At 42.2% G+C, this 72,089-nt stretch overlaps 2 protein-coding genes across 3 annotated transcripts; one reads left to right on the top strand and one right to left on the bottom strand.

Annotated features, from left to right (window-relative positions):
• The first annotated feature begins 4,088 nt into the window (after window positions 1-4,088).
• Window positions 4,089-22,060, top strand: Csrp3 (cysteine and glycine rich protein 3). Its single transcript, XM_048430163.3, has 6 exons — window positions 4,089-4,215; window positions 12,054-12,190; window positions 17,209-17,377; window positions 18,868-19,000; window positions 20,102-20,195; window positions 21,785-22,060. The coding sequence occupies exons 2-6, from the start codon at window positions 12,079-12,081 to the stop codon at window positions 21,859-21,861; spliced, it is 585 nt and encodes a 194-aa protein (XP_048286120.1). The 5' UTR covers window positions 4,089-4,215; window positions 12,054-12,078; the 3' UTR covers window positions 21,862-22,060.
• Window positions 22,061-28,952: 6,892 nt separating this feature from the next.
• Zdhhc13 (zDHHC palmitoyltransferase 13) lies at window positions 28,953-70,738 on the bottom strand. Of its 2 annotated transcripts, XM_048430160.3 has the most exons (17): window positions 70,617-70,738; window positions 62,479-62,624; window positions 59,154-59,276; window positions 57,513-57,590; window positions 55,805-55,949; window positions 54,286-54,350; window positions 51,952-52,114; window positions 51,606-51,731; window positions 50,057-50,190; window positions 47,150-47,250; window positions 41,660-41,784; window positions 40,771-40,833; window positions 40,067-40,160; window positions 38,383-38,466; window positions 34,448-34,605; window positions 32,535-32,632; window positions 28,953-29,513 (listed from the first exon to the last, which is right to left on the bottom strand). In XM_048430160.3, exons 1-17 carry the CDS (start codon window positions 70,641-70,643, stop codon window positions 29,375-29,377), a joined length of 1,869 nt encoding a protein of 622 aa, XP_048286117.3. In that variant the 5' UTR covers window positions 70,644-70,738; the 3' UTR covers window positions 28,953-29,374. The 2 variants fall into 2 exon arrangements, with proteins under 2 accessions (XP_048286117.3, XP_048286118.3); XM_048430161.3 differs by lacking the exons at window positions 59,154-59,276; window positions 62,479-62,624; window positions 70,617-70,738 and adding an exon at window positions 58,968-59,125.
• Window positions 70,739-72,089: the final 1,351 nt, after the last annotated feature.

The raw sequence follows: 72,089 nt of genomic DNA, 5'->3' as shown, positions 1-72,089 counted from the left end.
TCAAGCTAACCTACGGACCACTGTGTAAAGGTTTTGGAGTTAGATCTGCGTTTGAATGCCTTGTCCCTTTGTGACTTGTGTGTCTGAGTGACTTGCTACTCCAGAAGCAGCGAGGAGGGGAACATGTGTGTTCTCAGCCGAAGGCTGCCTGACTCACATGTGTGTTGGAGGACCGACTGCTTTAAGGAGCGGCATCTTCACTGCTCACGAATACAATGGGAGTAATAGTAAAACCATCGTGGCAAAGTCACTGTGAGGATTAAGGAAAGACCTTATAATATAGTGTCTTTCCTTTCTGATTTCAAGTTCAAAGGTATTGTTTAAGGGGTGTGTCCTAGATGGTCTCATCCCTTCTCTGACCTGCTGTCCATCACAGCTTGTCTCTTGATGGCTCACTCTCTTACAACGGCTCTTGGGGAGCCATGCTGCAGCAGCAATGGGCTCAGGTCTGAGCATTGCCACCCATTTTCTACTGAGTGAGCTTCCAGTTCCTGCTGTCCAGGTGTCCCGCTGTACACCCTGGGCATCCTGCCTATCCTTTCTTTCACAGCGCCCCAGACAGGCCGTGGGTACCTTCTGCATTTTTCACACACAGGGAAGTTTTATGGCAGGGCAGCCACAGAGAACTTTCTATAGCGCTGGGCCTTTTCTGTCTATCCTATGTTCTACATAGGCACTGGACACATGACTATTAAACTACCTTCAATGACTAAGAAATCACATCTTATTCAATTACAAATCATTTCAATCTGAATAGCCAAGTGTGGCTACTGACTGCTTGGTTGAAGAACAAAGATTGGTAGAAGACTAAGGGACTCCAGAGAGAGATGTATTAGGAAAAAAAAACCATAAATAATAGCGAAGAACAGAGAGTATCCATCATTAGGTAAGGAAACTTGAAAAAATACAGAGAGGGCCCGAGCACATGGAGGATCCCTGTGATGAGCTGGAAGCTGCTCTGGGGACACTCTAAATGAAATCAGTAGAAATATGTGGTAGAGGCTCCGAAGGCCACCATGATAATGAGCAAGGAAACAGACCCAGGGCCAGAGTGCTTCAAGTCTACAGTGTCAAGAAGTCTAGAGTAGCCGGGTAGTGCGGGCACATGCCTTTAATCCCAGCACTTAGGAGAAGGAGGCCGGCAGGCAGATCTCTGTGAGTTCAAGGCCAGCCTGGTCTATAGAGAAAGTTCCAGAACAGCCAGAGCTGTTTCACAAAGAAACCGTGTCTCAAAACAAACAAACAAAAAACAAAAACAAAAACCAAACAAACAAGAAGGAGGAGGAGGAGGAGGAGGAGAAGCAGCCCAGAGAGATTCCTAGAGACCTAGTGACCTTGAGAGGGGCCGGAAATTCCCACTCCAGCCCACCCAGACCCGGCTTACCACAGTTCCACACAATCCCTCCCTGGCTCACAATTGAAAGGAACATCCTCCAATTGGAAACAAGTCAGGAGGCAAACAAGCAGGAATTCTCAGAATTACAAAAGACAGCCAAGAATCCTGAATACATTGTAAAAACCAACAGCACTATGAGGAACCCAAAAGCCAAGGCACAAAAGAACCAATACCCAAGAAAATAGAACAGAGAAAATAGACCTCTCTCTCCTCAGTTAGTGTGATTAATGTGTGCAGAGGTTCAGGATATACGTACGCCAACCAGAAAGCAAGAATGGGCTGGGCAAAAAAAGTTACATGTGCTAAAAACTATACAGAATCAAGTGTGGCGGTACACACCTGTAGTAACAGAAAAAAAATGTAAATGAAATTATTATTAAATTAGTGAATGAGTAAGTGGCTAAATATACTTGGATATAATGCAAATTCATTCTAGGCCAGTGGTTCCCAACCTTACTAATGCTGTGACCTTTTAATATGGTTTCCCTTGTCGTAGTGATGCACAAACATAAAATTATTTTTATTGTTACTTTATAACTGCAATTTTGCTACTGTTATGAATCAAAATGTAATTATCTGTGTTTTCCAATGGTCTGTGAAAGGTTCATTCAACACTGTAGCCCCCACCAAAGGGGTTGTCACTCACAGGTTGAGAACCACTGTTCTAGGCAATGTTGAGCTAAGGGATTTTTGCATAAACACAAAAAGATAATGCTCTGATTTTTAATGAGCATTAGAGGGAAGGCATGAATTTTAAAAATTAAAATTTTCCAAAGCTAAAAACAAAACAAACAAACAAAAGAAACAAAAACAAGAGTTTTCTGGCTGAAATGACCCATAAATAACAAGAGATATAAGTTTTAAAAGAGAAAAAAAATCATGAGATTTAAGAGCTGTAGTTTCCAGAGGAAACAAATCAAATTAATACAGGAACAAGAAAAAACTGATATCACTGCCTAATAAACAGTTCTGTCTAAATTCTGACTAAAGAATATAGTCTTATAAATAAAGAAATAAATCGATATTCACCTTAAATAAAGATTCTCAGGTGTTAGCATGATATTCACCCAAGAGGAATGCAAGACGAAGCCAGAATTGGCTCCCTCCGAGATCCACATTCACATCCTAACTAACCCCAGAATCTCAGAATGTGCAGCTGCACTTGGAGACAGGGATTTCAAAGAAGACACTAATCCACATACCTGGTATCCTTATAAGAAAACACGGGACCACACAAACACTGAAGGAAGACCCCAGGAAGACACGAGACAGGACTCGCGTACATGACAATGAGCGTGGCTTCAGCGAAACTAACGCTGTGGAATCAAGACTCGCAACATGTAGCTTTGTCACAGCTGAGGCCCTTTCGGTTACCTCAGGATTCAGTGAAGTCATTACGGACTCTCTCGCAGGAATGTATTCTCGTGCCTGACTTTAAAACGCAACATTGAAGAGCACACAGGAAGCAGCGTGGAGCTCTAGTCTTCTTGGCTTCATGTGCTGATACCTCATTTAACATTTGCTAAATTAAAAAATATCGGTGTCAAAACTCACGAAAGTTCAAAGGTTTTGGGTTTTCTTATTATGTGTGTGTGTGTGTGTTTTGTTTGTTTGTTTGTTTGTTGAGACAGTCTTATGCAGCCCGGGCTTGCTTTAACTTTGTTATGGGCCTGAGAATGGTAACTTCTGATCCACTGGCTTCCAACTCCCAAATGCTGGAATTACTGGAATGCACCAATTCCGCTGGTTTACAAAGGTTGAGGAATAAACACACACACACACACACACACACACACACACACACACGATTTTAAAAGTTGCTATCCTACAAGAATTTTTCTTTTGGGGGTTGGTTTCAAGACAGGATTTCTCAGTGTAGTCCTGGCTGTCCTGGAACTTGCTCTGTTAGACCAGTACGGTCTTGAACTCAGAGAGCTTCGCCTACCTCTGCCTCTGAGTGTTGGGATTAAAGGTTTGGGTCACATTGCCTGGCTCCTACAAGAATTCTTAAGATCCTTTAACCTTGCAGGGCAGTCATCATTGCCTAATTTCTCAGACGAGCAAGCTATGCTGTTTCCATGATAACACAGACTGAGTATATTTCATTTAAAGCAATGTTATGCCCATCCTTGTGAAATCACCACAAGCCCTAGTCCAAACCACGAAATAGTCCGTTAATCAATACTTGAAACTCAACCTTGAGAGAAACCTTTTCTTCTTTGAATAAACAGGCCTCTGCCGATGAGCTGATGTCCACCCCACCGCTCCTGAAGCCTCCTTGAGGAGATTAGCTAAGTGTGTGCCAGACCCCCATCACTCTTATTTTTAGCTCGGCGTTCTCCTCACAAGTGCGGTGACCTGGGCCTCAGAATTCCAGAGGGCTCCCAGGCATGGCTCATGGTTCATTTGCAGGTATCCTCCACTGACTTCCAGAACAGGCTGGGTGTGGGGGAGGGGCGCCGCAGAAACGACATTAAATAAAAACCCTTTACTCTTCTTCCAAGTCCAAGTCTTTGGTCAGAAACTGTATACTTCACAAATGTATTCCTTGGTGATTTAGGCAAATGGCAACTAAAATAGAACCCAACTAATATTGTTCTCTAGGAGGCTCCCGGCTGGTATGGGGGCTGGGGAACACAACTAAGGGCTTTGGTCACGGGCTATTTTTGGCAGTTGTGTTACTCATGTCTTATTCACCCCCTCCCCTCAGCCTCCCCCCTGCCCTTCCCTCAGCAAGCCGAGGCTGGTGACAGCCTCGATATTTAAAGAGGACAAGAGTCCCCCTTACTCAGTTGAGCTGACAGAGACCACACAGGCAGGTAAGTGGATTGAACAGGCATTGGACTGGGGTGGCTGACTCACTGGGTGGCCGATGGGACTGTATAGAGTTCTATAGAGTGGAGGTATATTTTACAAACAAGTCCTAGTAGCTACTCTGGCTACACATGAGGAGGGTCAAATTATACACTTGATCCACATGTGAATCTAGCAGTTCTTTTAAACTTCTTAAAAGTATGATTAATATTGGGTGTGTGGGGAGTGTTTGTGAAGGTCTGGGTTTGATTTTCTGACATCCTGAAAACAAAAAAAAGTTGGGAATTCAAGGGAACCTCTCAGACAGGGCAATGGGCATGGGATTTATCTGGGTCTAAAGCCACCGTCACAGAGGGACGGCTCCGGTCCTCTAACCCAGATGGCAGGAGAGCAGAGGGAAAATCGAGCTCAAGAGACCGGCATTGTGGTCTCAGAACTGCCATGTAAGAAGCAGCTGAGTAGTTCTAAGGAAGTCCCTGCCCTTGGGGTCTTGGTCTCTTATCCTTCAAGGGATTGATACAAGTAGAGTGACTTTTTATTCTAAACTCTAAAGAACTACACAGTTCCAAAGCGGGTATCATAGCTCCCATAGCACAGAAGAGAGTCTTTCTCAGCTCAGATCACGAAACTTTGCTACTCACGAGGTGTGGGTAGACGATGAGATTCCAAGTCTGTGTTTTAAAATAGATACACATCAAAGATGCTCAGTGACGGGCATGCTTTTAGCCATTTAAATTTAATCAAAATTGGTCTTAAAAAGACACTGTGATGCTGAAAATCCATTAAAAGCTCTTATTTAATGGGAAGATTAATTCACTGCCAGTGGCAAGGGCGATTCCCAGTGTTTCCTACAGGTTTCAGTCAAGGATTTCTTTTTTTGCTGTCCAGTGACTGAGGATGAGAGCGGTTCTAAGCAATGAGTTGGGCAGAAACGCTGTGCAGATCAAAGATGCTGCTTCTAATTTCTGTTCTGGCCCTTAGCCAGGGTGGTGAACCCTCAAAGGAGGAGCCCGGTAGCCATCGGAGGGGCTTGTCTAACTCCAGTGTGTTGCAATGCCAGTTCATAGGCCCTATGACTTGCCTCCTATCTCAGAGTTGCGGCAGGTAGAGGCATAAGCCATGAAAGGAGTAGGAGATAGTCTGTGTCCTCAATTTACTTTGCAGACCGTGTGTCAAGGGAAGTGATATAATATGAAAATGCTATGCTATTTTCTACAAAACAAAGACCAGGGGTATCTCCCATGAATCAACACTATGGCCATCTGTGTGAAATTACCACACTTCTCTCAACTATAAAATGCTTCATCATCCAACCAGGTCATTACAATGTGTGCAGAACTGTTTTATCTCCCAGAACCTGCGGAGACTTTCCTGATTTGCCTTTGGTTCATCTCTTATTTGTGCTCAGTGTCAGCATCTCCACTGTTAGGAGGAGTTATACCCCAGCCAGAGCTTATTGCTTGCTCCCAGGGTGGGCCAATGGGTACTCTATAGCCTGGTCATACAAAATATCTGTCAGAGGCAAGAGAGCAAGCATACTGCAAAGAGCCTGGATGGGGTGAGAGGTAGCTTGGGGACAGGGTGAGAAGAGCAAGCAGCAGCAACCAACAGGTGAACCACAAAAGCCTTACCCAGAAAGTGGGGATAGAACCGTGGCAGATTCAAATCCTTAACTCTCGGGAGCCGTGAGAAGAAAAGCAAAGCAAGCAGAGTCAGAGGTTCAACCCAGAGCTCTGCATATCCCTTAGCTTCCCAGTTTTTACTTCTGGAACAGGGACGTGCAAGGGTGAGCACCTACCTCTAGGGGACGTGTGTGCACTGAGTAAGACACGGGGAAGCACTTTCCAAATCTCACACGACTATGAGTAAACGAAGCTGTTCAGAAGGGGCACAGGGCTGTCTCTGGGTTAGGAAAGATGCCCTGCGAAGTACAAGATGATGACAGAAGTCCAGCAGTCAGAGTGGCTAACAAGCTAGCCGGGAGTGAAAAGGTGATTGACATGTTTGTCAAGAGGAAGGATACAGGCCTTGTGGTATCGTTCGCAGGAAATACAACTCCAGGCAGGCAGCCTTCCAAGCTCAAGCATGTTGCCCAGATATCTGGGAGTAGTTACTGTATAGAGGGTTGGGAGTCATGTCCAAAGAGAAATATGATCTGCCTGGGTGGAAACTGAGTGTCCCTCCCAAGGAAGGATCCTGCAGCGAGGGATGCAGGGATTGTCTAGGAGCTGCGGAGTGTGGAGCCTGAGGGCATGGCTGGGCACAGTGACAGGCACCTGATGCTGCCAAGCTGCCCTTCTGCCGTTTCAGAGTAAGCACGGGCTTCTTTAGAGTCCCAGAAAGTCCTGGAAAAGTCATTCTTTAGGGGGAGAAACTAAACTTCAAGGGACTGTAGCAACCTCACGGGGTCACATGGCCAGGAAGCAGCAGAACCAGGATGGGAATGGGATACAATGTGGTCTTTAAAGCATAAAGGTCAAAGCAGAACCAAGAATGGCTGCCAGTAGCAGAAGTCAGCCGCGCTACAGAGATAATTCAGAACAGGGTTACTGCGATTGTGCATTAGTCTCTCTAAGCTCAGGTCCACCATGCACGAGAGGCAACATTCAACCTCTCCAACATTCCAAGGTTTAGTGACAGGAGATGGTGGAAAGACGTCCTATATACACTTAGTCTGTAACATTAGGAGGGAGCTATCCTCTGACCTTGACTCCTACTCTAGTAGCAAAAAGGATGTGACACCCCTCAGCCACAGTGACTCCGTATGGGCATGCTTCCCTTCAAAGCCCCGTGATTGGCAAAGCAAGCTCAGCGAGAGCTTCAGAGAGGCAGGGTAGGCCAAAGGCCAACTCAGTCAATGGTACTGGCAGTCTGAGATGGGAGCAGATCCCCTACCCCTGTGCTGGCCACACATGGGTGGCAACCTCTGAGGTTCTGAAGACTGGGAAACACAGTTGATTTGTGGTCTGAAATGAAGATCCACGGAGTGAAAAGACAGAGAGCTTTGTTTGTTTTGCAAGAATAGTTTAAACTATAGAGTAAATCACACCAACCAGCCATCATAATAATATATAGGTAATACAAGTCCCTGGGTCCCCGTGTACAACATGGATGAATATGGAGTACACTAACTTATTGCCTTTAGCCTTTTGGGTCTGATCTGCTCCTTTGACATGCATAGCGACTGTGCTCAGGAATCTGAGCCATGTGCCCAGATCAGACTGGGCACATGTTAATGTTCTGAACATGGCTTTGGTCTTTCGGAAGCCAGTGTCTTCTCATGCTTTGATGTCTTTCTTGCTGAACGATGAGAGAAGAGAGGCACTTGAGAGGGAACACTACTAAGCAGCGTTTCTGCAAAGGGAGGCTTCGCTCACTGGCAGTTTGGGTCCTTGAATTGGTCTCAGGGCTGGGAGAACTCTAGAAGATGCTTCGCTGCATTGCAGCCTCTTAGATGTCCATCCCCCCAGGAGACCTCCAGTTCTAGCGGAGCCCTCTCCATGTTTGAACACCACAGGTTCCTGGGAGGTCCCTTATATTACCAAGTTGGAGTCCCCAGGACTCCTCTCATGAATATTTCCTATACCCCATGAAGAGATGACGGGTCTGTGAGGTCTCAGTCGCCATCAGATGAAAAACTTGGTCACTGGAAGCGCAGGCTCATGTCTGTCTCCCGGAAGATAGGAGACAGCAGAAGGTGGCAGATGGGTCAAGTTAACTCGCCTTTGAGATGCAGCTCTCCCATTTACGGACTGTATGATCTTGGTCAAACCGTCTAGGCCTCTGTATAGTTTTCTCATCCCCAACTTGAGAACAACACAGTTCACTTTGTTTGACTGTTGTAAATGTCCAAGATAATTGTATGGCATATATTCACGTGAACACAGCTCTAGAGTCAAAGATCGGAATTCCAGCCTAACTACGTGATATAGGACAGAGGTGTAAATTTTCCTAAATGCACATTTCCCTATCTGCAAAGATGGTTTCAACAACAGCTGCCTGGAAGGGTTACTGGTCATGAGTTACTGAGTGCCTGGCCCAAGGGCTATGCTCTAGAACCTTTGACTTCATGGCAATGTCTGGGATAGTACTAACTCTACCGTGGAGTCCAGGACTCTGTCTCAGCTTGTGTAGCCAGATCAACTCACCATGTGGCAGCTTCTCTTAAGAGGAGAAGGTGAGCCAAAAGTAAGCTGAACACATTTGCTGAGCCGCTGGAGGTGTCTCTTCAAGTCTTGACTTAGCTTCTCTACCGGATTTTTAAACGGGTCTCTAAGAAGTGACACGGTCACTAAGTGGCAGCTTCTGTCTACTCCACTTTGCCCTATAACATCATCTTTCAGCCTCATGGTTGCAGGGGATGAGTAGAAAGAGAAAGAAGGAGGAAAGAGGAGGAGGAAGGAGAAAGGGAGTGAGGAACGAAAATCAAAGGACCGTCCAACGAACAGTATGGCTTTATTTTAGAAAATTCAGGTGACGCACAGCAGTTCAGAGTGGCAGCAGACCCAATCAAAACCTCCATTTTATAACTGAGTACCACTCAGTATACAGAGCCTGTGGCAGCGGCCAAGCAGAAGCAATCCTCAGAGAAGTTCCCAAAGAGTCCTCATTTGAGAAGGACAATGAAGGTCAGGGAGGGTACTGACTTACTGGACCACACAGCTTTGAAGAGGTTAGAAAGGACTAGACTGGAGGCCCAGACCCGATCCCTGACTCACTAAAGAGAACTCCCACTCAGCGGCCATTCTCTCTCACAGCGCCAATATTTAAGAAGCCCGTTGAAGGCCGTCTCTGAGTGGGATCGGAGTAACCAGTCTGTTCCCAGCTGGTACAGTAGGCTTCACTCTCTACCTCACCCTTATAAACTCTTGTCTCCCTTTTGACCGTGACCTATGACTTGTCTCCGACAACGGCAGCCTCAATAATAGTTCCAGAAAGCAGTGCCAGGTGGTGTGATGGTGACCCAGGCGATAAACAGTGCCGACGGACAGGCAAACCTATATTTGGTGTCCTACCTTCAGTGACCCTTGCCAGTTCTAAGCAACGCTGATAAACAAATGGCCCATCTCTTGGCACTGTGCCAAGGTAAATGCTCATCTGGATCCCAGCTCTGGGTGTTGAAACACAGCTATTCCAAAGCAATGCAGAAGCCAAAAAGGCCACCTGTCAGCCAAGACCAAAATGTACTCTCAAGTCATAGTGGCTTAACTAGAACGTTGGTGGCGTTTGAATAGCCTGGAATAAATGAAAAAAAAATCACCTTTGCCTCGGAAAAGTTTAGTATTGCTTTAAATGTCCACCACATTTTCATGACCTTCACAACTGTTCCGCGCACAAGAAGACACTAATATTTATTTCCCTCGGGTTCAAGTGATAAATGTCAATCAGAGTCTATGCTTTCTGATTCAGGACATGTTATGATACCTTTATAACTTTTGGATTGTGAGCACTAGAAGAGAAATCAAAGCCATGTTCCTTGTGTCGCTTCCTTGCTGTGCTCCCTTCCTCAGGAATGGAATTCGCTATTAAGCAAATCTTTCTGTGTTACTATTTTGGGTTTTGAGCTCTGATGTATGTAAGGCATAGAATTATGATTGCCTACAAACAGGTTGTTGAGATGCATTAGCTGGTGAGGAGGTATTATATGTAATTTTACCCTCATTTTGGAAAGTACGCCAAGGCAAATGCGTGTGTGTGTGTGTGTGTGTACTTTCCCAGGAGACATATCAGTCTCTCAGACTTCCATTAAACTTGCTGGCCATGCCGATGAAATCACTGACAATAGGAAATGAGAAATCTGACCTGAGGTGGTTTTCACTGAAAGTTTCCATGCCATTAACTCTACAAGGGTCACTGTCATGTTCTCAGATAAAACATACTATACCTTCCCTGTTTGAATTATGTTGAAACCCGGGATCAAAATGAACATGAACACAATTACGTGATTCTACTCTTTTCCAGAAAATGTGTTCTTTCATTTTCATGTGGGGGATGGATCTGGGAAAAAGAAGTTAGCTAAGAAATGACCCTAGTTGTTTGCTTTCTACGTCGCCATCTTGGCTGGAAATGAGTATGCCAGACAATTTCCAAAATTCATTCCAACTCAAGAGTCTACTGCTTCAATGGAGTCAGTAGAACAACTACTTAGGCTCTGTTTTGGAGATATGAAGTCATTATGGCTTTTTGCTAATTCTTAAGTCTCCATGAAATGTCCTTGCCTTTTTTTGTGTCTGCTGGACTCCTAGTCACTATCTGAATGTGGTCTCTAATGTGACCGCAATCCCGGCTGTTCTCTCACCCGAGTTACGATAGCACTCTGGTCCAAGGTGTTCTGCCTCTTGTCTGCTTTTCTCAGTGTGGGCTTCTCAATGCGGGGGACACAACCCATTCATTCTTCTATGTTTCCTCCTTGACCCACTACTTAGGACCTAGTTCAGTACCAGGCAGGCAGCTAGTAAGCCCCCGTGAGAGAATGAGTGAATACAGACTTGATTCCCACCGTTCATCTCACTCTTTCCGCTCCACTGGATAAACTGTACAGCAGAATAGAAACAGAGAAGACACAGAGAGGAAGCATGGGGTGTTTAAGATGACTTCTAAAGGGATGGCATCTCAGAGACGCTCAGTGGGGACATTCCCTTCGGTCCAGTGTCAGGTTCAGTGGTCTGTTTTCTGTTTACTTTCTGTTTCTTAGCAAAAACTGCCCGTGTTGTAAGACTGTGAGACACAACCCAGAGAGGTGACCCAAGAGGGCTTAGTGCTAATCGCCGCTATCCTAAGAAGGAACGGGGCAGAACTGCCTCACAGAGTGCCTGGTGGTGCTTAGTGGCCATGATTCTGTGACACACCAAGCTTCTAGGAAGCCAAAGGATTCTGGGGAAAATCCAGCTCCTTGGGCAGATGTAGGGCTTCAGAAGTCTACTGAATATCTACAGCTTAATTCAGCTTTGCTCCAAGGAAACTAAAAACTTGGGTTCACAATTAAGGGCCTGAAAATTCTGGCTTACCATTCCTTTTATGAACATCTCTTAAACATCATCCTCTGGGAAAAAGCTGAGAGAGAGGAGAGGTACGGCTCTAGGCAGAGTGTGTTTCTAGGTGCCAGGGACAGGTCGGTACCATCTCCCACTGAGCCTGTGATCTCTTACGTCCCTTCCCACACACTGAATCTTCTGGTCCCCTAAAAAAACCCGGAGAGAAGTGTTGGGGTGGTGAGGTAGAGAAAAGCCCCGCAACACCTCCAGATGGAGAGCGTGCTGAGGGCTGCTGAGAGCCAGTGTATCTTCTGGATTGCTGAGCCACCATAGCGCTGGCTGCCCGGCAATGGCATTCTTCAACAGACACGAGAAGCAACACTTGACAAGACAATTTTCATATTCTATACTTTTTGCCAGCTAGACAAGCCAAGACCGCAAGCTGCTGTCCACAACAGCATCAAAGCGCCTGCTCCGAGGTGCACCAAGTCTGAACCTTCGCTATATTGAGATCTAAGGTAGACAGGCAAGAACACCGTCATGTTCAGAAAGTTAATCCCATTTCTGATGAGATAACTTTCAAACTTTAGAGGACAAGAAAATAGTGTTAGAATACAATTTTATGCACACACAAGTAGTTGCCTATTCCTTCTAGGAGCCCTGGGAGATACTTAGAGACAGATGTTGCTGAAATTTAACAGACGAGGGGACCCCAAAGCCTGCAGGGTCTGGGTTGCTTGTGGAAGGTAGTTATTTATTGACTGAGTGACTGAATGAATGAATCAGGCTGTGCTCAGATCACTGTATTTCTAGGTCAGTTTACCCTCAATGCCATCTAAACCTAGGGCGTTTGCGTTATATCTTCTTAGATTGACCTTGGTCAGAGTCTTCACCATGCCAAACTGGGGCGGAGGTGCAAAATGTGGAGCCTGCGAAAAGACCGTTTACCACGCGGAAGAGATCCAGTGCAATGGGAGGAGCTTCCACAAGACCTGTTTCCTCTGCAGTGAGTTGGGGAGACCCCCAGGGGTTTGCCAGCGCCGCAGGGGGCCTCTGAGTCCTCATTGAATCCTACTGTGATTGTCCGAGTAGGGCAGCATGCAGGAGCAGGAAGCTCTGAGGATCCAGCGCCTGTGAGCTTCTTTAGAAGGCAGAACGCTCCCTTGAGCACCTTCCCTAGCCACGCACCAGCTCAGAGACAAGCTGTGTTGCCCCTGCTCTCGGTGACATTTGCAAAGTATGACTTGACAGAGAAAGGAAACTAGCAGTTGTCTAGATTTGGTTTTTCGTGGGGCCCTGGTCAGCTGTCACCGAAGCCACTTGTGGCTAGTCTTCCCTAAGAAAGGGAAGGCAGTGGGCAGCACACGCCAGGCTCAGGCATCAGAATGCCACGAAGGAACTCTTTAGCTGCCAGACAGATTTACAAATGCCCAAGCCGAGGGAGCTCTGAGAGACTGACTGACGTACTCGAGGGTCTGTCACGTGACTTCGGTCAAGGAGGGGGCAGGCACCTGCAGCAGAGTGAGGGCTAACCCCTGCACCTTCAGACTCCCGCCCCAGGGCTCCTTGACTTCACATTCTGCAGTTCCTTTTCTGGGACAGATGGGCCATGGCTTTGAAGGACGGCCACCCACCTTCCCTGCTTCTAGGCCAAAGCAACGACTCACAGGCTAGCTTCGTTCAGTATCTGGCAGGATCTGCTAGCCAGCTCAGTTCTCGCCTCACGCCCCACTCAGGTGGCTGCAAGGCATCCATTGATGGAGCTCCAGATGAACTTCAAGGCCTAAGTTCTAAATGTTAGGGCCGAGAGATACATAACTCCAAGGGTATCAGCCAGAAATAGTGTCTGGCTGTGTTCTCAGCTGCAGGTCCATGGTCCTCTCCTCCTCAGCAACTGTGTTTAGAGAGGAAAAAGAGGACTCGTCTGGGTGATTAGGTTGACACCCTTACTAATGCTTTGGATTTTAAGGATGGGCAACTGTCTTTTAAGTCATCTTACAAATCCTTCATATTCACTATTTTTCGTTTATAATTATCTGGACCTTGTTATCCATTCTCCAAGCCTTCAGTGGCTCTCTAAAAATAGCTAATGTTCTTTAAGTGACCAGAACCAGAAAGAGAACTGGAACCAAACAGGAAGTAAGCTTCGAGCCGAAGCTTTTCAATTCACTAACTGTGTTACTATGGGAAGCTGTTTTACCATGGTGGACCCCGTCTCTCTACCCATAAAATAAGGACGAATTTGTTAGGAGAAAACTGGGGTCCTATACCTGGAAATCGGCCTTCTAGGCTTTGTCCTGCTTGTATTAACTTTGATGCTGTGTAGTAAGTAGAGTGGACAGAAGCTTCCCACTGTGTGTCTCGGGGGGGATGGGGGGTGGGTTGGGTTGTCTTGACTTCCCAGCAGATGACACTGGTTGTGCTCAGTGGAGACACAGAAGAGTTTGAACACTTGGGAGCATATCCCATGGGTGGGATGAGAGCTCAGCCATGTGGGTTTCAGCCGTAGCGGCAGGGGCCTCTGGGGAGGACACACTTTTCTATATTACATCTAAGAGACTTACCAGACTCCAGCCAAGCCTCTGCTGGCAGGGAACAGGGTTCAGAGAGGAAGCTCTGCTGCACTTTAGCCTACTAGTGTGGTCCTGACTTCTAGATAAACTCCAGAACAGTCTACCTAGGAGAAATGTATGCAAACCACATATATAAGCATAAGCATTCCATACTAGTCATCATTTTATAGATATACCAATGAGATCAGGTACAATCAGTTCTGAAATATCTCACTTAATATATGAGCTATAAGTCACACACACACACACACACACACACACACACACACACATATATATATATATGTCTCATGACTCATGAGATATTTTATATTTTTAGTGTTCGCACTCAACTGAAGCTGAGTGTGATTTTGTGAGCTTATCAGCACATCCTGTAAGGATGGTTGCCATGATACTGGGCAACACAGCTCTCTCCTGCTATGTACAAAAGCTCTTCAGGGGCCAGCAGGATGGCTCAGTGGGGAAAGGTGTTTGTTTCCAAACATAATGACCTGAGTTCAATTCCTGGAACCCATATGGTGGAGGGAGAGAAATAATTCCTGCAAGTTATCCTCTGACTTCCCCTCACATGCTAACACACACACACACACACACACACACACACACACACACACACACAATGTAGGTGGGCCTTCTGTCTATGTGTTATTTTCATCGGTTAATAAAGAGACTGCCTTGGCCCTCTGATAGGACAGAAAATTAGGTAGGCAGAGTAAACAGAGCAGAATGCTGGAAAGAGGGCAATGAGGCAAACGCCATGGAGCCAGCCACCAGGTCAGACATGCTAAATCTTTCCTGGTAAGCCAGCACCTCATGACGCTACACAGATTATTAGAAATGGGTTAATCAAGATGTGAGAGTTAGCTAGTAACTAACTCTCTACAGATAATGGACCAGGCAGTGTTTGAATGAATACAATTTGTGTGTTGTTATTTCCGGGGCTAAGCTAGCCGTGCGGGAGCCGGGCAGGATGAAAAGCAGGCCTGCCTGCAGCTCCTCACTACACACACACACACACACACACACACACACACACACACCCCTTTGGAGTCCCAGACTTGGCCTGACCTTGCGAAGTGCTCTTCACAAGCTGTCATGGAGAGCTGAGAGTGGGAACTGTGGGAACTGGTAAGTCACAGGAATGGAGGTCGGTGACAGCCCCAGACCTCACTGCTGTACAACAGGAACTCACCAATCTCTAATAACAAGGCCCTTTACTCAGCCAGTCACTCACCCAACATGTGCAGATCTGGGCCCTCTGTCATGGTCTGGAGATACTCAGGTAGAACAGGCCCTGGTCCCTGTGAGCAGAGTGGAGGGCAGTAACTAAAGCCAACACGGTAGACTCGGGTATTTGACTTCTACAACCGTTGGAAGGCATTCCCTTTAAATCATCCTTCAAAGAATTTTTTTATTCAAAGCCTTTTAAAGTTTCTCATGTGATTGGTCATTCTCTCAATGATTTAAATCTTTTTTCTTGAGCAAAGAATTTTTGATTATCAATTGTAGTAAGGAGGAGGCCGTTTGTTGACTGCTTAGCCCCTAAATAACCACACAGATACTGTATTAATTAAATCACTGCTTGGCCCATTAGCTCTAGTTTCTTATTGGCTAACTCTTACAACTGAATTTAACCCATTTCTAGTAATCTTTGCACCACCACATGGTTGTGGCTTACCGGGTAAAGTTCCGTCTGGCTCTAGCGGGGCTACATGGCTTCTCTCTGACCCTGCCTCCTTTCTCCCAGCATTCACTTTAGTTTTCCCCACCTAGCTCTGTTCTTTTGCCCTATCACAGGACAGTTTCTTTATTCATTAACCAATAGAAGCAATACATAGACAGAAGGACCTCCCACACCAATTAATACTTGAATAAATGCTCTCCATATTCCTATCTTCCAAACTCCTCAACCATTAACCTCTGGCCCATTCTACTTCATTCATAATCTTCTTTTTATGCCTGTTCTAATTACTCTATTTTTAACAACAAAATGCCATTTCAGAAAGGCATATTAACCTGCAATGATCCTATCCCTGCCTGGTTTTTTATAAAGATCACTTGGTGGAACTGTTTTGTCTTTTAAAGAAACAAATACATTGAATGCCCATGTTTTATTATTTCTGAGGTTATGCTCACACTTAGCGATTATTACTATAAACCCTTAGTGGTCATTATTGCAAAGCACTGCAGTGTTTTGTCAAGTTGTGGAAATGCTTTACCCCTAACAGCTGCCTAACAGCTATGGTAGGTAATAGGCTCTGTGGGTTGAGATCATTTTCATGCTCTAGCCTCCTGGTCAAGGGCCAAACAAGAGCTTTCTGACAAAGCTCAGACAGAGATCTAAGTGAACAGGAACTGTGCAGGGCATCTGCTACAATCAGCTGTCCCCAAAGTGAGCATATTGGATGAGGAGGGCAAGAAAGAATGGGATCCTTGAGTTTGTGTGAGACTAGGAAAATTAGCATTTTCAGTATATTCTTCATGTGTGTTATTAAATATTATAAGATGACATGACATTTTCGTTTACATATTTAAAAGTCCCACCCTCAGGATTGCCTGCATAACTTAGTAGTAGAGAGCTTGGTTAGAATGCCTGAGGCCCTGGGTTAAATTCCTAACACCATATATATATACACACACATACACAGACACACACACAAATGAACACAAACACGCAAAGCCTTTTTAAGTTTAAAAACCAACTTTTTCTGCAATCTTTGTCTTTGGATTTAGTTACCTTATATTTGGAGACAAATGGCATAAGGAAATGATAGATAATGGCTTGAGCCAATGGGTGATGAAGGGGACCAGTGGGTCACTTGTGTCCCTTCTGTCCTACCTCTGATTCCAGAACTGGACACAATATCACAGGACTCTTCATAAAACTTGATGAAGGCTGGCAGTGGTGGCACACGCCTTTAATTCCAGCACCCTGGAGGCAGAGGCAGGTGGATATTTGTGAGATCTACAGAGCTAGTTTTAGGACAGCCAAAGCTACAGGAGAAAACCCTGTTTCAAAAAAAAAACCCAAATAAAATAAATAGATAAACAAACAAACAAACAAACAGGTAATAAAACTTTGATGGGTCCAGAAACTGCTCCTATAAGACTAAGGTGTGAGTAAGCAGCCCCACCCCACATTCCCTGATGTCATTCAGCTGGATTCATTAGTTCACCAGAAACACTGTTACTAGCAGGTCCAAGACTCCATACTCCATTGCAATGCTGACTTCTACCCCCTTTCTCGCTGGGAATACCAAACATCTGCTTCTCTTCTCTGAGCCTCTTCCCTCGTCTGCCAGACCAGGTCTCTCTTGAAAGTGACTCAGAACAGATAGATGCTCTAGATGTGCCAGGAGTCACAGATGTATTCTTGGCCTGGGGCTCTGGGTGCAGAAGAGAGAGATGGGGAGGTCAACCCTTACTCCTTGACTCTCCCTGTTCTCTGCAGTGGCCTGCAGGAAGGCTCTGGACAGCACCACAGTGGCAGCTCATGAGTCAGAGATCTACTGTAAGGTCTGCTACGGGCGCAAGTATGGCCCCAAGGGGATCGGGTTTGGACAAGGCGCTGGCTGCCTCAGCACGGACACAGGCGAGCACCTTGGCCTGCAGTTCCAACAGTAAGTTACTGCCATGCTTCTTTTCTCTCTGTTAGTCTCCAGTGATCAGGACAATTCATTCCATTCCCATAGCAACATTTTCTGGAAGTGGGAGAATGGACTCTATTGTTGACTTGCCAACAATAGGAATACTCACTCTGACCAAGTCCTACCAATGTGTTGTCTCTCTCTAAATTATCTGCTTTTCTAAAGGGCAATTACTTTTACATGATGGTTCTCAGTTTGCGTGTCAAGAGAGAACCCAGAGTGTACAGATGTTCCATTATTTGATCTCTGCAAACTGCATGGAGTCTCTTTTCTTCTCCTTTGAGAGCTTCTGTGTAAATCGTATAAATAGAGCAGGAAAGTCTTGGTCATTCTCTTAGGTTGTAAGATGAATAATGTCTGCAATGCAAGAAGATTGGTCTAGAGCTGACCCTCAGGCGGAAACACCAATATGATGGTTTTGTGGGTCTCCTTGGTGCCTGCGGCCTTACCTGTACAGCACTAACACCCCCCAACACAATCCGGAGGGCGTGGGATATCACAATGGCCACTGTCAGCTCAATCCGCTTCCCCACTCTCTCTCACTGTTGACCATCACTAGCCAGACTCGAAAACAATCTGATGGTGGCTGGTCCACAGCTGCTGGCTGGCCAGCCGGTATCTGTCTGGACCTAGCCCTGTGGCGATTGGCCAGAAACAGCTAGCTGAACTGAGCACCTCCCCCAGAGAGCAGTTTGTCATTTTGTCTCTTGAGAAGAGGGTCATCCACTGTAGAGCCTGGAAAAGTCGAGGGATGTGCGCTCACTAGAGGCCTTCTCTTATTTTTCTCATTACTCGTCATCCCAGCCTGAGACCTTCGGTTAAGGACGGCGAGGTGACGGCAGCTGCATGCACTGTCTTGCATCATCCAAAGCCTGCTTTTTGACATTGGGGAAAGAGTGCAAAGTCTTTGGAAACCTGGGTTTTTTTCCTAGCTCCACCTGCCAGGAGATTCCTAGTCTTGCTCCTGTTGGGTCCTCCCTCTCTTCCCACTGTCCATATCTACTTCCCACTGGTGAGGCTCAAGAGACACCACATATAATGGAACATCAAAGACTAAAACGGCAAGGAGCTGAGTCCTTGCCTCTATCTTGATAAAAGTGCGCATCATCCTGGCCTCTAGTTTTCACTTGGCTTCGGGATAATACAAAAAAAATATCTAAAGAACAAAAGCAAACCAACGACAGCAATGGCAGCACATGGGCGTGCACGGAATGCTCGCTCAAGTGTCGAAGGAAAGATATAAAATCATCAGAGCTAACACACGCTAGCCCATCCGCACTGACAGGCGCTGTCTTCAGGGTTTTAACACAACCATCACCCTCAGCAGCTGAGACACGTCCCGTGATTATGCCTACTGTAGATGATGAGAAAAGAGGCACAGCGGGGTGAGGTACATCACGTGAGGCACAATTTTCAAACTGTGCGCCAAGAACAGTCTTCATTCCACTTACGGTTCCCACCAGGTCCCCGAAGCCAGCACGCGCAGCCACTACAAGCAACCCTTCCAAGTTCTCTGCGAAGTTCGGAGAGTCAGAGAAGTGCCCACGGTGCGGGAAGTCAGTGTATGCTGCTGAGAAGGTCATGGGAGGTGGCAAGGTGAGGATGTCTGGGTGAGTCAAACAGCAGCTTCTCAACTCCACTGGATCCGTGGGAGAAATAAAATCTGTGGGGACTGTGGCTGGGGCCAGACCCTTCACGCTCCTTAGTGGCCTGTTTAGAAGCCACACAGGCACCCTCCCCCCCCCCCCCCGAGCCATTTCCAAATTTTGTGACTGTTCCATAGTGCCCTTTGGCAACTACAACTAGCAAGTTTGTCGCAATATGAACATACTGGGGAGAAGGCGTGCAGCAAAGCTTCATGGATACAAAGGTGCACAAGACCCACGCGCCCCCCCCCCACCCCCCGTGGTTCTGTGTCCCATCCCTCTAGAGGTGTCAGCCCTGGAAACCCATCAGCCCTGTACAACTCAGCTTGATTCTGTTATCACACGCTTGCACATATCCTGGTTTGGGGAAAGTCATCAAGGGAGCACAGAATGTGCATTGCCCTTCAAGTCCAAACCCAGGGTGTTCACTAAAGGAACTGGACCTGGGGAAAGAAAAATTGTGTTCATTCTGTATAAGGAGAAGGGGAGACTTGAAGGGCTTGAAGCTTAGGGCTGACATCACACGAAGACCAGCCATTTGCAGACATACAAGACCTCCAGGCCATGCCTGGCCGACAAAGATGTGCAGGACAGAGGTGGTCTACTGGAAGCCAAGCCATACACCTCTCTGTCATCATAGTTACAGAGTAAAAGCAGTGGCTTGCCTGGATAATTGCCTAGTTCCCCCCTTTCACTTTCTTGAACTTTATATGTAACATAAACATTGCCATTGACTCATAGGCAAGTCTTTCCTGCCAGTCTGTCCCCTGATCTTATCATTCTAGGGAAGCACTTTCCTGTTGAGTTTATTCTGAAGAAACACACATGCAAATTATTATTATAAATCCATTAGCAGGGTTCTAAGAATTGCAGGTCAAAACCATGGCATCATATTTTCTTGAAACCCCTGGCATTATTAGTTGAGGGCCTTCTTTCATAAGAGAAAGACCAGGGCAGTAGTCTGCCTTGTGTAGTGCTGGGCAGTGCACTTCCAGTGGGACCACAATGTGATGCTTGCCTCCCTGATAAATAACCCTCTCATGGCTCCCAGCCTTGGCACAAGACCTGCTTCCGCTGCGCCATCTGTGGGAAGAGCCTGGAGTCCACAAATGTCACAGACAAGGATGGAGAGCTTTATTGCAAAGGTACGTGGCTGCGGAGACTTTCTGAGTGGAAGTTGTGCCATGCTCAGTGAGCTGCCTATGTCTGCCAGGAATCAGGCTGTTCAGTTTGGCAATTTGGGCTCTGGGAAGGTAGTAAAACCACCCAATGGAAATGGGGCAGCCCCTGTTCCCAGCTCAGGGGTTTGGGCCCCAGCTCAGGGGTTTAGGACCAAAGATATCTGGGAGGGACATAAGGAAGAAGAGTGAAACTCAAGCATCTGTCTTCCAGTAGGAAGCAGAAAGGGTGTCTTGCTGAGTGACATCATCCTGGCCTCATGTGGATGCCTCTCCCACAATCTTTCTACACTCCTGACATTTAAAACCACTTAGCAACTATAGGGACAGAGCTGTCTTTAGTGCTGATCCTCCCAGCTTTGCTAACGCTTCCATAATCCTTTGGTCGTGTGTGTTGATGGTGAGGCCCAGCTCCCGCCTGACAGCGAGAAAAGAAAGGACACACTAGGGAGCAAAGGCAATATGTCCTCAACCCTACAGCACCTCTAAGGCGTAGTCTGAAGTTCAGAGAAACATCATCACCTAATGATGGTGTTCCAGGAGCTTGAATGTGTGTGGTGGAGAGGAGGGAGTAGGGGTGGTTTAAAGAGGGATTGCTATTGAGACTAGGTACCAGGTGTGGCAGCACGTATGTTTGTAATAAACCCCATGCCTTTGGGTGTAATGACACATGCCTTTTATCCCAGCACTTGGGAGGCAGAGGCAGGCGAATCTCTGTGAGTTCAAGGCCAGCCTTATCTACAGAGTGAGTTCCTGGACAGCCAGGGCTACAGAAAAAAAAATCCTGTCTTGAGACAACAGCAACAATCAAAACAAAACAAAAGTAAACTAAAAATCCCTACACCTGGCAGGCAAAAGCAAGTAGATATGGAATTCAAGACCAGGATGGGTTGTAGGACTGTGTCAAACATCCAAAGACCACAGATTGCCCAGAACATTCCCCATGATGACACAGGACAGGAATTCACTTGCTGTCTGACAGGCAGAAGAAATGTATAGGTCATAAGACCCTAGAATCTTGCTGTAGCCATAAAAAAAAATCCAGCATATAAAAAAAAAAGTTTTCAAAGTGAAAAACATAAATGAATAAAGGTGGAGCTGTAGTGGAGAGCGTTCAGAGTGCAGCAGCATCCGCAGAGTGGATGCGATTCTGAAGACGGTCCTCTGGGCTTGAAGGGTGATGTGGGCCTGGGAGGGGGCATCCCAGGAACAGGGAACAGTAACAGGAAGGGCTTTACAGCACATTGCAGAAACTGTATGCACATCCAAGTGCTTGGTGGACAGTAGGGAGAGCCCTGGGCAACAGCTGGGCAGAAGGCTGAGCAGGCAATTCAAGTTGGCTTTTGTGGACTATCATATAAGGAAGTTTCAGCAACACTGTGAAGTGTAAAGACATATTAAAAAAAAAAGGTTACTAGCACATCTAAGTGCAGCTTTGTTTCTTTAAAAGTAAAGTTTGCCAAAAGGCTACTACTGGCAGGTAAAAAGGATGATATTTAGACAGGACCCAAAATAGCAATGCTAATATATATTCTCTCTCATCTTCTGGTTCACAGTTTGCTATGCCAAAAATTTTGGCCCCACAGGCATTGGGTTTGGCGGCCTTACACAGCAAGTGGAAAAGAAAGAGTGAAACGGTATGCGTTCTCACAACCCTGCCAGCCAACAGCAGGGCCAAGTAAGCCCGCAGACACAGAGTTTGCCCCAAACTGCCTCCTTTGTAGCTGGGCGGCACCAAAGTATTTGGAAGAAAATCCCGGGATGTAATCTGCAGCGGATGCTTCATTATTCACTATTTCTGGGGCGGGAGAGGCAATAAACGTTTTAGTGGCCCCGTGTCTGTCTTGTTTGCGGAGAGGGCAAGGCTTTAAAGAGAGGGAGAAAACTGGTTTATGAGTTTCTGTATCAGCTGTGGAAAGGGACTGGAAAAAGAGGCAAAAGAAGACAGTGTCCCAGAGTCTCTATGGGAGCATCTCATCAGCGAGAGTGGGGAAGAAAACAGGCGGTCCGAGGAAGCAGAGAACGCGAAAGCAGATGCTAAGAGGAAAATCAGAACTAAAAGAATGAATGAAAGGTTGATCCTTTTGTCTTAGCAGGGGCTTTGCAAAACTATGGGACCTGGGAAAAGACAACAAGACTTGAGATATGGCTCTGTGTTACAAATGACAGGATTTTCTCTTACTCTATGGTTCTTTGGGGGTTTAGTAATTTTCCTGACACCCCTCTTACATCAAATTGCTGGCCTCACTAATGAAACATAGCCAATTAGACATGTCTTTTCTCTGCTTCTTCAGTGGCTTGAGTATGTATATCTTCTTTAAGCAACCACACTGTTTTCGTTTTCCCCATCTCTCTGCAATTCTTCAGCTACTTGGAATATAAATATAAACCTCTTGATAAAAGCTATGAAAACAAGCCCCAAGAAAGGCTATCTTTAAAACAAGCAGTCATTTAGCACTGCCTATGTGTTGCCTTGGACACGGTCCTAGGTGGATTTTAAGAGTAATACACTATTTGGCCTTGTAATAGACACCAGGCTTGCCTAGAAGTCAAAGATGCGTGTGTGCCATGACTGTAGAACAATGCAGCCTCCTCCTCTGCTGCATTTCAGATATCAGCCCCACCAAGGAAGCACCCAAGCTAAAACTGTCACCTAGTGATTTTGATCTGTCCTTCATCTTCTTGCCCCACTCCTAATGCCTTTGCTTCTGACTCAAGGGGACGTCTAGAAGACAACTTTCCATTCCCATTTGGCCTACATATTTGTTTACTACGGCTGTTGTAATAAAGCACCACAAACTGGATGGCTCAACCAATAGAAAATGTCTCCCACTTATGGAGGCTGAAAGTCAATGATCAAGGGTCAATGTGGTTGGCTTCTTTTAAGTCTCATTATCTTGTCTTTACATGGTCTTCCCAATAAGTGTGTCTATGTCCTAAAGTTGGTGTACAATAAGAACACCACAGTGAATCAAGGCCAATTCCATGTAATCTGTTCCAGCCTTAATTATTTCTCTAAAGGCTTTATCTCCAAATATAGTCGTATTCCGAGGGATGAGATATGAGGGCTTAACATAAAGTCTGGGGAGGCAATTCCACTGGTAAAAATCTATCACATAAGGATCATCACAACTTAACCTCCACACAAGTTCAGGCTACACTTAGATTTAAAGCTGTCCTAACAGGCCCTGTACTCTCTGCCTACCATGCTTTGCTGATGCTCTTCTTTCTGCTTTGAATTCCTAGAAAATGGAGACCCCTTCCTTCTTTATTCCTTAACCTGACTCCTTCAGGCCTAGTCAAATGCTTTCAAAGTACTTTTTCAAGTGCCTGAGCAGATGAGCCCACCTTTGCACCCCCACAGCTGGTGTATGACCTCCTTGCCTCGAATTTTGAATTTCCTTGCATCCTTGTTAGAATGGGATGCCCTTTCATCCAACAACAAAGTCACAACAAATCAAAGCATTTTATAAATATCTGTTGAGTGCAGTGGAAGAGAACAGAAGCCAGACAGAGCAGAACACACCAGAACTGAGAAGACACGCAATGAAGAAAGTTAAGAACATCAGAGACCCTCATGGTGGACATTCTCAGGCACTTGAATGCACTCTATTTCCTAGATGCTTTTGTAGCCGTCTGGGACAGATGATGGGGTTTGGCCAATGGAACCCTGTTGACCAAAGTTTCTTGGGTGAGTATTTATGTTCTCTCTACATCTCTAGACACAGAAAGTGCCTTAGATGTAAAAATATTCAGTAATGGTGTGTCTCTGAATGGAAGGACACCTGCTGACAGCTGGACTGCAACAGAAGGAAGAAATGAGTCTTATGTTGTGTTTAGACACTAGTATTGAGGATACTTAAAGCCATTGAAGAGATAGTTACTATCACATTAGTTTCCTTGACTTCCCTTGAAGTACCAAATTTACTACAACCAAGTTATCCTTCTTCCTGTTGCTTTGGGGCCCACCCTTTCCTTTGTAAATGCTACAATTCTGTTGGAGGTTGATGGAGGAGGGTCATCTGTCTATGTGTTACTTTCATTGGTTAATAAAGAAACTGTCTTGGCCCTTTGATAGGACAGAAAATTAGGTAGGCGGAGTACACAGAACAGAATGCTGGGAGGAAAAAGGCAGTGAGGCAGTCGCCATGACTCTCCTTTCCGAGACAGTCGCAGGTTAGGATCTTTCCCAGTAAGCCACAACCTCGTGGTGACATACAGATTATTAGAAATGGGTTGAGTCAAGATGTAAGAGTTAGCCAATAAGAAGCTACAGATCATGGGTCAGACAGTGTTTAAAAGAATACAGCTTCCATGTAATTATTTCAGGGGTAAGCTAGGCAGGATCCAGGCGAGAATGCAGCCTGCCACTCCTTATACAGGAGGGAGGCTGTTTGTTCGTCCTGGCTGTCCAGAACCAAAATAACTACACAGAGACTGTATTATTTAACAGTATTAAATAATTTATTATTATTAGTTAATATTTATTAACTAATTTATTAAATTAGTTATTTAATTTATTTAAATTAAATAATTAATTATATATTTTAAGTATTAAATTGTTAATATTATTAATAAGAGTTATTATTAATAATAATTAATTATTAATTATATATTTAATTATTAAAAATTTATAATTAAATAAATATTTATTTAATTTATTTAAATAAATTAAAAATTTATTATTATTAGTTAATAATAATAACTGTATTATTTAACTGTAGAAGCTACATGGCTTCTAACTCCTTCTTTTTCCCAGCAGTCAGTTTAGTTTTCCCCACCTACCTCTATTCCCTGCACAGGCTCAAGACAGTTCTTTATTAACCAATGGTATTCACAAGATCAACTGCATTATAAGCAACTTTCAAAACTCTAGAATTGACAGAAATATCTCTACCATTGGGGCATCCATCTTCAGCCTACAGGCCTATAGTATCCAGCAGACTTTTCCATGAAGCAAGATATTTCAAAGATAGTTCTGCCTATATTGGCAGTTTGTCAGTCACTTTCTTCTGTGTCCTGCAGAATGTCTGGCAGACTCTTCCATGAAGCAGGAACCCCAAAGGATAGTCTCACCTTTAGGCAAGTTCAGCAGTCATTTCTCTGTGGATCCTGTATGTCCAGTTCATCAAGCAGCCCAGGCAAGAGCTGTTTCTTGCTCAAATGGCTAACAAACTCCATAAGTAGCCTCTTCAATGCCCATCTTCCTCTTGAAGTAGATTGGTGCTGGTCAGGAGAAGATGTGTCCCTAACTTCTCAAAACATTTTAAATGCCATATTCTGAAGGTCTCTGAAAGATTTGAAGACTACCTATCTAACTAAAATATATCTCTATACATCTAGAAAATCTAACTAACATGACTACAAGTTTGACTATTATAGATGATTATCTATTAACCTACATTTTTTGATTATACATTACATTTTTAAATGAGCTGCACAAACACAATACCTTAATCAAGAGCAGAAATATAGATATAAAACAAAATTGACCTTAAATTTGTATCAATAGACCAAGATCCATACCAACACAAATCTCTATAGCACATCCCCCTTTAAATATAAAGAAACATTTACAAACAATATTTGGGAATATTGTATTTCTCTCCAAACTGTATCCTGTTGTTTATAAGGCAAGGTAATTTTTTTGAGGGGTTAATGGCAACTTTTCAAGCGGTCTTGGTACATCAAACCATATTAGTCTGGAAGCAATCTACAGGTTCTCAACCTTTGTAGAAACAAAAGAAGAACCTCTTTTCCAAAGCAACATATTCCTAGACTCAAATTTTGAAGACAAGATACCTTTAAAGTATGTATGCTGGTTACTTTGCTCCTTCATAGTCAAAAAATTAAAAAAAACCACAATAATATACATAATCTAGACTCTCTCTGTATATTCTGTCTTTATGTGGCTTATTATTTTTATTATCTTTACTTCTTTAATCTATGATTGTCTATACTCTATCTCTTTAAAGACTGTGTTTTTTTTAACAATTTCTTTTTACAACTCTCTATACTCTTTTCTTCTCTCTCCCAAGCCTACGCACATTTATCCAACACTGTGACCCATTAGAAGTCTTTTATGTCTGAATGTGTCTTATTGTGTATCTCTAATTCTTTACTATTCAGGAGCACTTCTTAAAATGCTAAGTGCTTCTTAAAACCTTAAGCTGCGGCATTACTAGGGTATATATGGCCCGGTCTGCTTGCTCTGCACAGTCTAACATAGTGGAAGTCCGTTCACCGCCTCTGCAAGCCATGCCCATTGCCCCAGCTCCATGTATGCAGCGGGTCTATGTTGAGCCATTAAGCAGTTTGTAACAAGCTGCTTATCAAACCCATTTAAATGCCCGGCCTCCTGAAAGAGCTAGAGGTCACACTAGCAGCATGGCCATGAAAGCCATTTCAAAATGGCATGGTTTTTTTTTTTTCTGCTACTGCTGAGTCAGGAAAACCTTTCTTAAAGGAGTTGCAGCACACCGCTAGCAAACAGCAAGAAGCTGTGTTAAACTCTGTATTTTTGTGTCTAGAATTCCTTTTCAAGCCCTCTCAGGTTTTAAGTGGATTTTAGTTGACCACATTGGGTGCCAATTTGTTGGTGGGAGGCCGCTTGTTCAACCCAGCCACGTGGAACTGAAATAACCACAGAGACTGTATTATTTAAAACACTGCTTGATCCATTAGCTCTAGCTTCTTATTAACTCTTACATATTAATTTAACCCATCTCCATAAATCTGTGTATCGCCATGTGGCTGTGCCTTACTGGGTAAAGTTCTGGCATCTGTCTCTGGCAGGGCTACATGGCTTCTAACTCCTTTTCCCCCAGCATTCAGTTTAGTTTTCCCCGGCTACCTCTATTCCCCGCACAGGCCCAAGACAGTTCTTTATTAACCAATGGTATTCACCCCATACAGAGGGGAATCCCACATCACCATTCATAAACAATCCCTTGATAGTATCCACTGAGTCTCTCCTTAGCCTCTCAATTCTTCTGTCTTATTTGCATTACTCTGAACCACTTTTAATGTTTGCCATCTTATACTAGTTTCATTTATAGTGCCTTTCTGTCTTACAAAGCTCCATGATTATAACAGTATGGAATAACCTAAAGATACATGAAATGAACTTTCTATCTGTAAAGACCTGGAATATGGTTGTGATGATATCTAACAAATAAAGTTTGCCCGAAGATCAAAGTGCAGAGGTAAGCTACTATTTAGTCAAAGGTCAAGCAGTGGTGGCACACACCTTTAATTCCAGCACTCAGGGGGCAGAGATAGAGGGATCTCACGGCCACCCTGGGCTACATTAGGTTGATCTAATCTCAAAGAGAAACAAAGCCAGGAGGAGGTGGCAGCTCACACCTTTAATTTCAGCACTAGGGAGGCGGAGACAGGAAGGGATAAGGCTGGGCAGAGAATAATATAAGGCATGAGGAGACAGGTGCTCAAAGCATTCAGACTGAGGACTTATAGAGACAGGATACCCCATTCGGTCTGAGGATTTCATAGAGGTAAGAACTATGGCTGACTGATCTTCTCTGATCTTTCAGCTTTCACCCCCTCATATCTGACTCTGGGTTTTAATATTAAGACCAATTAGAATTCATTCTACATATGGTTGTTCCGAAGATCTCAGGTAGGGAATTTGAATTTGAGTTCAGGACTCTTACCTAGTTTTCTTCATTCTGATCTAAATGTTCTGTGGACAATCTGAGTAAGCTTACTTGATAGTTGTGCTTTGAGTGAAAATGGCATGGCCCCCACAGGCATATAGGGAATGGCACCATTAGGTGTGGCCTTGTTGGAATAAGTGTGTCATGGGGGTTTTGAGGTCTCAGAAGCTCAAGCCAGGACCAGTGGTTCACTCTCTCTTCCTGCTGCCTATGGATCTAGATCTAGTACTCTCCAGCACCATATCTGCCTAAGTGCCACCATGCTTCCAACCATGACAATAATGGACTAAAGCTCTGAACTGTAAGTCATCCCTGATTAAATGCTTTCCTCCATAACAGCTGCTATGGTCATGGTATTTCTTCACAGCAAAAGAATACTGAGACAGGGGCTGGCGAGAAAGGGAGAGGATAGAGCTTGGGAGAGTTTTGTCTACCATCCGTGATTCTGATCACATACATCATAACTTACTTAAAAATTCTTTATTTCATTCAACACATTAGTTCAAATATTTATTGTATGAACACTGTACTAGGCGGTATTCTAGGCAATTGACACTCTACAGGGCAACCACACTAAACAACCATATGACCCTGGAGAAGATATTTCTTTTGCATTTAGGCCCTTCCTGGAGGAAGGAGCAAGGATCCTTGAAGACTGAACAGTGGTCTAGAGCGACACTGGTACAATAAACAGCATCATTTTGGGGCTGACAGGCCATGACAAGAACCCACGGAAGGATTCAGTGAGAGATTAACTGGAAGAGCTGTGCAAACGATACTTAGGCAGAATCAGCGTTTCCTCTAGAACAAGGGAGATTAGTAAGCACAATCACCAGTCAGCTAATATTTTAATGGCACTGAGTAAAAATGGATATGAATATTTAAGACTTCATGTATTCAAATTCTAAGAGGAAAATTAAGTAAAACACGGCTTACTGGCATCAACAGTAATTTCAACTCATTCCTAAAATTGAGTTAGTTTCCCTATGTCTGTCAACCTCTTTTTTTAAGATTCTACAGAAGTTAAGCTTCAGAAATAAGTCTCATGTATAAAAAAAATATTTTTATTAAGTGCGAAAGTAAAACAGGTACATCTATTTAAATACTCTTTACATATTTATAGATACAATAAGGACAAATAACTTATTAAAAATTAAAATTTTAAAGAGTACAATTTTTAGAAAGCCAATACAGTATCTGAAAATACTCTATTTTATCCATCATCAGTGACTATTCTGTTTTTTAAAAAGTAACTCATATTCTTGGGGAAAATATGGAAGATTTTGAAGTATGTCTGTCAGACTGCTCAGTAACAGCCTTCTTCCGAGGTCTGACAGAGGGTGTGCATTCCTGAGGACTGTGTGCCCAGAGTTTTGAACTATGGTGAGCTCAGCATCTCACTTCACTTTCAGACCTCACAGCACCAACATAAACAAAAACAAGTCAAGGTGTGTTCTGAGGTGCTTTTCTTCATACAGAGCGAAGAACTTTCTCTTTGGCTGGGTGGAAAACCATGGTGTACTGGGATGTCCAGTCTATTATGCAGGGCTTCACTAAGCCAAAGCAGCCACACTGAAAGAAATCTGCCAGGTTCTGTGTGAATCCAAGGCTGTCAAGAAAAGAGAAGACGGCTTTACCATGCTTGCTGTGTTGCTCCCGACAAGCACTCACCCAAACTGTAGGTGATCCCTGAGCATCTGCGATACACACTCTCTGATGACCTTCCGGAAAATTGGGAGGTAAGCAGCAGCTCCCTGTATGGAACCCTAAAGCTGAAACCTAGCTCCATTTGTGGACCTGAAGTGCTATTGTGAGACCCTGAAACCAGGTCAGCAACTTGAGTATACCTTTCTTCATCACTTCCTTTGGGTCCCCTCCCTCTCCACTACCAGTCACTGCCCTTACTAAGTTTACACCCTATTTTCACTGCACTTTATCTAAAAGCTCATACAGGACAGAGCTGTAACCAGGAAGGTCAGCTTTCCCTAAGCCATCTAAATAGCTCTCCCAATGATATCCCTGTCCCAGTTCCTTCCAATTTACCTGACACATTGAAGACTGTCTTGTCCTGCAGAACCCTTGACACATTGACAGACTCTTGCCTCCCAAGTTTAACTCTTTCAAGACACCCCTCTGCTCAGTGATCACATCCAACCTCTTCATTTTTGTATTCAAGACTACTCAAAGACCTCAGGATTTACTTCCCCAAACCCATCTCTGTAAACCTTCCACTGCTGGGCTGGCTGTTTCCCATGATTGTGAACTGTGGGCCTGGGGCACATACTCCCTCACCCTCATCTCCTGCTGATTCTCAAGGTTCAGTCAATATCCACAATCTTTCTTGAGCCTCCATGACTGTAACTATCTTCAGCATAACCCTTTCTCCATCAAATTCCTGAAACAGTTCTTAGTTCAGCACAAGGAATACTTAACTTTAATGCACACACATATGCCTTTTTAAACTAAAGCCAATCTACACACAGCAAACTGTGTATACACAGCCTTGACCATGTTGCTGTCAGTAAAGAATTAGCATAACCAGAGAGTGACTTTCCAGAAGGCTGCAAGTGTAGAACTGTGTTGTGGGATAATCTTTTTGTACATTGTGAAGATGTGACTCTACCTAAGGCAACTTCAGATTGGTTTAATAAAAAGCTGAATGGCCAATAGCTAGGCAGGAGAGAATAGGCAGGACTTCCAGGGGAGAGAGAAGAACTAAGGAAGAAGCTAAGGCATGAGGATTTTTGCCAGGCAGACAGAGAGGGAGTCTGACATACATGTGGAGAAGTAACGAGCCACACGACAGAACACAGATTAGTAGAAGTAGGTTAATTTAAGTTATAAGAGCTACTTGTGAACAAGCCTAAGCTAAGGCCAAATATTCATAATTAATAAAAAGTCTCTGTGTCATTGGGAACTGGTGGTCCAAACAACTTCTGACTGCAGAACTGATTAAGTGACAGTGGGGAGACACTGGGAAATACAGGGTTGAGTTCCAGATATGTCACTGAGTAAAACTAGTGAGAGAGCAAAGGAAAAAGACAGTGATTTGGGCAAAGATCTAGAAGCTAGCCTCAAAGTGGCTCTAAGGTCTTTAGCTCCCAGTTTTATGTTTTTATCAAATGAGCCTCAGTTCTCACCTGTGCTGCTCCCTGGAGACTTCTCATGGTCTCAGATTGCTCTTCCTCCCTTCTGACATCTGATCCTGCCTTACATCTCTCCTACCTCTGTCACAACACTCCTGTACTCTAAGAGCCCCCTCCCCTCCACTTTTTTTTACATAGCAAGACCCTGGCTCACTTGAAACTAGGTAGACAAGACTAGACTCAAACTCAGAGATTCATCTGCCTCTGCCTCCTGAGTTTTGGAATTAAGGCAAGCACTATCACTGGTATGGGACAATGGTCTGTATTCTGTCAGTTATATTTTAAATAAACGCTGATTGGTCAGTAGCCAGGCAGGAAGTATAGGTGGGACAACCAGGCAGGAAGTAGAGGTGGGATGATGAGAACAGGAGAATTCTGGGAAGATGATTCGGCTTCCTGCAGTCCTGACCCAGCCACAGAAGAAGCAAGATGTGACTGCCTCACCGAATAAGGTACTGGGCCATGTGGCTAACACAGGCAAAAATAATGGTCTAATATAAGTTATAAGAGTTGATAAGAAGCCTGAGCTAATGGGTCAATCAGTTTATAACTAATGTAGACCTCTGTGTGATTTCTTTGGGACTTAATGACTGTGGGGACCAGGCAGGTCAGAAACCTCATTCAACACTATCACCTCTGGTCTGTTTCTAGACTTCAATGGAGGAAATATTCATTCCTCTAGCTAAACTACCACAATATGGACTGCCAGCCTGAAGTGATCATCATCAGTTTTACAGTGCTCTCCAGTGCTCTTCTCTCCTCCATAAATAGACACTGTAACACCAGGCCCTGGTTCCCTTGTCTAACAGCCTAACACCAGGAGCAGGCTCTGAAACAGACTGCCACTGAGATAAGCACTGAGTGCACAAATCCTTTGAGGGCTCTGGTCACCCCTGCCACACCCCCAGCCTCCAGGACACTTGCTGTAGGCAGCAGGAAGATAGGCTTCAAAGCCTTGCCTTTCACCCAGGAGACCAGAGCCCCTTAAGTGCTCTAACTTCAAAATTGAGGGCAGGTTTCATAGAGCCAGTGCTCTAGGGGGCGCATCCCAGTCTAAAAATCTAGCTTCTCTCCAACACAAGTGGGCACATTACACAGAACTCAAAGAATGGCTGGGGCTGGAAAGCCATGCTCAGGTTCTGGAAAGGCACACCAGCAAATGTGGCTGGCCTGTCAGTCACATGTTTAACTATCTCATGCTGACTCCACGCCAGCAACACACAACCTTGTGATCACTTGGTTGAACTGGAGAGTCCCCATTCTGGCAAAACTTCAAAGTAACTTATAATATTTGTGCTGAGTCCAGCAGACTAAATTCCTGACCCCACTGGGCATATGACCTTATCACTTAAAACCTAACACTGAGGCTTCCAAGAAAGACAGGCTCAGCTCTAGCAGATAGTAAGTTAGAGAATGGAACTAGGTCAAGAAACCAGGGGCTGGGAATCTTCCAAGGACTGGTGACCAGGCCAGAATTCACTTACTTATATGGTGTCTTCCTGAGGGACAATGCCTGTTTCATGTGCCGGCTCTGCTTTATCAGGTTGATTCTCTCATGGGAGGTTAGGCCCAGAAATGCAATCTGAAAAACATGGAGGTACATCATAAATTACTGCATCTTAAAAGCGCATTATAGAATAGTGGTAAACATTTAGTACTCTACCAAGACTACAGCCCCCAGACTTCACAACCTTAAACTGCATTTCCCCTTGTAAATATAATAGCTAGACTTATTATCTGAATCTTACAAACATTCAAGAAAGCACTATATATTGACTCAGAATTATGAAATAATTTTTACTACAGCCATGTCTTGTGGCCATATTTAGATTTCAATACAGGAACACATATCTGTTGAACAAATTAAACAGGGTATAAGTAGTATCAGCACAATTATCAGTTTCTGGGTTCTTCTGAACTTTTCTTTAAAAGTTGCAAAGAAAAGAGTTTATACACTAAAGGGAAGAATAACCAACTCATAAATTTGAAGAGTAAGGACTAAGATGATTAAGAGATTCTTAAACCGTTAGAGACCCACAACAGTTCACATGGTTACCTCGTCTAAACCTTAAAACACTGTGTCAATTCCCAATCTGTGAATGGTGTGATCACAGCATCCTCATCAGCTTATGCTGAGGATCAGAGCTAACACATCTAAAACATATGCTGAGGTTCAGAGAGATAAAGTAAGTGGTCCAAGGCACAGAGCTGAGAGAGAGGCAGAGCTGGGACTGGCTTCTACTTCCAACCATGAGCCCGCATGTTCAGTTTGATTTAATGCAGTTAAAGTCATCTTATATCAAGGGATTTAGGAAATCAAAGTTTTCAAAGAACTGGATTGCTTTGTTCCTTAAATAAACAATTGTGAGATTCTTGTTTGTGAAAATTATCTGGAATCTTTAATATTTGACTTCTTTAGTACAGACAAATATGAGTCTTTCTTTATTAATGCTACCATCTGCTTGTTTTAAGAGACAGGTCTTGCTATGTAGCCCAAGCTGGCCTTTAATTTCTAATTCTCATGTTTTAAACTCTTGGGAGCTTGCATTAGAGCTGTTATGACTCCAAGCCCACCTTAGCTACTAAGGGTATCTGGACCTCATATATCACCTTATCATTAGGCTTCTGGTCAGAAGCAAGGCCCTCCACCTTTGTTAGAGCTCGTTTCCCCACCTACCTCAGGTGTTTATGATAAACTAGATGTGTAAACGCTTTGGAAAGTGTGCCTTATACTGATCACTGTTGCCTACTTCATGTAGACAGGCTGCAGCAACGGGGCACAGCACAGTGAGGAAGCTCTGCAGAAAGCTGAAGCTGCTACTGCCCCGGCAAGTGAACTTTCTCAACAGGTGATCACCCAGTCCACTGGTCAGTGGCCCGACTTTCGTCTCCCCACTTCTTGCATCTACCTAAAAACTGTATAAGGTAACAGAACTGGAAGAACTGAAGGAATTAATTGCTTTGCATTTGTCCACTACTTTACAGTTTATATCATGTTTTCACATATTACACAGCTTAAATGTAACATGAAAAGAACATTGAATGGGACTGTTGGAAGAATGAAGTCTCCATTTCTGATTCTGTCACTCACTGAGTGACTTTGAGCAACTCACTGAACTTCTCTGTACCATAAATTAAAAGGCCAGATTAGGTCATTCATAAGTGGGTACAGTTTCAGCAAGCAATCTATTATTCTAACCTTTAAGCTGCCCGTGAGAACAGATGGACTTTATTGTCCTCAGCTCACAGATAAGGAAACTAAAACTAAAGAGTGAGAGATGACATGCTAGACCCACAGAGGGTGCCCCAGGGGAACTAGTATTCTAATTTTAAAGTCAAGTCTTTCTAACCAACTATGAGTTCCTGGAAATTTCACTCAGAGCCATAATGAGAATACCTGAAAAAGTTGATTTATTAATAAAAATGTTGACCATGAGAAATGGAAAGCTGCTAGCATGAAGATATACAAAACCCAGGGAGAACAGGCCACTATCTGATTGAGGTAGGTCCATAGTCCGTCTTCCTTGAATGATGTGGCACAATGATTTGACCAGTCTGTAAATCCACAAGGGGGAAAAACATTATTAACAATGACAAAAAAAACCTAGCTATCTTCTAAAAAGATCAAATTATATAGTTAGGGAAAAATGACAGACAACAGAATAGATTAGAATTTAACTTTAGGAATGGGAAGAGTAGCTCAGGGTGGAGAGTATCCTTAATGTGTATACAGTCCTTGGTCCAAGCTCCAAGCATCAAAAGTAAAGCAAATCAAACAAAAACAGATTAAACTTCAGGAGTTCACTCTCTAAAAGCCAGCTTAGGCACCAGAGATGAGAATGGGCCCGAGCTGTAAGGTTTTGATGGCACCACACCAACAGAAGAGAGTGAAGGGAGTGAAAATAAAAAGGGCCCAGAAAAACCTTCACTAAAAACAGCATACTCAGTACATGAAATACACTGGCCAGAGTTCTTTTTTAAGGGTTTGACAACTGAGGATAATGATATCTAATAAAATGTAGTAATTTAAGAATATTATCTTCACTTAAAGGGAATTATAGATTGAGTACAGGACTGAATATACATACTTACTAAAGGTTCAGATGAGCAGGATTGCTCATATAGGGCACAATGCAGAATACAAGCATTCAGATACCTCCAGGACACAACCTGTGATGGGGAGCCCGGTTTGTTATATCTCTGCCTTCAGCCTGATTCATAATGCTCTCAAGAAAGGTCAGGGTAAAGGCCTCACAGATATATCAGTGCAGCACAAGATTACAGAGCAAGATTCAAATGGTCACTGCCTACTTTCTCCTCCAGGGTATCTAATTCCAATTAAAAGAGGCTTTCACTGTGCCCATGATTCTAACCCCTCGCCCATAAACTGAGAGCAGCAGCAAGGAGAAAACAGGTAGGAAGCAGCAGAAACAAGGAAACAAATCATCAAGGTCATGAGGCTCACAGGCGTCATGACAGCATGTAAAAGGTGGATTACTTCTGAAGTGAGAATTCTGTAGATTTGTACTTTGGTGCTTTGCAAAGCCCTCTGACAATCTGTAAGCAGTTTCAGACATTCACCCAAAGTAGCAGGAGCATCTCCTGAGACAGGAAGAAAATGAGCTCGAGGCCGTTCATTTCAGTCTTGAACATCTAATTTCCCCCATTTTGATTCCTAACCATCTTTTATGAACATATGCCTAAAGCACCGAAGAGCCGAGTAACATCAAGCCAACACGTCAAAGCAAACGTCACATTATAGAGCTTCTCATTCGGATAGCAAAGGAAGAGGCATCCTGTGTGCTGGATGGAAAAAGGGAAAAGGAGGAATGTAATTTCCACAGCAGGTAGAAGAAACAGCTGTTGAATGGGGAGACTATCTAGCTTCTTATGAATTTCGACTGCTTCCTCCAGGGATTTTTTTCTTTTTTTAAAATATAACAGCATGACCTACAGTGAGGCGCTCACACTGACTTTAGATTTACCAAAGACGCGGCTGCAAGTGGTCATCTATATTATGTCATTAAGGTAACAATTTAATCCATGCTAGTGCGGCCTTCCTAGGCAGTCTACGGTTGTCCCCCCCCCCCCACCCCGGCGCCCCAACTGAAAACAGATTTTAGTCTTCTCACATAATATATCTTGATCATGGTTCCCCTCCCTTTACTCCCCCCAATTCCTCCCCACCTCCCCTCCACCTAAATCCACCCCCTTTCCCGACAGAGAGTTCTTATTGTTCCAGGGCAGTCGTTCTCATCTTTAGGTAGTTCTGACAGCTACACGGCCCTTCCTGATACGATGTAATGCTTTCTCCCAACACCCTGTAGGATGCTGGCTTTCTGATTCACCTCTTTCTACTGTCTAAGAGAAGTGGATCAAGGCTGTGCTGAAGCAGAAGCGGCTGGTAGTGAGCCACAGCAAGAGGGTGTGTGACGTAACTCTAGTGATAACAAATGAATCACAAACAAAGGAGGTGGGTGGCAAGGAAGGAGTATTTCTCTCCTGCTAAGAGAAATGGAGCACAAGCTTGTGTTTGCTATCTGGACAAAATGACAAATGAGACAATACCTTCATCAATGACAAAGCATGCTCAGTTGGTCTACAGAATTTAAGACAACGTGAATCCTCACAAACAAAACACCATAGGAAAACTGGTCAAAGTCAGAAAAAGAAAAAATGAAGGGAAAGAATAAATATGTGTCATAAAACCAACTTGAAAAGACTGAATGCGATGGAAATTGCTGCTGTCCTTATCAACATGGTGCTGTGCTGGACCTCAACACCAAATAACGTGGTTATTTTTAGTGTAGGAGAGATGGGGTGGTGCAAAGTCTGGCTCCTTTCTGCTAGGATCAAGTCCAAGAGACAAGCTGGCCCATGGGCCGACTTAGAAGGTTTCCAAGAACAGGTTTCATTGTTGAGCCTTAGAAGGCCGCTGTCAGAGAAGCTCTGTGAAGATCTTGAAGGCTTTCTGCTACAAGACGGTTTAAAACGCTTAGGGTTGCTATGGATTTGGACAAGAACCGAGCCTGTCTCAGTCGGCCATGGTTATATTTTATAAAGCCTTCTCTAGAGAACACCCACCATGTCAGGAGGGAAAGGTTTCTAACAGTGGCTGAATCCTGCACTATGCCTGTGTCAGGGCACAAGGCAACCCAGCCCATACAGACGCTAACAACCTCCAAACTCAAACACAAAAGAACCTAACCCTGGCGTTTGCAGGAGGGAAGATGCACACAAGGAGCTGTCTTAGTTGCTTAAGGCTGTGGCTGCCAGCCTGCTGACCTGAGTCTGATCCCTGAAGATCTCTGAAGGAGAAAAATGATTCCTGCAAATTGTCCTCCAAACACAAATAAATAAATACGAGACAATTCCTCCGCCCAAACCCTCTAAACTTAAACAAGGAAGTGGGGATAGAAGTGAGGATGATGCAAAGAGGAGACAGCCTGAGCGGACAGGAGTGCTAGGGCTGGGATGTGGAGGAAAAAGAAAACACCGTGTTTCTGAAGACATTTACTCACGCCAACAATATGGAGGAGGACACAAGGTGGGAAAAGATCAACAGTCAAGACCATGTCTACATTTTCCCAGTCTTCAAAATATATAAACAACGAATACTTAAAACCCAAAGTTCAAATAAATACATAGGTAAGAAATACTAGTACTACAGGTTCTTCCCTTAGGCGACCTCTTTCAAGGTGTGAAGAGTGTAGGTACACAGTTCTTTAGAGTTCATCAACTGTATGCTTCAGTTTAAACCCTGTCCTTAACAGTCACCTCAGAATAGCCCTGCACAACACACCTAGCCATCTTTGAAACACGCTACTGAAGGTTATTTTCTCGTCCAGGACTGCAGAGCAAGTGAGCCAGCATTTTCTTCCCAATTTCTCCTGGGTGACAGTTTCCCCTCTGTTCTCAATTTCAGTGTGGTTCTTCTCAAACGGCCTGGACTCTCAGGGTCTTCTCTTTTATTTGCTGTGGCCACGCCCTTCCACCTCTCACCACCAGCCTCTTCTGTCTGTCTCATTCACTCCCCACCTGCTGCTCTGCACACAGGCGGCAGGTCTCTCTTCCAGGAGGACATGTCTACATGCGACATAATCGGTGTCTTTCTGACCACTCAGATTCACCCAGGCATTCTCCCAAGTACGGCAGAGCTACTACCTCTTCTTACAGCTCTTGCAGCTTTCCAGTGTGAAAGTTTTAAAGGCCCCACTTCATTCTTTCAGTAGGGGTAAGGTTTATACACTGGCCAGAGTGTGGCAGAAAAGGGTTCGTAAGGAAAAGAACTGGGTACAGGTGCATGAGCTTGTAAGAAACATTTATACTTACAGACGAAAGATCCATAAATGATCCAGTCACATACCATGGAAAGAGAAAGCAAGAAGAAGATGTAATGATGATGGTTGCCAAAACCTGTGTCAGAAAGAAAGAAAATATACTTATATTTTCCTTTCCTAATGACTCCCCAGACTACTCTTCTGTGAAATATCTTCAAAGCATATAGAAGAAACAGGCTTGCTTTGCTTTTGAATACTAGTAAACCAGACAGTTCTGATAGGACAGTCAGGTGTTTGTGTTAAATAATATTTTCCGCTGGGCAGTGGTGGTGCATGCCTTTAATCCCAGCACTCAGGAGGCAGAGGCAGACGGATCTCTGTGAGTTTGAGGCCAGCCTGGTCTACAAGAGCTAGCTCCAGGACAAGCTCCCAAGCTACAGAGAAACCCTGTCTCAAAAAACCAAAAAAGAAAGAAAAAAATTCCTACTAGCCCAAAAGAAGACATTTTGCATAGAGCAAAGTTAAATAGGCAAAACTACCTTTGAACTGTTGTACACTACTAGTGGGAGGTTAACAGGTGAAATCACATCTGGTGTCTTTCTCACAGAATGTAAGAACAACCTATGGGCATCAAAGACTAACTTGAAAGGGAATAGAAACAGCAAAACTGAAGAGCAGCAAGTATATAACCTACTTTGATGGACTACACAGCAAAGTGGGGGAACATGGCCTAAAAAAGGCTGTAGAAGGAAGGGGTAAGGGATTCCAGGCAACCAGAGCTCTTCCTACAATGTGTTAGCTGCTTGATGGAAGAGGTGGGAGCATTTTGGTGTTAAGAACATGAATGTTCCTCGGTCTAATTCTCCTCTGAAGCAGCAATATTCAGTAGCATCTGAATGGACCCATTGCAACAAGTGACCCTTGTTATGATTATCAGCTGTATTATTGTAGCTAACACCATTGGATTTTCTGATCCTGCAGTCTCATTTATAATAACAAGAGGAGATAAGACCTCTCTTACTTCATAGGCCTGTGGTAAGCAAACAGGACTCTGCATGTGGAAACACTATCAAATGCAGTTTGGTAAACATAGGACTGCTGTCTTGCTGCCATTCAATCTGACTGGCATAATGCCAATCATCTAATCTTTATGAGAGAATGGGGCTTGGGAAGATTGGGACCCCAGGAATCATTCAGCTACCTTTCACAGGAAGCAAAGAGAACATCAGAATATATCACAGGAATCTGCCTGACCTAAAAGTCTCAAGTTCCTTAGGGGGATAAAAGAAAATCCCTACTGAAATCCCTCATAGCTCCTTCTGTTATCTCTGCTCTGTCTCCCACTGAGCACTGAAGGAGGCAGGTGAAGAAGGTAAGTCACAACATACGAAAAGAGTGTGACATTTGGAGTGGAAAAACGAATGCTACAAAATAATCTCAACTGTTTACACCCTTTGCCCTGAAATGGAAATAGTAATAACAACCTCACAGGTACGCTCAGATGACCAAACTGGACACCACATATCAAAGTATTTCATAAACTCTAAAATGCTACACTAATGACAGTGACTGTCATCAGCTACCTGTTAATCATTTTCCAAATTAACTATACATATTCTTGAGGAGGAGCTATAAAATGGAGACCTTGGAGAACCTTCCATTTCTTTTTGAGCCACACAGATAACTAAACACACTTAACTTCACCAAAGAGGTAACTAAAAAATTAAGTCTCTCACCTATGCAGCGTCCAGTCCAGAAGCAGTGCTGATCAAATCGAGCCACACAAGAGTTGCATACATGGCAATGCAGTGACCTTAAAGGCTTCCTTATCTAAGGGAAATTAAGAGAGGCCTAAGCAAAAACAGTCTTGGGTAACAGAGCATAAGCAAACCTTTAATCCTATGTCACAGAAGACTGGCATAAACAATCCTAAGTAGACGACTCACTCGCGCAGAGGCTCTGAGAGGCCTTGCTAGTATTTACTTCTGCACCTCTAGGAGGAGAGACCCGAACTCAGCAGTGCCACAGTCAGCATGAGCACTGGAGTGAGAAAATGGAAACCTCAGTTCCATTTCAGGTCTTCCAACCATTTACTCTCTTCTTCTAAGCCTCAACTCAACTGCAAAATAGGAGGTTCCCATCTGCATTTTGAGACGATGAGGTGTCTCTGACACAGTGAATTAATACTATCATACACTTCATGATAGGAAAAGCAAAAGCACTACAGATAATTTACAAAAAGTTAACCACAGGGAGCTCCATGAGATTATAAATATTCTTTCATAGGCTCATAGCGGAAAACTGGTTTGACAGTAATACAAAATTAGAGCCAGGGAGAAAAACAAAAGTGTATACACATTCTATGAAGAACTGACAAATGCTTACATAAGCAATGCTACTAAGAATTATGGAACACAAAGTATTAACAGAAGAGACTCACAAGACATGATGTGCAAAATGATCTGAAGTCCAGACAGCCAGTCTCTGCGAGGGTGACAATATTCTGAAAGACAGAAGTCTGGCCTTAGGGTGCGTTTGCCTGGGCAGTCATGCATGGTATGCACTTTTCACAGCTTTACTCTACTTCCAGCTTCAGAAGCAGCCAGCACCGCAATACGGAATACTCCCCACCCAACCATTCTGTTCCTGAAATAACATGACTTTTCAAGGTGTTCTTTCAGGCAGCAGCCAAGAAATCTGACTGCATAAAAATTATACTCCCACACCCTTTGCTACCTTCTCTCAAATGGCAAGCACCTTCCAGTTATAGCCTGCTAGGACAAAGAAACACACACACACACCCTACTCATTAAAGAAGCAAAATTCATGGTTAAAAGTCAAGACTTATGGCTACAAGCAGGAGGCCTGGGTCTTTCGGACAGGTCTTAGGTAGTAGAAGACAATGTTCTTCCTTACTGCTAACCCCCGGGAGCAAATGCAAAGACGCCATGTCTCTGGGAACTTCATACTTGAGGAAGAAAGGGCTATCTTCTCAGCTACTAGGAAAGAGAAACCCACTAAACTCCAGCATCATCACTCCTTCATGGTGCTAGGCATTCTAGACAAAAGGCATTAATCTAAAATTGTAATGAAGGGGGAGAGCCAAAAACAAAAATCAACTCTAGAAAAGTTTGGTAGGGTGTCACTTTTATAGAAATAAGCATTTCTAAAACTTAAGTGTAACTGTGTAGGAATCCTATTTTGATGGATCTCTCATCAGCCCACATTTACACTGTATCTGTTCAGTGGCAGGCACTATAGATGCAGCTGCACCAAAGGCCAACATGGCCGTGACCTTCAGAAAAAGACATTAAAAAAAAAAAACTCACCACTTTCCTCTCTTCCTCAGAAGCCTTAGTGAAGCCTGGATCCGTTGCCCAAGTCTTGTAGAAAAAATAGAGAAAGGCTATGATGCTGAAAATGAAAGCAAAATAGAAAGGGCTGCCTGCTACATGTTAAAATCATGTTAAGGAACATACTGAGAAAAGCATGAAATGTGTGATGTGAGCAAATGTTATCACTGTCCCTCTGAACCTCTCTTTCATGCAACCTGCTCCCAACTTCCCCATGGACACACACCACCCACCCAAAGTGGCCCTGTTCCATGTTCTACTCCTGCAGAAGTTTGTTCCTAGTTAGTCAAAACCATTGCTTCATTATTGAAGCCCATTTTGAATACTAACAAAAGCTACAATCATTCTGGAGACTGGGAAACATCTAGGCCTCCCAAAATTAACTTTTCAAGGTGTAACTGTGGTTTTCCTCAGATCACCTGGAAAAATGTTCTCCAAACCACTTTCATAAGCCTTGGGTCAGAGATTTCAATGCACTTTCCTGTAAAGTACAGAACTGACTGCATGTGTTTCCTATCTGTCCTTTTAACTGCTCTGAATTAAAAATTGTCCTTCTTGCAAAATGAGTATAAATCACACACTACTGGAAATAGGAGTAAGTTTATACTGAAAAAGATTACAAGGAATAAAAACTGCCCACTTTAAAATGTTTTTTAAAGTGGCACTTTAAAAAAATACTAAGTACTATTTTGCTACAGAGAAGAAACAAGTATGCAGTAATAAGACAATGAGACAGCAATAAGCCTGGCCATGCCCAGTGTAAATATTATTGGCTTAGCACAGTAACTATTGCCTTACAAGGTGTTACCAAGCCACCTTGTGCTAACTTCAGAATAGAAAAGGAGGCCATAAGACAGATGTTCAATTCTTACTATTCAAAGTGTGGTCCACCAACCAACCAGCAATGAACTTTGAGCTGAATGCCAAGACAAGGAGTGCTCAGGCAGGAGGCTTTTGAGTAGAGGCCAACCTAGGCTACAGAGGCTTCTAGGTTAGTCTGAGCTACTGAGTAAGACACTATCTCAAAGATCTAACAAAAATGAAACTAAATGGGAAGAAAGTGTGAAGGGAGGAAGAGAAAGAAGGAAGAGGAACAACAAAAAAAGGATGGACAGGAAGGGAAGAATATAGGCAGACAGTCAGGCAGCTAAGGCCAACTTCTGAACAGGCCACACTGACCGCACTAGACTGGATTTATGGAGCTCTCTACAGGCTTTATCCCACACTGAAGGTTGAGAAACACTGACCTAATCCAGAGACTAGCACAAACATGCCTGGTTCAGACAGACAGACGAATCCTGCTGGCTGACTATGCTAGCTAGTTTTATGTCAACTTGAGCCAGTTTAATCATTTGGAAAGAGAGATCCTCAAATGAGAAAGTGTCCCCACCAGACTGACCTGTGATGCATTTTCTTGATTGATGATTGATGTGGGAGGGCCCTGCCCTCTATGGTGTTACCCAGAGGCAGGTCCCGGTGTTATAAGTAGGCTGAACAAGACAATAAATAAATAGTTCCCTTTCATGGCCTCTGGGAGCAGTTCCTCACCCCAGGTTCCTGCCCCGACTTCTGTGGAAGACAGACAACAAGCTAAAAGCTGAAATTGCCCTTTCCTCCCTAAGTTGCTTTTGATCATGGTGCTATATCACAGCAATAAAAGCCATAACCAAAACATTTAGTTTATCACAGTTAATCCATATGTGAGACTACTTTTAAGAAAGATATAGAGGCTAGATAAAGTGTATGAAATGGAAGTTTAACAAAGGTTACACTGAATGAAGAGGAACACTTTTAAATGATACACGAAATGAATTTTTATTAAAAATTAAGATTCAGTTTTTCTCTACTAAGTCCTAATAACTTATATGTTATAGTCTCAAAATTCCTTTGGTTCAGGGGTAAGTTGACTGAATCTGGTGTTTCCATTATAACTTTAAGTCAAGCCCTAGAAGCATCACTGGCTTCCCTCTCCCAAATAAAAGGACCTGCACTTTAACCCCTCACATGAAAGGCAGATTCCTCATTTCTGTGTTAACCACAAATACTCTCCACCACCTTACTTTTAAAGCCACAATAACAACATGTTCAAGACTCAACTTCGTTATCTCTCTTGCTTGTCTTTTCAGATTTGTAGAAAGACTTCACCTTTTCCTGAACCCAGGAATGCTCTCTATGGCTTTCAGAGTTTCGAATATCTGGAGATGTGTTGGCTTCCCTGGTAAACTGGTGGCGCTACTGAAGATGCAGGACTAAAACCTGCTCCCCTACACCATGACCACCTGACTTATCCCTCGGACTCTCTGTCTGTAGTCCACACTACTGCTCTCCTTTAGAGTTACCTGACATCAGCCTATTCCTGCATTTGTCCAATACATGCATTTCTTTTTTCTTTTTGAAAGTAATTTTATTAAATTATAAAAGTTTCCATTTCCGCCCCTCCTCCCACCACCCTCCCACTCCCATACATGCATTTCTTAATGGCTCCAGAGTGACAATGTCATTCCAAATAACGTCTCCTAGCATGTGAAACTGGGAGGAGTAATGCCATCTCCAGGGTGGCAGCAAGGCTATTCCTCACATACCAGTTTACCGGCCATGCTCCTGTAAATAACATGCTTGCATTACTTACCATTTTCTCTCCCCCCCCCCCCCCCCAAAAAATAGAATTCAAGAGGGTATCACACATTGGGTCTGTACTGATCATTTCAGAGAACAGCTGTTGTACTTTGCCTGGGCACTCAAGTTCTTGTACTACTACACCACAGCTCAGTCACCCAGTCACATAGTTCAGTGTAGCCACTCAAAGTTCCCAAGTCTCTCTCTTCCCTCTTTCCTTCTTCTTTTCCTCTCTGTCTGGTGCTAAGTATCAAACCCAGGGGTTTGTGCTGGATCTGAATTCAATGCAGAGCCCAGGTTAGCCTCAAGCTTTCCATCCTCCTACCTCATCTCCCAAGCGCTGGAGTCACAGGCATGCATCGGCACGGCAAGCTCCTGATTCTCTGCTACTTGACTTAAAAACTAAGTCATACTGACAGCTGACTGAAACCATGAGAGCTTTTCACGTGCCCAGATCAGACTTTAGTACAGCCAGCATCGTAAAGGAAGCACTCAGTGGTTTATATTTCTTTACCAAGTCCTAATTGTAGCCTAAATCATTATTAAAGTTTTCTTTCCTTTCATCCAGTCCCTCTCATAAAAGCAAACTGAACACATAAAAGAGACCAAAAGAAAAAGATCACTGAGTTTTCCCTAAGACACAACCTATTATTTAAAATTACCAATTATGTAATGGGGACTCTGCACAGCCTTTAGACATCAACAGTATAGTAAAACTTGCAGCCACTCCAAAAGCTTGGTACTACTGTCCCTAACAAACATAAACCTGAAGTCAAGTAACTTGCCCAATGATACATATTAACAAAAAGAAAAGGTAATCCTTGTTAGTACAGTGGTGAGCGTCCTTCCCTATCTTGTGGGAGACTGGGGTTCAAATCCCTGACAGGGAGGAAAGCCAGTCTTTACGCTGGGGCACTCAGGAGATGTATCTCAGTGAGTTTGAGGCCAGCCTTGTCACAACAGCCAAGTAGGGCAGCTAGGATTACAAAGTGAGACCTCATCTGAAATAAACAAAACAAGACAAAGGTCCTGAAATTCAGAAGCATGCTACCCGATAACACATGGGCTATAGGAAGAAGCCCTCGGTAAATCCTAACTGGTGGCCTGAGCAACGCAAGTCTAAATATTTAGTTGAGGTCTCTACAAGAAAAATCAGCAGCATATCCACAGGGCAGTTCCAGCAGCATCTAGCATTCATCCTGGAAAACACTACCCTTGGGTGAAGTGTGCCACCTACTGGTTCACATGATTTCATAGCAGTATGTTCAAAGTGGTGCTCCACCGTGTTCATCTTGACATCTCCAGACTCTATCTAGTATGAAAATCAATTCTCCCAACATAATATACCTTCACAAGTATCAAGTAGTTCTTAGTTATAGTCAAGTGAGAATTTCTGCAAATGAGGTTAATAGATTACACTGGGATTATATGTTTTGCTAATTTTTGATTCTGCAAAAACAAAATAATCTGATGTGCAAATCTGGAATAACTGAAATTGCTTATGTTTAAAAAATTATTCAAAAACCACCATTTCAAAAATTGCTCATTGACACAAAAGTATGAATTATTCCTTTTTAGTATAATGCCCACGGTCCTAGCATCTAAGAGCACTGGGTCATCTGTGAATGATATAGTAGAAACTATGCTGTCCTAAGTGGTGATACAAAAGCTAGTGTTAATTAAAACCCTTATCAAATCAGTAATTACAAGACAAAGGTTAGAGGTAATTCTTTTAAAAGCCCAGTTACATCTATGGTATTTATGCTTTTCATTTAGGTAAAAGGAAAGCAAACCATGTTAGAAATAATGAAACAGCATTAAAGTAGAATCATGGCATGATGGCTGTAGACCTATGCACTCTGAGAACTTATACGTCCATCCCATTTACTCCTGTGGGAAAGATTCTTAAATTTCCCTTTTGCATTACCTCGATAAGTACCCTCTTCTTTCCTTTCAAAAATATTACCAGAAAGAAACACAGACACAGAGAGTAAGGCAATAAACTAAAAACCATATTTCTTCCCCCCACACTTCCTCTTTCCCTGGCACATAAGCAGTACTAAAATGGTTTCACAGGGAGTAGAGAAGGAAGTCTGGAAAGAGACAGAAGCCTGGACATGTTTACAATGTTAAAAATGGATATCATCCAAAGAGTAATCCCTCTTTAGGTTTTAGGTGGCTGAATCTGGTCACCATCAAGAGGACCTGGGTCCCTGTATTCATGGAATAAACATACTCACTAGACAGAAGATCTATTTGAAACCACACGAGTAGGCCATGAAAGAATAACGTGGGCCATGACTTAAAATTTTAAGAGGACCAAGGACGAAGCATGTGTGCATGGTAAAGCACACATGAGGGACAGTTTTCTGGGACCAGCCTCACACTCACTCAAAGTGCACTTCATGTTGCTGAGAATCCCTGCCCGAGCCACTAGCTCTGAATTGCTCAGCATTATTGAGGAAGCCATATTCCCCAATCTCTCCCACATAGCCAATTTTGGTACTCAGAAGACTTATTCATCAACGTAACTGCTGACTGAGTTAAAAGAACCATCTCATCTTGAAGTATCTCAAAACACCAACACGTTGTTATGGGTCCAAGTAAAGCGTAAGCATTCTATTGTCATTCTCCAGGAAGGAAGGATACTGGAGACTAACGTCTGCACAGCACCAAGCAGATGTAACAGAGGCAACTCCAGTCAACACTGAGCTCAGTCAAAATTAATATGTGAGTGCAGACACAAGTTGTATCCCCCAGATTTTTTCTAGTATCTAAAGTGCTAACAATGGCATTACTATTTTTTGAAAGTAAAACGTGGTATGTGTTTCATTCACACTTAAAGGATATCAGGAAAGAATAGGACGAACCAAGTCATAAATATCCAAAAAATGGAACTTAGCAGAAAGACTGTTGGTAAGTACACAAGGTTCTTATAGCCAACCAAAAACCTGGAAAAAAGTAAACATAAGGCGTTAGTGAAGTAAGGAATGGTGTGGTTTCATGTCAATTCAGTTCTAACTCCCCAACAACATTAAGTTGCCCCTGCTTATGTCAGTTCAATCTTTCACATGAGAAAACTATACGATCACCTTCCAAAAGCACACATTCCAGTTCTTCTAAGCTATTTCATAATTGTTTCATTTAAAAAAATACATTTTCAGTGAATATTCGGTATTTCTATTGCAATACTATATTTTTTCATGTAATTTTGAAATATACCAAGACACAGTCATGAAGTACGTGGAAATTCACCTTCGTGTCTAAGCAAGCTTTTGTCAAGTGGGCAGCCCTATGCTTATCAAACAGCAGGTGTACACGCTGATGAGCAGTGAGGAGCCGTCACAACACGAAAATACACATCAGCTAAAACGTCACCACGGCACTAACAATCTCGGTCACACAGCAGGCAGCCTGACGCTCTCGGGTAATTTGTTTAAGAGGGAATACTGCAGTATATCAAATATACACTTGAAACATCAAGTTCAATATAGTTATCTTATAAACAAATATATTTTACCTAGATACATCTTAGAATTTCTACTGGAAATGGCCAATAGTGGGTTAAAAAAAGGCGGAGAGGTAGAAGCAAGGGCTGAGGTCTACGACAGAAACATCTGAAATTTTGTTTAGTTAAAAGGAAAAAAAAATGCGACAATGACCACAGCCATAATTAGGATAAAAGCCTATCTGGGAAGAACCAAAGACCTCAACCTCTGGCACCAGGTATATGCCTGGTAAAAATGGAATCTACCGTAACCTCCATGTCTGAACTAAGATTTTACAGGGGATAAAATAAAACAATAGTAAAACAGTGCAACGAGCTGCTAAACCCACAAGAACTTGTTATTTCCGACAGGTGACATAGAAGTCTGGACCAAGAACCAATCGCCCCTGGAGCCAAATAACAACAGAAGCATGCAGCTGCTTACCTGTGTAAAACGTAAACTCTACAGGAATAGAGAAAACTAAGGCAGTGGACCAATCTGTCACGTGCATTTGACTCCTATCTGAAATGTATTCCTATGATAATCACAGCAGCTGAAGATATCAAACCAAAGCTATTCACAATTATTTTTTAATAATTTGGATTTTAATAAACATTCAATGTTCCTGTTGTGAGTATGAATTGCTAGGTAAGCCCTTCCTGCGTCTTAAAAAAAAAAAAATCTAATGACCAATTCCTGCTAGTGTGGCATAAAGTGTATTCAAACATCCAGTGAAAAATAAGTATTTTTAGGTCATGTTTTCTGAATCAAACAATTTTAGGTATTTTGCTACATTTTAGAAATTTGAGCTTTCACATTTAAATCCTAGTTTGTTTCCACCTAAACAAACCAGTCTTTGGGTGACTAAAGTATCCAGGTTTGTATCCTGGTCTTTGGGTGACTAAGTAAAGATTCCTGTAACATGGACTTTCTTATGACAGAAAGTAGTGCATGCTTATTCTAGAATGTGCAGGCAGCAAAAGGTCTTGGACAGGCACACTCAGTCTCAGCCGCAGGCTGCACTGTCTTCCAGTTCTTTCCTGTGGATCCTTATCTTTACAGCTTGTCTCATTCAGAGAATGAAACGTTCAGCAGCAGAGACAAGCTTCTACTTTTGTGGGCTTTACATTTTAGAGCGGTGCTAGGAAGACAGTAAGATGGTGATGCAGCAGACCTGTGTCAGGACAGACAAGGGGTGGGGTCTGAACCCAGGTTCGAGGGACACCAGTAAGGCTCAGGGAACAAGCTTGTGTTCCAGAAGCAGAAAGAAGGTACAGGGCAGTGTGGGGATGAACAGGGGATGAAAGCAGCAGGGAGGGAATCTGGTTTGTTTTTTTCTGAGCATAACAGAAAGTTTTAAAGGAGATTTTAACAAGAAAACCAGGCAGAAATGGATCTGCCTTGACTGTTAAGTGGGGGCACCCTGTAGGGATGAAGGCAGGAGACCAGCTGGGAGGCTTGGCAGGAATTATTTATGAAGGGCTAAATGTTAGGACTGAAGGCAAGGGGGAGTCAAGGATGCAAGGAACTCAAGGATGACAACCCCATCCGTGTGAGAACTGACACCTTGCCACCAAGGTGGGGAATGGGGGAAGAGACTGGGATGTGACATGATTGATTACAAGTGCAGATAGTGTACCAGACAATGTTCTGAGCATTTACATGCATCAGTCATGAAGTGGGCGTCATCACTATATCTTCACGTATAGATAAAGAAACTGAGGCACAGAGAGGAAGAACAACTTGTTTTAGATCAGACTGGTATACGTAAAAACCGAATCTGGATCCATGCAATGACTGACTCATCAGTACAATCCTGCATATTTCTCTGTGGGTTATTTTTAAAGAGAACTACAATATATTTTACTTTCATTATCCCCCCCCCCGCAACCATTATATTAAGGTTGCTTCAACTAAAACCATCATGTGGAAAAATAATTAGTATAAAATGAATTTAGGAGTTAAAAGAGAAAAAAAATGTGAAATATGGGTAAAATGTTTCAGGACATAAAATGGTAACAGAACTTTATCACTGACAAACTGAATGATACAGTGTGTGACCCACAATATTTATTTTTCACCAATTGTTTGCTTTCAGCCCAAAGCTATACCACCAAATCTCATTCTTCCTACCATCCTGAGGATGTTGTCACACAATTCAGTAATATTTATAGCTCAACATCAATCTGAGATTCCAGTTGACTTAGAACAGAAATAGGCAGTTACATTGAAGAGCAGTAAACAGCCTTGCAAAGACTAACATACACACCTTGGAAACAGAGACGTCAGGAAAAACAATGCTGCTAGAAGGCATCCTTTTAAAAGCCAAGAATCTGAATTGAAGTCCAGAATGTATCCAACGGCCCACAGGGTGACCACAGACAGTATCAGCAGCAGGAGGAGCTATTGAGAGATTAGAGTTTTAGAAGTGTGGATCACACCTCTAGTGAGAATTAGTTCAGTACAAGAGCTACTTCCTAAGTACAGAAAAAACAACTCAACCGAACTAGCAGATTTTCTTCAAATAGTTGTCAAATTTTAAAATGATTGATTTATACACCTTAGAGATAATCTTATAAATTTTGCTTAATGACATTTTCCTTTTTCTTTTCCTCAAAAAATGGCATGTTTAAAAGGAAAGTGATAATAAAAATTAAAAGTTTCAAAAATAATTGAACATTGAGGAGATGGGCTAAACAGGTGATTTAGTTTAGTAATCAAGATGTTCTACGCTGGAGAGAAATTTGGGGGCAGCCAAGATGCAAATATCACTTAAGGGATGAACGGGTAGAAAAGTTTTCTAGGACAGGATCTTGGCATCTCTACTCCTAAGAAGTTGGAGAGTAACAGTCCCTTTCTTCAATCCAGCTGAAAACTAAGCATAGTACTCACAGGGATTTTCTTTCTTTTTTTTTTTTATTCAAAGTTTATTAAACTATAAAAGTTTCCATTTCCGCCCCTCCTCCCAACACCCTCCCACTCCCCCCCCCATCCCAAAGAGCAGTCAGGGTTTCCTGCCCTCACAGGGATTTTCTATGTAAAAATCTTGCACCTGTTAGTCAGAATTATCCTACAATTATAATTACTAATACTGCTTGAAAAGACACTATCATATTTGAGAAAAGAATTAATCAACCCAATACCCATTTTTATCACTGTGAATTATATTCACAACTATGGCTTAGTTTTCTTAGTCATTTGAGAGAAAGCTGAAGTTCCTAAACCATTTTTTACTGTTTAGCTTACTTTAAGTTCAGAACGCTATAGAGAAGAATTGTTAAGTTAAAAAAACTTATTTTCAGTAAGAAAATAAATCTACATAAAGACTAATGGGGCTGGACTAATGTGGCCATTAGTGACGTGATGAGGTCATATTCTAGTGACAAACTTTGACAGCAGGACCAGCCAGAAGCACATCACCATGGATATGGGGTATGACTGACAGCACATACCATGACAGATAAGAAAGAAGTAACGACCTAAGGAGATCAGAAGGCTTAGTCACAGGTGGGCAAGAGCAGGAGGCCAGTTCTGAGACTTCACATTGCAAATGTCTATTAGACACTGAACTGGGGGGAGGGGGGACAAGTAGGCACCACTCTAAGAGTCAAGCCCATTTTGCATTTCAATTCATTTCTTAAGTAATTAGCAAATATCCATCAGGTAACACATAGTTTGGGTGCCATCCACCTGAGAATTAATGTTATGGCAAAGATGTCATTAGCAGCAGATCCATGGCAATACAATCAAAGTTTAATCTCTAGCCTCTTCTGTGGCCCTAAAAACAAAAACTAACAAACTTTTATCACACAGAATACCTCGCATTTATGTAGCCATCTCCAAAGTCTAAACTTTTTGTTCACTCTCCTCTTGGCTTCTGTTTTCAGCATGTGAATAATGAGCTGGTTTTTATTTTGTACAGCCATATCAAGAGGTGTTTCTCCCTTTAAAAAAATCAATTATATTTTTATTTTTGATATAGTACAGGTAATAAAACACTTTTTCATTAGATTCATATATTTAATATATTTATTCTAAGTGTAGATATTATTGTTAATATTTATATTGTGGTATCTAAAATCCAAATGAATAGCTACCAGTGCATTAAATATCCATCTTTAGCTGAAGAGATAATGAACTACAAAAGCGAACACCAGGTCATACCTTAGCATTTCGGATGTCCAGGCTAGAACCAGCTTCTAATAGCTTATCAACCGCACTGACATTCCCTGACGCAACTGCCCAATGAAGTGCAGTGTTCTGATGTGTTTTGTCAACAACACTGAGAGAAGGATTAAACTTTAAAAGAAATCCAGTTGGTTCTGGCCTGTGTCAAGACAATAAAGGCATTAGTAGGGAGGAAGATGTGAGGAGAAAATGCAAATAGAGAAGTTTTAAGATAGTGTATCAAGTAACAAGTAAGCATTCTGAAGAACAAGAATATTGGTGGCTGTACAAGTATCTTTTCCTCTTAAAAAAGGAGCTATTTCTATTTATGTTTAGGTATGTGTGTGTGTGTGTGTGTGTGTGTGTGTGTGTGTGTGTGTGCAAGCCAGAGGAGGCCAGAGAAGGGTGTCTGATTCCCTGGAACTGGAGTTGCAGGCAGCTGTAAACCACTCTACAGGGAGTTCTAAGCCAGAACTCCGGTCTGGTCTTCTGTAAGAGCAGCAAGGGCTCTTAGGCACTGAGCCATCTCTCCAGTCCCAAATGCTTTTTACTTAAATACTCCACATTCAGAATTACATGATCATCCTTGGAGTAAATGATAAACTTGATAACCTCACGATCTAAATTAAGCTTTAGGCTGCTACAGCATGTGCAAACAGTAACAGCAAATGACTAGTTCTGTTCTAACTACTAGCAGAGAAGATCAAACAAGACAGTTCTTAAATGGCAGCCTGCTGTATCAATGACATAATTTAGTTAGCAATTCAGAGGATAAGGAAAATTCTCTTCATGTTTTTTATTCTATTTAGTGATTAGTATTTTTAAAACTGTCAATTTAACCTTGGCTATTATTAAATGGTGTACAATCGAACACTAATTGCATGTCTTACTTGCAGATAAACTAAAAGCTACCTTCACACTCTTTTTCTATCGCCTACTAGGGAAAACAGGTGCAAACATAGGCTGGATATTCCTTTCCCAAAATACTTGGGACCAGAAAGGTATCTTGTATTTTTTTTTTTTTTTTTTGCAGCTCATCCTTAAGGAATAGTGGATATTTTAGGATATCCGTGAGTCCTTAAGGATATGCAGGAAATCTAAATTGAAATTCATTTGCTTCATATACATCTTATAGTCTAAAGTTATATTTTTAATGATTCTTTGCACTATGTATGGTATAATAAGGTATCATGTTGTCTAAACAATTCAGATTTTGAACATTTAGGACTTAGGATTTCAAGATTAGTAATGCTCTACTTATAAAGACATTATATTGTCTAAAAAAATAAGATTTTAAACATTTAGGATTTAGGACTCTGAGATTAGGAATGCTCACCTTTTATTTCCTAAAATATTAGTACATTTAGAAAGTGATAAGCTACGTCAGTCAGTGGTGGTTCATGTTTTTATTTCCAGCACTTGGGAGGCAGAGGTAGGCAGATTTCTGAGTTCAAGCCAGCCTGATCTACAAAGTGAGTTCCAAGATAGCTAGGGCTACAAAGAGAAACCCTGCCTCAAAACATACATACATGCAAATAAATGAAAAAGAAAGTGGTAATTAAGCAAACAATTCAATGGAATATTTTTTTTCTCTCTTTTTGAACCATCAATACTTTCCCTTCTTTCAGGAGATCTGCCCAGTAAGAATAAGATCTGACTTTAATTACTCTATTAGCTCTAACAACATTTCTAGTCAATCAAATGCTACCTGTGGCCCCACTGCTACCTAAAAAGAAGACTAGAAGAATGGTCCTCTAACAAAGCCAGCTACAGCAAGAGCTGTGTCAAGGATAAGCAGACCTGGTGATTCAGTACAACACTGGAAACAAATTGATAAGGAGAAAACTATAACATGCATGTGTATTCAAGGAATAATGATAGCTGGACCACATGGTGGGCATTAAGTAAATGTGTTTATGAATATGTATCCGATCAAATCCTGTAACAGACTCTTGTCACACACCAGCTCTATTGGTGCCTAGAGCAGTGAGCAATAGCAGAGAAACTCAATTTCACTGCTGTCAGAAAAGTGAGCTTATCATAGAGATGAGAACATTTAAATTTGTCATCTTTTCAGGTACAAAAGAAGAAATCAGTCAATTAATAAGCATATGCTAAGGAATACCAACTCTGTAAACTTTCAAACTTTTCATCAAAGCTACCAAGAGAAAACAATGTCCTTCAATGGTGCATTTAAAGTATAGATAGTCATGACCACGTAGAAAATCTTCAGCATGTACTAGCAACTCACAGATCAAGATACTTGAGATTATATTTACAGAAAACTTACAAGGACCAAGAAGCAGAATGAAGGGATCCAGTAACACTCACCCAATGACTTTGTAAGCTGATAGCATGAGAGGCGTCTGGCCGTTGACATCTGTCATATTCACACTCTAGTCAAAAGGAATCAATTAGCAAAACTGTGAATATAGTATAAAAAGTTGCATTTCTTACTAGATAAATACTTTAACACATTCAGCCCATCACTGTTCTACAAAAATGATTCAAATATCATTTAAGTTTTAAAAAAAAGAGGTTGCTTTTACAGGTAAAAACCCATAGAAGGGGGGCTGGAAAGACGGCTCAACGGTTAAGAGCATAGACTGCTCTTCCAAAGGTCCTGAGTTCAATTCCCAGCAACCACATGGTGGCTCACAACCATCTATAAGGAAATCCGGTACCCTCTTCTGGCCTTCAGGCATACACACAGACAGAATATTGTATGCATAATAAATAAAAACAAGGGAGAATCTGAATATATGATATAAAGTGTTCTATGATGCAAAAGGAAGAGAGGACAGGTGACAGTCACCATCAAATATGACACAGAGATCATATGATTTAAACCTTGACACATGGATTCATGCTAACATTCATCCAATAACAGTCAATTACCTATCTTCAGAGTCACTTTTTTTTTGTTTTTTGTTTTGTTTTTTTGCACTTGCTTCAAACAGTTAAAAAAGAAAAATTCAAACTCTTTATATTTTCTGGAAGAGAAGAAAAAGGGAACTCATATCCCAGTAAGGACACACAGTCCTTTCACATATAGTGGCTCTCATTAAGTCGAAGAGTCTAAAGTACTGAGGGTTCTCAAGGTCCTGGAGAAACACAACTTGGGAAGAAGCACAAAGGTCTCTCTCTCCTACATCTTCCCAATATGAAGCACAGGAGGAGGCTATAATTATCCTGCTTCCCTGGGCTGTCTGAGAGAAAGTGCTTATAGAGGGAGAATAATCAATCCAATGGCATTTGTGCAAACATGCTTTCGCATCCATTCCAGACAAGACTGCTAACACATAAACCACTTTGCTGTCAGAGAGCACACTCCATCCAGCAAGCACAGCTCACAGCGAAACTCCCACGGCTGACAGCCTATAATTTAACCTGTGCTCTGAAGGACATCATTTTCATGGAATTACCCAGAGAACAATAAGTAAGATGCACACATTCAAATTGGCCTCCCATTTGAGTCCAAATAATGAAAGCAAACGATGGGTTAATAGTGATCTGACTACCATTTCTACACTCAAGCAAAAGAAAAATACAGGCTTTGAGGTCATGTTTCTGAAGAACCCCGAAAATTACTGGTCTCGTCAGAAAAACTATCACAGGCTTACAAGTTTCAGAAACATTAAATGATGTTGAGCTAAAATAACCTGTCTTTCCCCCTTAATGTAGTCAAAAAACCCAGTGCTGAACAGCTAGGTTGGCTTACTAAGGTTAATTCTGAGTATGTGAACATCCATTAACTTCTAGTTTAAAAGTCAGAATAGACTAGGGCTAATAACCTTCCTGATAACTTCAGATCACACTACCTGGAATATAGCAACATGTCAAAACATACCTGTCCCTTCGAGATGAGATACGCTATGATCGGCATGTGCTGAAACAGGACAGCCAGATGGATGCTGCTGAATCCCTCCCCATCAATTAGAGTGGGGTCTGCACCATGCTGGAGTAATAATATGACCATAGGCAAATGCCCTTGTCTGTAAATAGAAAAATTTTAAATGTACTGCTTTCTGGGGAAGTAGAATTAAAGCAGAAAAAAAAATACTCAGGAAGAAGCTACATTTCTAAGACATGAGGGATTCTGGCTGGATGAAAGAATGCCTTCCAATAGGAAGATGTCTTAAATACTGGCAGGTGTACATTTTATTTATGTTTAAGTGTGTATATACATAAGTGTGCAAGCCAGAGGAGGCCAGAGAAGGGTGTCTGATTCCCTGGAGCTGGAGTTCCAGGCAGTTGTAAACCACTCTACAGTGAGTTCTAAGCCAAAATCCTGGTCTGGTCTTCTGTAAGAGCAGCAGGGACTCGGAGGCACTAAGCCATCTCTCCAGCCCCAAATGTCTTTTACTTAAATACTCCACATTCAGAATTACATGATCATGCTCGGGGCAAATGATAACCTTACAATTTAAATCAAATGTTATGCTGCTAAAGCACGTGTAAACAGTAACAGCGAATGACTAATGTCAACAATGGAATTTAAAACTCTGCAGTTTCAGAAACTAAAACATAATCATATGCAAGAAATATAACATTAAGTATAATTATCAGTGTAACTGTGAAAATGTTAAGAACCATATATATGTTTATAAACCATATTAAAAATCATATACATATAAAGAACCATATATGTATATGATACACACATAGATACATTTATGTACATATATCTCCAAATGTAACTCATTTTCATGTAAACTAACAACATCAGCAGCTTGAAGTAGAAGAGTAACTCTTAGGTTCTTCAAAACTCTTGCCTGTGGAGAACAGATCCAGTGCTCTGCTTTGCAGTAACAACTAACTGCTCACTTCAGTTCCAACCTCACCAACCAGAGTGGTTAGGCAGACAGACTTAGTCCCTCAGCGTCATAGGATCAGTGGATCACACAGCAAACAGGGAGGCTAGATACCATAACTGTCACGGTCAGCTGGCCTACTCAAGATCATCACGCATCAACCTCACAGGCGTCTACCCATTTGATCTTAAATATACTTCACTTCCATTCTGTGAAGGAAGCAACCTCTTTATTTTATCTATCTATCTATCTATCTATCTATCTATCTATCTATCTATCTATCTATCTATCTATCTATCTATGTGTTTTCAAGACAGGGTTTTTCTGTGTAGCCCTGGCTGACCAGAAACTCACTCTGTAGACCACACTGGCCTTGAACTCAAGGGACCCATCTGCCTCTCCCTATTGAGTGCTGAGAATAAAGGCCTGCACCACTACTGACCGGCAAAATCAATCTGAAAGGCTGGAGTTTATAATTGAATTACTGTTTTAATTCACACAAACCAAATAGAAGAGACATTCATTTCAGTTTCAAAACAGAAATTTTAATACATCTGAATCTGATAAAACCATACTGAAGCACACGGTCAAACACCAAACAACTCTTCTGGAAACGTCAAAACAGTACTTCATTTTGAAAAGAGGGAACAAAAGAAAAGAAAACCATTCTCCTGACTGCAGCTGAGGTTGAGACCTGCCCCCACAAGCCACACAGCTTAAAGTCAGCTTGGAAAGACATCTTACCGGATGGCCCAGTGAAGAGGAGTTGAATTTAAATCACCACCCAACTGATCTATCACAGCACCTTTGGAAATATAAAACCTGTTAAAAGCAACGACAATAAAATATAAAACTTAAGATTCATACTGAGAAAGAAAAGTCCTTCCTCTATCTCCCCACCCGCCCAAGAGAAGGTCTCATGTATCCCAGGCTGGCCTCAAACTCACTACGTTCTAAAGATGACCTGACTAACTTTTGATCCTCCTGTCTCCACGTCCTGGGTGCTGGGATTAGAGGTGTGCATAATCACACCCAGTTTGCATGTGATACTGGGAACCAACCCAGGGCTCTGTGTCTGCTAGGCAAGTACTCTACCAACCCAGTCTAACTTTTTCTCAATACTATGTTATAAAACAGAAATTAGAGTAACTCTCCTGAAGTGCCCAAATCTACAGAAGTCTCAAAAATATGTAGGACAGCAGCAGACAAATCTCTGGTGAAACAATACTACATGTATTTCTGCTATAAATAGCATTCCACTATCACCCACATAGTTACATCCCTGAACATCTTAATGACTATAGTACAGCTTCAAAAGTGGAAAGAGAATGGTGAGAATTTTTTTTTATCATTTTTAGCAGTTCAAAATTAGAATAGCATGTGAGAAGGAATTTTTAAAGGAGCAAAAAAAAATGAATTTAAAATCATTTTAGACAAATTAGAAATGTTTAGATAAATTATGAATGTTCTATTTTTGAGAACACAGGATATGAGGTACTGTTACATTGAACCTATAATATAATAAAAAACAATTTTCATCTCTAGTTTAGAGGAGTTTATTTTCTTACTTCAAAGATATGCTTTGTATATCACATTATATAAAGAATATATCATGAGTTTGTCTGTTGGTATTTGTTAGAAGATTTTAAACTAATAAATTTAGCTCTTTAGGCCTCAAGGATTTTATACTATAGTTCTCTGATAAGAAATATGTACACTCAAATACTCACTACCCACTGCCATTTCACACACTAAAGTAGAAACTGTTATACCAAACTGTTAGGAAGCTCCACCCAGCCCCTCTCCTCCCATTCCAGACCCTGTCCGTCCCTGAGAAAGTCCACAAATGGTGGCTCCATCCCCAGAGGGCATTTAAAGCCCCCTCCTCATGGTTTCCCCTCATGGTTTCTGTTCCTCCCCTGGGATCACTAGGGACTGCTTTGCTCAGATTAAAAACTTTTCACAAACAACAGGTAGGCAGCAGAGCATTCTTTATAAAGAACTACATAAACCATTCCATGCTCACTTTAAACGTATTCATTTAACTTTTCTCAAAGTTTAATTCTCTACCTATCTATTCCTCCTGCTGCTAGAACATAAAACGTTTCAATGCTTCTTCCAGAATTAGATGCAGCTTCTCTCCTGAGACTGATGTAATGCTATTCCTTTTTTTTCAAAAACATATCTGCTTTTACTTACTAGCCTTTATCTTTATGATGGGTCCCCTTTATGATGGTCCTCTTCAACTCTATAGTAAGACTGCATACTCCAGGTATTCATTTACAATAGAAGGCCATAGGTGGCCCAACTCATACAAAAAAACAAGACAAGAGTGAGTTCTAGAACCACAAAGACCAGTTTACATGCACACACACCCCATCTTACTTTACAAGCTCCAGTCTGTTGTTAATGGCAGCCCAGTGAAGAAGAGACACATTTTCTCTGTCTGGTTGTCTGACATCATATCCTGCTTCTACCAACTCTTTACATCGTTCAAAAATTCCGTATCTTAAATAAGAAAAAGAAAAGCATGGTTAATACATTATAATAATTTATGTATAAAATTTCTTCCCTTTATCATGACCTTTGCTTTTTGTTTCTATTTTATTTTTTTTAAATCTACACAACTCTCTAATCAACATGGAAATACAAAGTCCCTCAGTATCCTTAGAGGAATACCTGCAGATACCATTATCTGTGCATATTTAAGTCCCTTACATAAAAGTGTCATATATAATAATTATGCATATCTTCCTACATACTTAAGTCAATTATAGGTTACTTACACAATATAGATGCCATGTAAATAGCTGTCATACCATATTGTATAGGCAACCAAGACGAAGTTTTAAAATTTTATGAATGTACAGTACGAGTGCTGGTGCAGTATTTCTTGAAAACATTTTTAACTCAACATTGGTTGAAACTATGCTTGCTTAACTCCACAATGGAGAATTCTTTGATATGGTCCAACTCTAATTAATGCACGAAGGGAACACAATACAAAGCCAAACAAAAGTAAGCTCGGTGTATGAACTGATGGATTAATCCATGTGGAGTTGAAACAGACTTTCTTAAACTTCAGTGCTCACCCCTGCCCCTTCAATAATTGCACCTGTCTAAGTACATATCGTGTTGGCTCCCGACTTAATCTTTTTTTTTTTAAATCCAAAATGTGTTTATTGGGATAGTTCCCACTCATCTTGAATCAGATGTTTTTAAGTGCTGCTTCCTCCTAAAGGAGAATTCTGTCAGCCTTGCTTTTCTGCCTGTAGTCTGACAGAGGACAGTGGAGCAGCCAACACACAAGACCTCTGTTTGGGCATGGCTAAAGACCGTGGTGATTTTACAGCATCCTCCTGACTTATCTCTGAAGCAAAGTGCACCTATGCAACTACCTCACAATGCAGACAAAACCCTAAAAGCAAACTTGGAATGGAATAAGTTCAACATAAAATGGCCAAAATATAGATCTAGGCAAGGAGGGAATGAGGAGCCCTTCCTAGAGAAACTAAAAGATGATAGACACACTGTATTTTAAGAAAGAGGGCATTTTGGACAGAAGAAACAGCATGTATAAAAACTGAGATGTGAAATACTATACAGATGTTCAAAGAAACAGAAAAAACTCAGCAATGCTGAGCACAAACAATACAGTAGAGAAGAAAGAGAAGAGTAGAAAGGGCAACAGGCAAGACCACTCAAGGTAGAAGAAGATAAGAGTCTACAGTCCAGTGAGAAACCAAGAGAGTAGCTAGAAAAGAAAAGCCCCGGGAATTTGAGTTTTAAGAAAGATTACATTAGTGGCAATGTGAAAGCTACTCAGATCAGCTTAGGAATAGAGTTCAGAGACCAACTAAGGGTGATGGCAGAGAACCTAAAGTGTGAGGCAGACAACAGGAATGGAAAAGGTACAACTAGGAGATATGCAACCTATTCAGTATTTCTTCTAATACTTTCATAAATTCAAAAATTATTCATTAGCAACTCTTCCTCTCTCCCTCCCCTTGCCTTGGTTTCTCAGTAGCTCTGGCTGTCCTGGAACTTGCTCTGCAGGCCAGAATGGCCTTGAGCTTAGAGATCCACCTGCCTCTGCCTCCTGAGTGCTGAGATTAAAGGCGTGCGCCACCACCTGCACACCATTTCTTTCCAACAGAAACTAAGCACAGCATATATCTTTGGCACTTTCTCTGAAACTCATTTCTATCTAGAAGAACCTGAAAATGTCAACAGGTTCTCAGAGGTCAAAAATCAAATCAACTGGTGAATGATCTCACTGTCCCACACTGTTAAATGAAATGTTTCTGTTTGATAAAAATGTGCACAAGCCTTCGCAGCATTTTAAAGAGCAGAGGCACATGTATGTCAATACAAAATGAGAATATGTGGAAGCTTCTGATAACGGCACACCGTCACAGTTGTATACGTCATCTTTTGAAGGTCACCTTGGTTATTTTACTGGAAAAGAATATTCCTTTTACTTGAGAAACATGAAGAGAACACATTGCTGGTAGTTTACAATGTCTGTCTCTCTGCTCATTTCTCCTTCCAAAACAACTAACTAAAGATGTCTCCACAGTCATTTCAGAAGGTCCAAGACCTACGGAACATCAGAGATGAGTTCTTACTGAGCTTCCTTGTGAATGCAGCAGGTATCTAGCATTTGTTACAACAGAGCTTTCCAGGTGATAGAGACATTTCAGTATTCCCATTCTGATTAAAGCCAACATTCCCCTTACAAACACTCTTTTCTTCATAGCAATACAAACTACCAAATCATATTCCCCAATGTAGTGGGCCCAGGGCCTCTAAACTTTATAAACATTGGTAATTAGGATACTCAAGTAATTGTCAATATATGAATTATGAACATAAACTTTAGTCAGTGTTAAGGCCAACCAGAGATTTAACAGAAATCATACCAAGATAGTCTGGTAATCCTAGTTTTTTTTTTAATGGTGATTTGATGGTGTGACTTGTGTTAAATTAACATTATAATGTTTATACTTGATTACCTCAATATAAATTACTACTGAATTCTGTCTGATAGACAATGTACTTCAAAATATGCTCAAATGCAAGAGGTGAGACAGCCACTGAAACGAACAGGCTCTATGAAGATCAAAACACTGGCAATAACTGATGTTATAGATGTCCATGTATGATCACAAGCAGAAATATTTTAGACGCATTTCTATTTTCAGACCCATTATTCACTTCAAGCGATCAAGAGTATACTCTAACTATCTTGTCCTCTGGTGCCAGCAACAAAAATGTAGGAAATATATAATAATTAACAATTAATATCTATAAACATGAGCTGGTATTTCCCATCCCACTCCTGTGTTAGGTTACAGCATGCTTTAAATTCAAATTCAGAGTCTGGTTTTAGTCTTGTCCCAAATCATTCATTCAGTAAACAATTTTATCAGGCACCTAATAAAAGACAGAAACTATGCAAAAGGTCTGGGGCTACAAAGATAAAGGAGACTTAATTTTTCTAGAAAGCTGCTCACAATCGAATGGAAGTGCCTGATGCACAGCCTGTATCTGCACTTAGTACTCTGATGCTGAAATGGCAGACACACTTGGTGCTGGCACTGAGCTGTAGGATACAGTAAGGAAGTGCCCTTCAAGTACCATCAACTGCACACACATGATCAGAACCGAACAGGCTGTACAGATCAAACAGAGCATCTAGTAGACTCACTGCGTAGCCTTGACAATGTCACAGTTACTGGAGTCCTCTATAAGAGGAAGAATTTCTTTTGCCTTTGCAAGTTCTTGGTTTTCGTGTGCACAGACGCTGTGTCGACCAAATCCTGGAAGGTGGGAGCCATGGCTGTGATTCCTGCACTGAAGAGTAAGAAGAATTGACAAAGCATGTAAAAGAATCAATGTCATAAATCAATTATGCAGCGAAGCATTCAATTATCAATACCTGTGCTTTAATCTCTTACAGGAGTATCTTGGGGAAGATTTTATCTTAGATGCTTACTATTGGAAAAACCCACATTATAAATGTTGTCAAAGATCAGGGTATCAGAAAAGGCATGGATGAGCCTTGGCCGTTGTAGCGATAGAGGGTCATGGCTACTGACACTGTAGGGACGTTATGAGGATCTTATTTTCAGAGTTGTGGGCACACCCTAAAAACACTCTCCCCACTTCATCAAGAATCAAGATCTTGCCCCCCCTCCACCTTTTTTGAAAATGGAAACACCCTGTGGCAAGGAACACGGTAAGGCATGGTGGGACAATGCCTTCTATGACAATGTTGATGAGTGTCTTTGCAGAGGCTCCTTCCTAATGGTTTTGCAAAAGCAGGCTGCTATGAAACAAAAGGGATGTCATGAAGCCCAAGTGGCAAGGCTGGGGGGCATCTTCTAGAAGTGAAAGTGCCCCTGGTGACAGACATCAAGAAAATGGAAGCGAGTATCAAGCACCCACAAAGAGCTGACTTGCATTACTAACCACACGAGCTTGAGAAAGAACTCAAAGTTCCATAAGGGAACACAGCTCTGCCATGACACCAGCTTGTGACACCCTGAAAAAAAGGATCCAGCTAAACTGTATCTGGACCTCTGACAAGCAGAAACATTGAGCTAATAAACACTTTATAACTTTTTATTAGCAACAGATAGCCAGTACAGAAATGACCACAAAGTTCAGGGAAGGAGTCCCATCAGCCAAGCCTGAGCTCAGGCCCAGTAATTCTAGTTCCAAGGGATCTGACAGATCCTTCACGGAGACATGTATGCAAGCAAAACATCAGCGGACAAGTCAGTAACAATTATGAAAATAGAAAATCTCTCACAGGAATGACTAGCTGCTTGGACTTTAGTTGATTACAGGTGTAGTCAAGTTAACAATCAAGATTGGCCTACAAGCTAGGTGGTGGTGGCACACTTGACAACTGTCAACAACTTTATTAAAATATCAAATGCCCAAGCATCAGGGTAGAGAATGGAAATGGGTTAAAATCAAATGAGGCTCACTTAGTCACTTTAATGCCCCCAAAGCAAAGATCTAATTTTATTTGAGAGAAGGACTCTTAACAGCTGAAGATTCTAGACACTTCTCAACATTTCTTAATGCTTCTTAATAACAAAGATATTATTTGTATATATTCTAAAATTTAGAAAGATTCTAAAATTTAACTCAGATGATGGTAAGACTGTACAGCATTCATTAGTAAGATAACCAATCAAATCAATCTCTTAAACTGTTCAAACTCTCAAGTAGAAATAAAGTATTAAATGTCAATAAATACATTATTGCTTATGCTAAGAAATGACATTGAAGGTCAAGATCAAAAACACTGATGACAACTTATGCTGGAGAGGTTGTGGGGTAAAGGGAAGACTCCTGCATTGCTGGTGGGAGTACATGCTGGTATAGCCCCTTTGGATATCAGTATGGCGAGTTCTCAGAAAATTAGGAAACAACCTTCCTCAAGACCCAGCAATATCACTTTTGGATATATATCCAAAGGATGCTCAGTCGTACCACAAGGACACGTGTTCAACTATGTTCATAGCAGCATTGTTTGTCACAGCCAGAACCTGGAAACAAACTAAAAGCCCCTCGACTGAAGAATGGATAAGGAAAATGTGGTACATTTATACAATGGAGTACTACACAGCAGAAAAAAATAACGACATCTTGAATTTTGCAGGCAAATGGATGGATCTAGAAAACATCATATTAAGTGAGGTAACCCAGACACAGAAAGACAATTATCATATGTACTCACTCATAAGTGGTTTTTAAACATAAAACGAAGAAAACCAGCTCACAAATCACAATCCCAGAGAACCGAGACAACAATGAGGACCCTAAGAAAGTCTAATGATCTTTAGATCTAATACATTGATCTAATCTAGATGGGAAGTAGAAAAAGACAAGATCTCCTGAGTAAATTGAGAGCATGGGGACCATGGCAGAGGGTTGAAGGGGAGGGGAAAGGAAGGGAAGGAAGCAGAGAAAAATGTATAGCTCAATAAAATCAATTTAAAAAAAGAAAGAAAATGGCATTGAAAGCAGACTGAGGATTATATGTCAGCGACAGAGTGCTTACCTAACACGCATGGGGCCCTAGGATCACTAGCAAACACTGAGGCAACAGCAGAGGGCAAATTCCTGAATTATTATTAAACAAACTAAGAGGGACTTTTCTGCAAGTTACAGATGATTTATAAAAATCAGCAGTACTTACACCTTTGATATAGTTTCCTTGGTTATTAGTTATTACAATTATATTACCTTGAAATATTTTAGAATTTTCTTCCTGAAACTGTCAGAGCTGTATGAAAAAGTCTAATAGTGTATTTTCTGATCCTCCTGTATCCACCTGCAAAGTGCGAGAACTGTAGGAATGTATTCCCTATCTGGCCTTGACTGCTTCTTGTATACAGTGTACAGAGTAAGTATTAAATGAACTACACAAAACTATCACCAAAATCCTAACACCACACTGCTGGCACCCCATCACACTGCCCGCACTCCATTAACACTGGCTCCAACACACACACTATTCCCACCCTGAAGAAAGCTTCCTCATATTAGGAATAATTGCTTCTGCTTTTCCTTACAGTGCCATCTCTTATATACACAACTTTAAAACTAGTTGTTTTACTCCTTTAATCTGGTGTGGAATCATTAATATGTAACCTTTGCTTTGCTTAATATTAGACTTAAAACTTGATCTAAGAAGCTACAATTAGTTCATTCCTACTGAAGTAAAATGATACATTAACATACCACCACCAACTTACTTATGTGGTCACTTGGATCTTTCCAGTTTGGGGTTACTGCATACAATACTGCTGTGCACTTTCTTGGATATGTCTCTGGGTATCCATTCATGAACAATTCTTAGCAATATGTAGCCTGAAGTGTAACTCTTTGGCATTAAAGGTACACTAAGCCCATCTTTAGAATGGCTACATCAGTTAAGGTTCTCAGAGCAGGGCCTGGGAACTTTCATGTTCTTGTTCTCACAAACTGCTGGTGTCATCAGACTCTGATTGCTGCTGCTTTATGGGATTTCTATCTTGTTTTCTTAGATGACAGCACTTATGTATCTGAGTACAAATTCTCTTCTTAGCTATTTATAAAATAAAGCAGGGCCTTCTACTTTTGTGCACAATGCAATAACCAGAATTAGATCTCATCACTGGCTGTCCTGCTATTTTAAAGAAGGCCTAGAAAACTGGACAAAATACCAGAAATAAACTATTTTAACTATGAACAATAGGAAGGTATGAATATGATCTGTAATAAATCAGAGTTTAAGAACAAAAGTTTGTTTTGTAAAGAGAGGGAGAGAGAATAAAACTGTATGGAGTTAGACATGGGTAGAAAAGTGGGGGGGGGTCTGGGAGGATCTTTGGTAAGGGAAACCATGATCAGCACAGTGTATGAAAAAGACATTTTTCAATAAAAAAGAATGGAAGGGAGGAATGTGGGCGGACCTTACCATGAACCCAAAAATTTCAGAATTACCACTAGTCACCAAAACAAAATAGTAAACTTACTTAATACATTGAGGTTGTTGGTGATTGTTTAAACAACTCTGTAACAACATTGTGTTGCAATGTTAAAGGACATGCTAGACCCCAGGGCCTCTCTTTATAAATGAGAAGTCAGAAGTAATAGATGAAATAGGCTGGGGTAGCTCAAGTTGAGAGCAAATTTCAAGAGAGAAATAAGCTGAGCAGGGAAGAAGGTGTGTGTGCATGGGGAGGGGAGCTTAAGATTTGAGATACTTAAAATTTCTCAATGCTTCCTAAACACAAAAGACATTATTTGCGTATATTCTAAATTAAAACAAATTAAAAAACCGCACTCTATACAGGTGTGTACAAGGTGAACTCTACAAGGCTACAAAAAGGCTGTCTATGCAAAGCTCAATTTAAACATCTGTATTTACACAGAAGTACACAAACTTTAAGCATAGAGAAGGCAGTGGTTATAAGAAGATACGACAAAGCAAGTGTCTGCAGTATTTTCAGGAGTAAAGAAGAGTTCATAATATTAGAAAGCTAATTCAGTAAGAAGATATAACAACACTGAGTATGTATTGAGTTCAAACGTTTAAATTCATGAAGTAAAAAATGTTTCAACTCATGAAGCAAACTGACAGAACTGAAATTACACTTCTTTCATTAACTGTAGTATGAGTGAACACAAAATAACACAGGATAGAGAAACAAAACACCAACCTGGGGATCAGAGAGACTTTATAAAAAGCAACATCCAATGCATCAACTTGGTCAACTGTTAGCACAACAGATACATAGTATATTTCACTGAGGTCTTAGTTTGTATATCCCTAATGGTGAATGAGGCTGAGCATTATTTCATGTGCTCATCTGTCTTCTGCACATCTTCAATGAAGTTTCTGTTCAAGTCTTTGCCACCCTCCCTTTTTTGATACAGGGTACACTACATACAGTTCAGCTCTAACTTGTGGTGATCTTCCTGGCTTAGCTTCCTAAGAACTAGGATTTCAGGCATGTGCTAACATGATTAGCTTCCATTTTCCATTTGTGCTATTTGTTTCTTTACTGTTAGTTTTAAGAGTTCTTTAAACAGTCTAGATATAATACTGGAGATATGTGACTTGCAAATATTTTCCCTAGAATCATTCATGGGGTAAGTTTTACATTTCCATGTCCAGTTTTTCAACTTGCTATTTTACAGATGAATGTTTATTTTGTGCTCAGTTCCAGGAACTACTCTTGAAATCACAATTCTTCTGGCAACTAAGGAATGTTCTAGCACCCATGCTGCCAGAAGATTTCTTTTCTTGCTTCTTGAGTGAACTGAATTGCTCATGGAGCTCTGTCTACCAGACGCCCTCTTTCAAGGCTCAAGTCTACACCAGGGGTAAACCAGAAGCAAAAAAGGTAAATTATCTGGTGGGCTGGTAGAGTCTGACTTCTGGTCATTTCAATCTGCTTTCTACCATTTACTTTACCAGAGTCCTGAAGATGTAGAAGAGAAAGGTGTGATTTCAACCCTTTCATTTTACCCAGAACCATAAAAAAAAAAAAAAATGGCCAAAAACAAACTTAGCTACAGTAAAATGAAAGTAAGAATCTTTTAGGATTCTTTGTCTATCAGTAATTATAATCTATTTAACTGGACGAAAGCTAAAAAAATCTCTGGCTGTAAGCAGTCTATGATTCTGATTCATTAGGATCCCAGTTTGCAAATGACTGAAGGTACCAGGATAACATGTTTTGTTTCTTGTTTTTATAAGATACATGGGTTGTTGGGGAGAAATGGAAAGAAAGGAATAACAAGAAAGATGTAGTTAGCTGAATACTTTTTCACGGGAAAGAAAGGGGCTGAAATAGGAACATTATATAAGAGGCATACAGGTACATCTGTGGCAATCTTTATAATATAGGCTCCCAATTTTTCTTATTTCCAAGATCAAGAGGTGAAGGTCTATGCCACTTCCTCTTGACTTTAAGCTCTATGAACTGCTTCACTAATAAAATACTGCAGAAATGATACCGTGCCAGTTTGTAAGTCTATGCCTTAGAAACTGGTACCTTCCTTTTTCTGTCTCTATTAAGACACACTTCTTTAGAGTCCAGCTACCATACTGTGTAGAAGACCAGGTCACACGCCACACAGAAGTGTCTGTTGAGAGTCAGCATTAACTGCCAGATCTGTGAGTGAAGACACTCCTGCATAATACCAGCCCCAGCTAGCAATTCACCCCCAGCTTGTGAGTCTTTCCATCTGAGGCTCTAGACACAATGGAACAGGGAGACAAACACCTGAGCAGTATACTCAAACTTCTGATGCACAGATCCATGAGCTAACAATGGCTGTTCTTCATACCATTATGCTTCTGAGTGGTTTGTTATACCACGGCACATAATTAGAGCATTTTTAAGCTACCGAGGAATCATCATGCTATCAAACCATTTTAAAAACAGTAAGTACTCTTGACGTTATAATGGACTTTAAGAGAAAACCATGATCTGGAAAACTCTGGTGAGGGTCATTATCCTCGCTAATAAATAAAATGGGATAGGGGGGTATGACAGAAAACCACTAAAATTTGTCACAATACTAACAGAAGTATCAGAGTTAAGTTTCTAAATTCACTAGCGGTTGAACAATACCAGTGTTAGACTCTCATTTCTATGCTTGACACGAAGTAATGAATGCATCCGATACAAATCACTGCCCTCGTAGCATTTATTTTTGTCAGAGGGGAAAGAGAGCATCATCAGGATCAGCGACTCTATTGCATGATATTAAATGCTGGGTGAAATATGAAACCAGGAAGGAGGTCAGGGAGTGCTGTTGCTAATGATGGCAATGGAAAGGCTTGCAGTTTTAAGTAAGAGGGATGAAAAATGCTACATGGAAGTGAGATTTGTCTGAAAACATTACAGAGATGGAGGAATATCAATGCACAGGATAGGCAGAGCAAACAAATACAAAAGCCTGGAGCCCAGTGTAGCTGGGAGTTTACCGAACAAACAAATCTAAAATATGAAGTCTTAAATGTAACCGAGAACCAGACCAGGTAGAAAAAATTTGGCAAAAACCTATCAGCACTAAGAACCAAATTCAATAAAAAGGGATGTTTTTGTCTGTTTTGTTCATGAAGTGCAGGGCTGAGATTCTGGAGGACATTCAAAACACACTTACTAAATGAATGGAATCTTGGTGGTGACAGCTGCTCTTATAGCTGTGAGTTCACTTTCTTGAGTCTGTGTTCTCACGTTTAAAATTAGAAAGAATTACTCTTTCCTAGTTGACAAGTGGGTAGTGGGGACCAGGAATGGGGACTTTCTACAAAGTGTAAGCACTTCACGATATAACTGAAGAAAGTACCAGAAGCAATTATTACTAACAACAATCTCTCTTGCCAACTCCAACCTCTAAAATCATCCTCCCCATTTTGATGTCACAGGCCTTGGGCAGGGTCATTTTCCCTTCAGCACGCAGGAGTAAACTGTAAGCCCTTACAGGCTTTTATTATAGAGTGACAGCAATTAAGAAACCATGGCTACTCTTGCCAACGTTCGAGTCTGAGAAAAATAATGAGACAATTTTATGTAGAGTCTATACCCTTTTATAAAACCCAGGCTCCCTGCACAGCATTTTTTCTTTTAAAAATGCAAGAATTCCCAATAAAAACACTCCAGCATGTTATTTTCCACCTAAACCTACACCAAACTGGTTGAAGAAGAAAAAAAGAGAGATGTGAAGGACGCTCTTGGGCTGAATAAGCCTGGAGATATTCAGTGAGCATCTACTGAATGCCAGTTATTAGTTTTTAGAGGTCACAATCCAAAGGGACAAATTCTTAGTTCTCTCGGCTTTAACAGCTTCCCCCGTGGCTGACCTAGCTTGGGAAGACCTTTGGAATTTTGTACACTGCACCAAGGAGCTAGCTCCCTTCCTCCTGAGCCCACAGTCTCAAAGCTTCCCTTCCAAGGAGTGGGAAGGATGTGGGTGGGAAGGAGAGCTAAGACAGCACAGGGTGGAGGGAAGGCGGCAGCCTAGGCTGAAAACTACTCAACAGAATTCCCTCAGGCTGCAGGCCAAGGTCTCAGGCTGGCGGGGCCGCCCGAGGTGTGTCACCTGAAACCCTCCAGGTCCCAGTCGACCCAGGGGCCGGTGCGTGACGCCCTGCAGCCGAATGGAAGCGGCAGGCGCGGCCGCCCTCGCTCCGCGGCCACAGCAGAGGACAAGCAGCATCGTTCTCAGCGTGGTCCAGGCCCGAGCCCCGCCACCCTCGCGAAGCCACCTCACCCGGCCACCGCTCGGGTCCCCACCGCCGTCTCTGCCCGGCCACGCCGCGCTCACCTGAGAGCCCAGCCCGGGGTCCTCCATCACGCCCGGCGCCAGCCCCGCAGCGACTCCTGCGCAGAGTGGCGGCCGCGGCTCGCCTGCCTGCACGCTTCGGCCGCCTCTCGCTCACTTCCGGATCGCGCCCCGCCCCCGTAGCTGCGCGCGTCCCCGTGCTGCCAATCCGCGACGCCGAGGCAATCCCCGCCCTCTCTCGCACGGTGGCGGGGCTTTCTCATCTCTAGAGAACGGCCGGTCCTGCCCCGCCCTCCGCCCCGCCCCCGCTATGCTATTTCCCTCAGCCCCACCCTTGGCAAACCTCAGGTTCCCATTCTGGAGGCCCTACGGGTTTCTGTTCAGGCTATTATTTCAAGGTCCAGGAGTGGGCTAGCTCAAACCTAGATGTCCTTGTGGAAATTTCTACCTCAACCCAATCTCCCCAACTGTGAAGCGGAGTCAAGAGCAACTTCATCTAAGCGTTTGGAGGATGAACTGAGGAAAATTATGCACAGTCCCTCAGCAGAGGTTTGGCGAATGAAGTGCATTCTGTCTCATGGACAGACTCACGGATATTAACTGTTAAAATATCTGTTGCTCTTGAGCTATGTGCTCTTGAGCAAGGCACTTCTACCATCACGGCCTATTTCCTCATGGCTCAGTGGGCAAAGGCGCTTGTCAAAAAATCTCACGACCCAAGTGTGATCCCTGGGTGTGTTTCCTTTTCATGGCAGAAAGGGAAAAGTCTCAAAGTTGTCCTCTAAGCTACACACTCAAACATGCACACAAGCACGTATGCATGCATGTAGAGAAGCTCTCTTATCAGCACCCCCACAAATAAATTGATAAATGCAACAAAATAAGTTGTTTTTTTTTTTAATAGCAGAAGATATATGAATTCCACAGGGAAGGTGCAAATAAACTGGACAAGTGTCACCCTGCCACTTTTGGTGGACTGCAGGTAGGAGTTAGCGTGTAAGACTTACAAAGATGGATGAGTTGTGAAACAAGAATACTCTTGGATCCTGCCAGTGGGGAGTTCTCCTTCCTCAGTATTCAGAAAACAATAGGGCTTTCCTGGTCCAGCACTCAGCACAGTGCTTTGTAATAATTCCTTAACGTGTCTCCTGCTAAGTCAGCTGACTTAGATTCTTAGAAGCTAGTCAGAATCCTATAAAGCATGAAATAAGTGTCTGGAAATTAAGTGCTGGGTTTACCCAGGAGAAAAGTATTACTTTGAAACAGTAAGATTGTAAGTGTATTGTTGTTATTGCCAGTGGCCCTACTTATTGGGCATACCCACAAAACCTATACCCAGTGAAGATGGGAAGCATATTGTATTTGTCTTGGAACTCCCACTGCACAGAACATTACTGAGACTTAGAAAATATTTACCATAATTACAATGCGTAGATGGGTGGATGTATGAATGTGTCATCAACTTTTAAGACGGCATGCAGAGCAAACTGAATGACAAAGAGAAGGAAGGGCAAG

This window comes from Myodes glareolus, chromosome 24 (genome assembly GCF_982192425.1).
Source record: "Myodes glareolus chromosome 24, mMyoGla1.1, whole genome shotgun sequence".
NCBI lineage: Eukaryota > Metazoa > Chordata > Mammalia > Rodentia > Cricetidae > Myodes > Myodes glareolus.
Note: the sequence above shows the minus strand (reverse complement) of the source record. Positions and strands in the feature narration are given on the sequence as shown.

What these genes read in the sequence shown, in the direction of transcription:
- Csrp3 (XM_048430163.3), top strand. Translation starts at nt 12,079, where the DNA reads ATGCCAAACTGGGGCGGAGGTGCAAAATGTGGAGCCTGCGAAAAGACC. An exon ending in AGGTCATGGGAGGTGGCAAG is followed by an intron (nt 19,001 to 20,101) that starts GTGAGGATGTCT and finishes CATGGCTCCCAG; the next exon opens with CCTTGGCACAAGACCTGCTT. An exon ending in TGGAGAGCTTTATTGCAAAG is followed by an intron (nt 20,196 to 21,784) that starts GTACGTGGCTGC and finishes TCTGGTTCACAG; the next exon opens with TTTGCTATGCCAAAAATTTT.
- Zdhhc13 (XM_048430160.3), bottom strand. Translation starts at nt 70,643, where the DNA reads ATGGAGGACCCCGGGCTGGGCTCTCAG. An exon ending in AACAGACTGGAGCTTGTAAA is followed by an intron (nt 57,591 to 59,153) that starts GTAAGATGGGGT and finishes TGCTTTTAACAG; the next exon opens with GTTTTATATTTCCAAAGGTG. An exon ending in CTGACGTCTCTGTTTCCAAG is followed by an intron (nt 47,251 to 50,056) that starts GTGTGTATGTTA and finishes ACTTTTTTCCAG; the next exon opens with GTTTTTGGTTGGCTATAAGA.